Source organism: Benincasa hispida, chromosome 10 (assembly GCF_027475165.1).
Source record: "Benincasa hispida cultivar pf3 chromosome 10, pf3_genome.v1.1, whole genome shotgun sequence".
NCBI classification, from domain to species: Eukaryota; Viridiplantae; Streptophyta; class Magnoliopsida; order Cucurbitales; family Cucurbitaceae; genus Benincasa; species Benincasa hispida.
Genome location: NC_143487.1, coordinates 7981075 through 8053163, shown reverse-complemented (window position 1 = coordinate 8053163; position 72089 = coordinate 7981075). Strand labels below are relative to the sequence as shown.

At 32.4% G+C, this 72089-nt stretch overlaps 3 protein-coding genes and 1 non-coding gene across 4 annotated transcripts; 1 reads left to right on the top strand and 3 right to left on the bottom strand.

Annotated features, from left to right (window-relative positions):
• Nucleotides 1-7873: 7873 nt before the first annotated feature.
• LOC120087579 (peroxidase 2-like) lies at nt 7874-9623 on the bottom strand. Its single transcript, XM_039044395.2, has 4 exons — nt 9352-9623; nt 9072-9260; nt 8805-8973; nt 7874-8485 (listed from the first exon to the last, which is right to left on the bottom strand). Exons 1-4 carry the CDS (start codon nt 9559-9561, stop codon nt 8091-8093), a joined length of 963 nt encoding a protein of 320 aa, XP_038900323.1. The 5' UTR covers nt 9562-9623; the 3' UTR covers nt 7874-8090.
• A 24053-nt stretch (nt 9624-33676) lies between these two features.
• Nucleotides 33677-37426, bottom strand: LOC120088559 (peroxidase 2-like). The gene is made up of 4 exons (XM_039045952.2): nt 37000-37426; nt 36737-36925; nt 36501-36666; nt 33677-34354 (listed from the first exon to the last, which is right to left on the bottom strand). The coding sequence occupies exons 1-4, from the start codon at nt 37204-37206 to the stop codon at nt 33960-33962; spliced, it is 957 nt and encodes a 318-aa protein (XP_038901880.1). The 5' UTR covers nt 37207-37426; the 3' UTR covers nt 33677-33959.
• Nucleotides 37427-52869: 15443 nt separating this feature from the next.
• LOC120089610 (small nucleolar RNA R71) lies at nt 52870-52976 on the top strand. Its single transcript, XR_005485283.1, has one exon. It is a non-coding gene; the product is annotated as a small nucleolar RNA R71 (small nucleolar RNA).
• An 11306-nt stretch (nt 52977-64282) lies between these two features.
• LOC120088546 (peroxidase 2-like) lies at nt 64283-65991 on the bottom strand. Its single transcript, XM_039045933.2, has 4 exons — nt 65524-65991; nt 65243-65431; nt 64989-65154; nt 64283-64910 (listed from the first exon to the last, which is right to left on the bottom strand). Exons 1-4 carry the CDS (start codon nt 65818-65820, stop codon nt 64465-64467), a joined length of 1098 nt encoding a protein of 365 aa, XP_038901861.2. The 5' UTR covers nt 65821-65991; the 3' UTR covers nt 64283-64464.
• Between the last annotated feature and the right edge of the window lie 6098 nt (nt 65992-72089).

Below are 72089 nucleotides of genomic sequence, written 5' to 3'. Positions count from 1 at the left end.
TACACCTTTGCTTCTCACTACCTTTTTCTTTTCTGGATTGTAAAGCCTATAATCATACTCTTCATCCTCATACCAAAAAAAAAAACATATGGATTTGTCTTCGAATCAAGTTTTGACCTCTGTTCTTTAGGCACGTGCAGGTATGCCTTACTGCTAAAGACTCTGAGATGCAAATAAGTAGGATAATGTCCCTTCCATGCTTTCTCTGGACTATCTAGACTAAGAGGAATTGATAGAAATTGATTAATCAAATACACGGCACATTGTACTGCTTCACCCCAAAATGTCTTAGGGAGATCAAACATTCTAAACAAACACCTCTCTTTCTCCATAATGGTTATGTTTATCCTCTAAGAAATTCCATTGTATTGTGGTGTGTCAAACTCTGTCTTCTCATGTCTAATATCATGTTGTGAATAATAATACTCAAACTTGTCCAAAATATACTCACCACCATTTTCAGATCGAAGACACTTCAATTTTCTTTCGATTCCCCTTTCTACCATGACATGAAACTTCATAAAAGTTTTGAATACTTGGTTTTTTGTCTTCAACATATACACCCAAGTTCTTCGAGTAGCATCATAAAAAAAGGTGACAAAATATTTATTGCCACCAGGTGACTCCACCTCAATAGGCTCACCAATATCATAATGTATTAACTCCAATATTTTTTGTCTTCTGGTAGACTTCTCAGGAAAGGAAATTCTATATTGCTTACCTGCCAAACAATGATCACAAGTATCAAGAGAAACTGTTTTATCAACAGGGATAAGAGATTTACTTGCCAATAATTTAATCCCCTTATTACTCATATGCCCTAGCCTTCGATACCACAAATTTGGAGAATTTTTTTCTTCAACTGCATTCAACTCAGAAGAACATATGCTCAAGTTTGTTTTATACCAAGAGCAACACAACTCACCTCGAGCAACTATTATTGAACCCCTATACAATTTCCATTTTTCATCATAAAAGGTATGTTGAAATCCTTCTTGATCAAGGATATTGGCAGTCAACAATAAGGGTGGTCATTCAAACCGCAAAAATCGAACCAAACCGAACCAAAAACTCAGTGAAACCAAAAAATGCGGTTCGATCCGGTTTTAAGACATTTTGAAATCGAATTAATTCGATTTGGTTCGGTTTCACTTTCGAAAACCAAATTTGAAACCGAACCGAACCGTTTTTTAATTAAAAAAGAATATAACATGAATTTTTTAAAAATACCAAAACCGAATTTGAACCACATATATGCGATTCAGTTCAGTTCGGTTTAAAAAATTCGATTCGGTTCAGTTTAACCACCAAACTGAACCGTTTCCACCCCTAGTCAACAAGTTAAGGCGTAAATCAGGAATATGGTGCACATTCTTTAATGTAAGCATGCACACAACACTTGTCTTCACAAGAATATCACCTAACCCAATTATGCTAACTAAGCTCTCATTTCTCGTCTTACACTAACAAAGTCACAAGATTGATAGTTCATGAAATACTCTCTTTTGGGAACACAATGGTATAAAGTACCTGAATCTACCACTCACTCTATATTTGAACTCTCTACATGATGACACTCACTAGTTGCACAAATCAAGGTGACAACATTATCACTCTGAGAAATAATTGCTGCATTATTTTCATCATTTTCCTCTTTCTATGAGTCTTCCTTCTTACTTTGTTCTTTTTTCCAACGACAGCAAAACTTTTTTATATGGTCAGGCTTATTACAGTAATGACATGTCCTAGTCTCTTTATCTCTAGATTTAGACCTCCTTTTTTAGTTACCACGATCTTTAGGCCCTTTACTCTTGTTTCTTCCACGATTCTCAACAACAAAAGCATGTGAATTATTAACTCCCATCTCCTTTCTTCTTATCTCTTTATTGAACATGTTTTGTTTCATAACATCTAAAGACAAAACATCTTCTGGAGCAGAGAAACTAATAATCACAACCAAGGTTTTTCAACTGTCCGGTAAAATACTCAACAAGAAAAAAGCCTGCAATTCATCATCAAAATAAATCTTCATAGTAGTCAGCTTATTAATTATATCCTGAAAGTCACTAAATGCTCAGAAACAGACTTCCTGCCCTTCAATTTCAAATTAACAAGTTGCTTGATCAAAGAAGTTTTGTTATGTGCGGTCTTCCTTTCATAAAGACCTTCCAATTTCTTCCACAACTCATATGGGTTGGACTTCTTAGACACATGGTTGAAAATGCTAATGTCAACCCACTACCTAATAGTCGCCAAAGTTTTTCTCTTTAACTTTTCCCAATCTTTTTCTTCCATTTTCTCTGGTTTTGTAAGTTTATAAATTGTGTCATCTGCTTTTGTGGTTGTTTCAATTGAATCAAACAAATCTTTGCAATATAACAAACCCCTCATCATCTGTCTCCAGATGGAATAATTAGTTGATGTCAATATTATCATTGAACTACCTCCACCATTACTAGTAGACTCCATAACAACAATTAAATTAAAATCCGCTCTGATACCAACGAATAGGACCCAAACAATATAATAACAACCCACTAGGATCTCCTCCAAAACAATCAACCAAATAATTGTTCTCCAAAATACCACAAATAAATCACCAAATAATCATCAAACAATCAACTAACAATGGATAACAATAAACCACAAAATTCTGAAAGACTAAAAACAAAGAACACACATGAATTATACGTGGAAAACCCCTTTGATGTGAAAAGTAAAACCACAAGACTTGTGAGGAGTCCACCCTTGTCAACTTCTCTTATTATGATAAAATTGAGGGAAAAAGAACTCAAATTAGTCATACAAAAGTTCACTACCCACCAATCCTTTCATACATAAAAGATGAACACTTAGAGATAAAAAGAATGAAAAATCACCCGATTTTACAGACTCTATTCGGCAGCGATTACGGACAAACCAGAGCTTCAAACAAAGATCCAACCGTTAAAAACAAGAACCTATGTATCCCAAATAGGTTACCAAATTTAAGCACGATCTAACAGTTCAAACTTTGAAAATCGACAACTTTGTGAAAGTTATCGCTAAAAAAAACAAACTCCAATCTTTCTCTCCGATTTTCTGCTTTTTTTTTCACTCTCTTTCCCTTAGGTCATCCTCATATCACAAAAAAGAAAATCTAAGTTTTACTTGTACAACAAGTGGGCTGGACACCCATAACATTAGTTACATACATCTCAGGGGTAGGGAGAAAACTGTTTTATTATCTTGAGGAGCAATATAGTAAAAAAAAAAAAAAACATAAATATGTATACAAGAAAGAGTTAAAAGAGTTCATATATAGCAATCATCTTCAACCCTAAATAGAATAAATCGAAAATAAAGTTAAAAAATAAATAATCGAATAATTTTTTTATTATGACTTAAATTAGATATCTAGATTTTCATGGTTCATCATTTGAAACATTAGATAAGACAATGAGATGAGGATGGGGAAAGGGGGAAATGTGTACGGCTATAAGATGGTGTGGTTTATCTCATCTCTGCTCAAAATGACAAAGACATAGTCATTCTCAAACTTTGGTACCCTCATATATAATTCCATATTATTCATCATATTTGCTTAGGATATCTTATTACAGTTGGGTGTATGTAATTAAAACCTTGACTTATTCATCATTTAATTCTGGAGCTACCTATCTATATTCAGAATATGACTTCCTCATCTTGGCTTTATTCAATTTTCTAATTAATTAAGTAGGACATGATGTGGGAATGCTACTTAGTTTTCAATTATCCCATTGACATATATATATATATATATATATTCATATAATATGGTCAGTTCCTCAAATTTATTATGATTTCTTCATATTTGCTTCTTCTTTACAATCATATATATGCTCTGTCTCGTCACTTATTTTAACATGATTTTATTCTTCTTCTTCTTCTTCTAAATAACACCACTTTATCCTCATTCTTTTTTATTACCTTTTTTTTCTCATTCAACGTGTATGTCTAATTTAAAATTTTGTATGACTGTAACACAACGATTACTACAAAGAAAAAATAAACAGTTGAGTTTTATAATCATGTGAATACGAAAACTTCCATGTTTTTGGTCTAGTCTCATGTTTTGCATTAATTTTTTTGTTCCTAATAACTACACTATGTCTATTTAATTAGTACACAAAATTTTGTCTTTTTCTAATAATATAAAAATGGGTAAGCTAATAGAATTAATTAATAGCTCAAATATCCAAATCTTTAAAATGTCTAAAAGATTATTAACAGGTTCACATATTAAATTCAACATTATTTTGTTATTCGATAAAATACTTTTAGTAACATTTTATATAACGTTAGTAAATCATTGTTTTTTTATTTAAAAGAGTTATAATTTTACAATGACACAAAATATAATTTGCTAACATTTGTCAATGTCACAAAAGATGCTTGTAATGAGATGATCGAAAATTTACATTTAGTAATAGTCTTATATGTCGCTAAAACTTAATTTTTAGAAACAAACTTGTCATGTCACTATACAAAACAAATAGCAACAAATCATTTGTTGCTAAAAGTACGATTTTAGTAACGCATTAGCGTCAGTAAAAATTGTGTTTAAGCGGCACATACTAAAATGCGTCACTAAAATTTTTAACTACACAATTACCACAACATTCACAGCGATGTGCCTCTATACGTTGTTAATACTTTTTGTGGCATTTTTTCATTTTTACCAACACATGTTACTCGTCATTAAAAACTATTTTTCTTGTAGTGTTTATTAACACGTTTTATAGTAAAGAGGCTAAATAAACACACAGAACTATATTTGTATATTTATTAACTAGTGTTTACCTTTTAAGTTCTATTACATTGAACTTTTATGGTTTTGTTAAATAGATCTACCAACTTTAAAAAAATGGTCTAAGAGGTCCCTAATTTTTTTTTCTTTTTGAGACTATTCTAATTAGGTACATGTCTAGTAAATATTTAAACTTTTTGTCCATTCAATTTAATATATATAATTAGTTATAAGACGTTTATTTTTATTATTATTTTAGAAGAATATGTCATCACACAATTACACAACCTCTAAGGTCAACTTTGCCTCAACTACAAAAAGACACACTCATTCATAAAAATCATCATACCAAGAATGAGTTTGAGGCAACCATTATCCAACGAGTTATGTCTTTTAATTAAAGGTTGGTTGTATAAATAACAATCAGACCCGAGATAATAAAAGATGTAGTACAAGGATAAACATATTAGGGGTATGCTAAAAAATTAGCATCAAATATCACTGATAACAGCTATCAATAATAGCCATATTGGTAAATGACTAAAAAGTCTGCACACAACCCACCATTTCACGCTTCTTCTTCTAGTTTTCTATATTGAAGGTTACCACTGATAACAACTATCGATGATAGCCATCGATAGCAACTATTAGTGATAGCATTCAATTTGAGAAATGTTAATACAACCTTGAAATATTAACACTTGAAATATTAGCTTTCAATTTGCTATCAGTTATCATTGATTATCACTAATACACTTTCACCAATTGGAATCAAACTTGAAATATTAACACTTAAGGCTATTAATGACTATCAATGATAAACTTTTATAAATAGTTATCGACTTTAAAAGGAAATTATCAACTTTCAAAGTGATAAACATTTAAAGCTATAAGTAACTGAGGTTTATAAGTGACTCACATTGATGTCTACCTAAGTCATATCACTAATATCGTTAATATCATTTATTTAATTTATATATACCTAAGTCATATTACTGATACATAGATATCACCGATAGCTTCTATTAGTGGCTATCACTAATAGTTTCTATCAGTGACTATCACCGATAACTTTTAGCAGTGTTTATTAATGATAGACTTTCATCAAATGGAATCGATTTTTTATATCGTTGATATCACCGATATATAGATATCACCTAAGTTCTATCATCGATATCGTTGATATCACTTATATTGTGATTACCGGTGATAGTTTATATCATGACAACATGCCATCAGAGATCACTTCTGTCATTCCCTTTTACCATTAAATAACATACTGTCATTGATGACTTATATCACTGATAATATACTATAGTGATAATTTCTAGGCATCCCACTTACACTTTAGTTCAAGATTCAACTTTATTTATTAATTAAATTCACTAAATTAACTATCAATGATAGACTTCTATATATAAGTGATTATTCACTGTGAAAGAAAATCATCACAGATTAAGCTATCAATGATAGAAAATATTAGTAGCTATCACTAATGAACTTTCATTAGTGACTATCAATTTTGAAAGATTCAGTTAAAGCTATGAATGGCTATTATTGTGAAACTTTTATCATGATTATCAATAATAGACTTTTATAACTTTTATCTCTGATATCTACCTAAGTTCGATATCACTACTACATGAATATGACTGATATCTATCTAGATTCAATCACTAATATCACTAATAATTTAATACACAAACATCAAGATACACAAATACACAAATATTTCAATTTTTATCCTTAATTTTGGGTCATCTATGCCATTTTTTCAAGTTTATTACTGATAGACTTCATACACTTAAAGTCCTATAAAAAGAAAAAAAAATTACCAGTCTGTTTGATAACGTTCCCATTTCTCATTTTTTTTCAAAAATGAACTTGTTTAATAACTACTCTTATTTCTTATTTCAAACTTTTAAGAAAGGTTCTAAAAATGGTACAAATTTGAGGATTAAAAAAAGGAGTTTCCTTCAAATTTGTTTTCATTTGCTATTTATATATATTTAATGTTTTGTTATAATAATCAAACTTGATAATTGACTTACTGGTGTTAAGCCACTAATGAATTAGACACTTCAGTCTTGGGTTTAAAACTCAATTTCATAATTCTTTTTTTAATGTTTCTAGTGGAAAATTGGAAGACGAGAGTAAGAGGAAAATGTTCGAAGAGATGAGGTGGTTGGGGATCAGAGAAAAGAAAGAAAAATATAAAAAAGAAAAGAAAAAAAAAAGGAAGACAACGGAGAGCTAGGGCTATTAGAGGTGTTCGTGGGTTGGGTTGAAGGTCATTTTAGACCTAACCAAATTGTTCAGTTATAAATTTCTTCAACCTAAATAACTCTCGTTAAAAAGTGAACCCAACCCAACCATGAAATACTTAGGTTGGGATGGTTCAGTTACTCGGGTTATTTATTTAAAATATTGTTCTAAAAAGAAGTAAAATGTAAATACGTAAAAATCTGATTTTGATTTTTTTTTTCATGCATTGAATTAAGATTAACAACTCAATTTCAATTTATATAAGGTAAATGTTCTTTTCAAAGTGTTGAAACTATTTTTAAGAGTTGTTGGAAAATAAATTATTTAAAGAGTAATGAAATTAAATGAAATTAAAATTAATATATGTATAAATAATTTATTATAAGTAACAAAAAAAATATTTTTTTAAGTTAATAATAAGTTCGGGTTCATACGTGTTGGTTCAGTTATATTGGATGAACTCACAAACCAACTAAACCCATAAAAATGTTCATTTATTTGAACTCAAAGAATTGATAACCCAATCCAAACCGCACGGGTTGGGTTGAATTGATCGATTTTTTCATGTCATTGAGATTTTTTTTAATACGTCTAAGGGCTAATTTTTTAGAATCTTTCCTTTGTTTTATTATCTATTACAAATATTAAGATGTGAGTTGTTGTTTTGTTTTTTTTTTTTTTTTTAAAGATAGTTGAGACGTGAGTTATATAAGATAAGAAGTTGTGGTTTTGAATGGAGTGAAAAAGGGGAATTGAGTGAAGGGAAGAAGAAGTTAAAAATACAAAAGTAATTTGGTGAGATTTGGGATAATAATTAGACCTTATGAAAAACAGAGATAGAAACACAATAAAATCACATTTATCTTCTCCAAAAACTAAACAACAGACTCCTCATGGAAGCTTGTGCAAAAGCTAGGCTCCCGCACGCGCTTTTTATTTACTATTCTTACTTCTTTGACCATATAATATAGCCAACACACACACACATATAATACAATTTGCTGTATGAGATCCTCAATACATTATATAATTATGGTGACGTGACTCGATATGTTTAATTGAGCCTTCTACAATTGATTCTAATTTCTCCATTGGTCCCGGTTAAAGGGTCAATATTTCCCATATTAATCATTGACTGAGCGAAGGCGGAGGCGAATGCACTCTCACTGCTGGCGAAATTGTTAACAGTACTGATAGTTGAAGCTCCGCTGGTGGAGAACAAAACTTGGTCACTTCCCAAAAGCCCTTGGTTGTTCTGAAGATTGGTAAAGTAGTTCCTGTCGAATGTGTTTGGTGTCGTTGGGTCCAAATTCACGAATGTGTCTCGCCCTGCCTGACAATTTTGTCGTAGTTGATCTGCGTATGTTGAGTCAAGGGTCGGGTCCGGATTTGAAGTGTTTAGCCGTCCGTCAAAGAATCTGCATCTCGAACGTCCGAATGTGTGTGCACCTGCAAAGTGTACGACAACATATAATCAATCGTACGTAAAATTGGAAAAATACATAAGTACATCTTACACCTATTTTTGTACCTTTCACTAAATTATTTATTCATGATTTGACACGTGGCAAACTTAAATACATGCATCTTAAGATGCATCAAACACGTGTCTTTTAATTAAATGAACTCAACGAGGGTTAATAGTTGAAATAGAAAGGTGATACATGTATGAAAAATATTTAGTTATATCTTGATTGTCGTCCAATTCATAATTTACTGCATCACAAATATTTTATTTTCATTCCATACATAGTACGAATATGATTACCTGATAGAGCAACGAGATCGGTATTGTTGTCAAGACCAACATCTCTAAACTTTTTTTGAAGTTGGGAGAGATTCTCAAAAGGACTTGGGAGCCTATCTCTGGCTCCTTGCAAATTTGCTGTTCTACTGTCTCTTCTTCCCAATTGAACCGTCCAACCTTGCCCTCCTGCCTGCAAAATTATTCAACATGCTTAATTAGTTTTGTTCTCATTTAATCAATTGATAACTCAACTTAAAATTTTGATATAAATTGGAGTAGCTAGGGTACCAAGGTAACAGCGTCTCGAGAAGAAAGGGCTAGAATGTCAGCACAGGAGACAACGCCTGGACAAACATTCTCAACTGCAGTTTTAATGTCGTTAACAATATTGAAACCTGTGATGCCTCCATTTCCAGGTGCACCCAGCTCACTCGTTACGCCACTCTGGTCCTCTAACAACACCGATCCATCACAACCCTACAAATACAATAATAATTTTAGATAATGAAATGTATTATCATAACCCATCACCTTAAGCTTTCAAGAAATTGAGAGTGAAACAACTTACGTCGACAAAACAATCGTGAAAATGGAGACGGATGAGTTTGGCACCGGCTCTATCGTCACTTTGAAGAGCTTGTTCGACAACACCATGCACAATGCTCGATACATTAGAACATGTAGTATCGTAAAACGTGGAACTAAGTTGAGCAGTCACAGAGACAACAATGAAAGAAACACACAATATCAAAGGAGTAATAGCTTTAAAAGAAGCCATTACAGTATCTTCAATCAATAATTAGCTTAATCAATTGATTTAGTTCTCCAATGGAGTTGTGTGAGGGAAAGTATAAACAGAGCCACATCCTTTTATAGACACAAAGAAGATGGTGAGTCTGAGCTTATTAGTAGCACAAGACAAATTAAACGTTGAAAATAAGCCACCCCTTCTACTTTTCTAAACACAACTCAATAGAAAATTTCAGATTTGCATGGATTTTCGTCTTTGAATTTTCTTCCCTATCAGCTTTCATTTTATTTAATTATTGGGAATTACGAGAGCATGAACTGCACAGAACATGGGGAGCTAGGAATGATTCAATTTTGGAGGATCGTCAAAGCTATCATATTTTTTTTTCCCCCATTATTAAATATACTTTGGGTTTCTTTGACTTCTCTTATTCAGCATAATCAAAAACTGATTAGCGGCTCTTCATAATTCGTCAAATAAAGCTTTGATTAATTATTGGCGAAGTTAACTATATAATCTAATAATAATAATATGCACATCTTTATCAAAAGTTGAATCAATATTATTGTAAATGTTATTATGGTAATACAATTGATTTACGCCGTGGAATTCCAAGCACAAGACACCAAATGAAATGTCATCACTTTTCAACACCTTTTAGCAATTATACATATTTCATTCAATTAAAAGAAAAGGTTAAAATTAAAGACGTAGATGATTAATTATATATATGCCGGCTAATTACCCAACATATTACAATTTACAATTTTATTCGCTGTCATTGATGGTTGAAATTTTGAAAACTTGTCCGTCTGAATTATCAGATTTTTAGGAGATTTTTCTGTTATATATATTGAATCATTAATTAATTAATTAATTAATAATAATAATAATAGGGCTTCAAGGAAGCCACCAAAAAGTCAAAAAATTAATGATTGATTATTAAGATGGAGATTTACAAGGGACGCAACGTTGTTACGCACGTATAGAGAATAATATGGGTAATGTATTCCACTCAATTTTTACTTAGTCTGATAAATTAAATTAATTATTAAAAATAAATACACATAAAAGTCTTTGGGGCTGCAACGTCAAATCAGCAAGATGCCAGCTTAAAGTAATTTGGAATTTTGTTGAATGAAATTAAAATATTAGATAATATCAATGTGTATCAAATTTGTGAAAAGTATTTTTATTGAAAATTTTTCAAGTATAGCAAAATGCTACCACTAATAAAGAGTAATATTTTACTATATTTGTAAATAATTTGATTCATTTTCCTTTATTTGAAAACAACCATATTTTGTAGAGCAATATTTGTCTTGTCCTAAACTGTGTGCAAAGAGTCCCTAATAATGTGTTATACCCCACCATCTTTTGTTTTAGGGAAATAGACATTTGATTTTTCTTTACAATAGTGATTGACATATACTGTTGGAATTGAAAATTTAGAATAACAATTTAAATATATATATATATATAATTCTCCAATCCGCAAATTTGGACTAAGAAATTGAAGTATCTTTGAGTTTACATCAAAAGGTTTTCTAGAATTCTAATCCACGTGATTGGTGGGCTAAACGGATAGATAAATGGGCCCTCCATCTCTCATCTATCCATTTCCTTCTATTATTGCTTTCTTCATTTTTATTTTCTCCCTCTTTAGATACTCGGCGAATATCCTAAATATATAATACTCTTAATATTTTTGCAGTTTAGATTTACATGTAGTTAGGGATGTTCAAAAAAATCCAATAATTCGAACTATACCGATTATCAATCCTAACTATAAGGATTGGATTGGATTAGTTTTATTCTTTGATTAGGTTGGATTAAATTTTTTGACCTAATCCAACCCGAATTACATATATATTAATTGTGTGTGCATGCGCGTGTGCGTACATTTGCGGGTGCGTGGATCATTTTTACATATTTTAACCATGTATTGTAGATAATTTTACATATTTTAAATTAACATGAAAAAATAAGTTATAACTCGACAACCCAATTCAACCTAACCTAAACCTCAATCCAACTTAAACTTTAAGGGATGGATTGGGTTATGTTGGAGATTTTGTTCGGGATTTTTGGGTTATCAATCCAATCAACTCGAATTTTTTAATTGGTCTAAAAGAATACTCTTAATCTAACTCAATCCATGTAAACTCCTAAATACAGTTACTATAGTAGAATGTTTATAATTAAGATTTTTTAAAACAAATTGAACTCTTTGATTTTTAAATTGTAATTGCATTTCTTACTTCAATTCAATTAAAATATCGCGGTCGTTTATGATTATAATTATATATACAAATAGGAATTTTAAGAACATGTAAAAAGCTTAGAAATATCATTGATTAAGAGGTAGTATACTCAATATAGCAACACTCATCTCTATGCATCACGTATATAAAAAAAATAAATTAAAATATTTCTAGAAAAACGTAAGAAGAATTTGCTCATGTGACAAATTATTATTAGACAAATTGATGAGATGCATAAAAATAGGTGATACCTGAAATGCAACTAAGTATTTTCCTACTGAATAATATCGTATGGGAATTTTTTTTATTCATTTTCTTATGTTTGATATTGAATCAAGTGTTTTATGATTCAAGCTAAAAATAATAGAATATGTAGTACAAGGATAAAATAATTGCATATATAAAATAAAAAATGGTAAAAGATAAAAAAAAACTCATGCACAGCCACCATTTTGTGCACTACTTTCTGATTTTCTCAAATTGAAAATTATCACTGATAACTGCTATCAGTAATAGGTTTCGATTTGAGAAGTGTGTTATCAGTTGCTATCACTAATAGCTACTATCAATGCTAGCTTTCAATTTGAGAAGTGTGCTATTAGTTGCTATTGTTGATAGCTTCAATAAGTGATATTGCTATCAGCGATAAATTTCAATTTAAGAAATGTGTTATCAGTTGCTATGACCAATAGCTACTATCAGTTGCTATCAGTAATGTTGCTATTGGTGATAGCTTTCAATTCGAGATATGTGTTATCAATTGCTATAGGCTTGTTTGATAATGTCCTCATTTTTCATTTTTTTAGAAATAAACTTGTTTAATAACTATTATCGTTTCTTATTTCAAACTTTTAACATATGTTTCTAAAAATGGTGCAAACTTGAGGACTTAAAAAATTAGTTTCTTTCAAATCTATTTCTATTTGATATTTATATTTAACGTTTCGTTATAATAGTCAAAATTGATGATTGACTCGTTGGTGTCAAGTCACTTATGAGTTAGGTACTTTCAAATATTAGGTTTGAAACTAAGTTTTGTAATTCTTTTTTAATGATTCTAGTAGGAAGTGGGAAGATGTGGGAGAGAGGGGAAAATGAGAGAAAATAAAAAATAATAATAAATTAGAGAAAAGAAAGAAAATTTAAAAAATCGCAAAAAAAAAAAAAAGGAAGACAGTAAAGAAAAACCAGAGAAAATGAAAGGAAAAAAAATAAAGAGGGTAAAATTGAAAATTAAAAAAATAAAAAATTGACAAGTGAACCATTTCATATTTACAAATATTTAAAAGAGCTACTATATTTTAGATTTTTTTTTATCTATTACAAATATCCAAGTGTTAATTACATGGATAGAACAGTGACATTTTTTTAATAATTCAACGCCGAGAATATTTCAATTTCAAAAAAGAAAAATGTTTTGATTTTTGTTAGCATATGGCACGCCCACTCTTCGCTCATCGCAATTTTCTTTTCAAATATTTAAAAATACCTTTTTTTTAAAGTTGTTAGTGAACTTTTATTCACTTGCGCGTAAACTTAATTTGGAAGTAATGGAATAATTTATTTAATTAATGTTAGCATATGGCACGCCCATTTTACGAAGCAAGATTTCCAATACCCGACAAAAGCTAGTGTTTTAGTGGTTAGTTTTTACTTATCCATAAATACTTGTCATGCTTTCACTTTGATGAATACAACACACAACCAAAGCATTTAATCCTCTATCTAATTTATTTTCTCTCGTTTCAACTCTCGGTTTCGTATCGGTTACATTTAATTGACTAATGGAAGCTACTTAAATTAACTTTTGTCCACGATATTTGGCTATTTAGTCCAAAGTGTGTTCAATTTTAAAATTTAAGTCATTCTTTTATAATTATTTGACTTTTGATTTTTAATTTTTGAAAATTAAGCTTATAGACATTCATTCTATCTCTAAATTTTTTGCTTTTCAATCTATTTTTTCCCTATATTTTCAAAACTAGATTCAAATCTAAAAACCAAAAAGAATAGTTTTTAAAGATATATTTTTGTTTAAAATTTCAGCTCTTATACTCAATAAGGATGTAAGCTATTGTAAAAAGAGAGAAAAATATGCTTAATTTTAAAAAATAAAAATAAAAAGAAAAAAAAATGAAATTCTTATGAAGGGGACCTAAAATTCTTGTTTTTTTTTTTTTTTTCCGGTGAAGATCAAAAGCCAAAAATCTGTTCCCTATTTTGAATTAATATATATTTCTTTTTTAGGAAAACCAACTTGCACCTTGAGTAATTCAAATTTTCTTCCTTTTTTACAGGAGAATTCTCCTTTGACAATTTCATCCAATATTAAAGAAAAATAATAATTTTCATCAAACAAGAGTAAGAGTTATATAATAACTAGAAGCAATATTTTATTTGAAACTAAAGAAAGAAAAAAAGAGGGAAAAACTGGTTTATAAAAAAATGTAATACAATAATGGATGAAGGGAAAAAAATATTTTCTGAACCAATCAAGAGGAACTGGAACTCCCAACCTTTTATAAGTTAAATAAATGACCAAAATAAGAAAAAGACCACATTTAATTGTTGAATATTTGAAACATAAAAATAGATTTAATGTGTAAATTAAATTCATTATTGGAAATTTTCAAATTCGATTGAAACATTTCAAATTAAGATGATGTTTCATAAACAAATTTAACATGTATGAAAGTTTGACATTTGTAGCATCTCATTCAAGTAACAATTTTTATATGTATATGATCAAGTAACAATTCAATTGAGTTAAATTTGACAAATGTTTCAATTTTTATATGTATATGATTTTATTTTGTATTTTGGAGAGTTACTAAATTATTGGTCTATAAATAGCAATTTGGTTCTTCATTTGTAGCATCTCATTCAAAATTGAAGAATTCTCTCCTTTCTTTCTTTCTTTCTTTTGATTTTGAGTTGAATTGAGAACAAGTATCCAAGAGTTCTATTGGATTCAAGTAGATTGAGGTTGTAATTTTATCGGAATTAGTCGTTGCATCCTGTTGAAACGATTGCTATAGTCTACGTGTAGTCCGTGCAAAGCGAATAATTATTTTCAGAATAATGCTTATTAGAAACATGTCTCGACTATGTTTTAAATCTCCAAAAGTTTTGAATTTTTTTTTTTTTTTTTTATGTATTTGGTTATTTACTTATCTAGGTCTTGTTATATCATTCAATTTACATTTGAGTTTGAATATTATACATTGAGTGTACTATTTCTAGTTGAAGTGTGATTAATTTGCTAGTGTATTAAGTTCTTATATATTATAATCCCTTGATAATAGTTAGCAAAATTTATTCTTGTGTAGTAAAATACTTACTAAATCATGAAAAAGATTGTTGATTAACTATATATTTTTCTAAATGATCGTATTGGCCAATGTTGTATCACTATCACTTTTAATCAAAATAGGTCAACATATGTTTCCATGTTGCATAAAGAGAACAAACACAAATTTTCTTCTCACTTATTCATCTATTTCTTTTTTGGTCTTATTAAAGTTTCATTTGGTAACTATTTAATTTTTTATTTTTTTTAAAAAAAATCAAGTCTATAGACTCTACTTTAATATCTAAATTTCTTTCTTTATTATTTACATTTTACCAATGATTTAAAAAACAAGCCAACCGTTTGGTAACCATTTTGTTTTTTATTTTTGCTTTTGAAAATTAAGCTTATATATATACTAATTACACCTCTAAATTTCTTCTTTTATTATTTACTATTTACCAATAGTTTAAAAAACCAAACCAAATCTTGAGAACTAAAAAAAAGTAACTTTTAAAAGTTATTTTTGTTTTTGAAATTTTGACTGAGAATTCTAGGGGTGTACATGGGTTGGGTTGGGGGTATTTTTTTGGACCAACCCGAAAATTCGGGTTGGTCGGGTTGGCAACCCAAAGAACCCAAACAAATTTTCTAACCCAACCCTTAAAATTCGGGTTGGGTTGTCGGGTTAGAATTTGTTTTTTTTTCTTTTTAATTAAAAATATGTAAATTTATATACAACACATGACTAATAACTAAAATCTCATAAAATTCAAATACTAAATACCAATTATATCTAAGATATTTATTGCAAACTTCAAATGAAGACAAATATCATAACAATTTTAAAATAAAAATATTTAAAATTCGCAAATTAATCGATACAAAGTAATTAAATTTTAAACAAAGAGAAATATATATAATATATTTTATTTATATATAAAATTCGGGTTGGGTTGGGTTAAACCAATTTTTTTTAGCCAACACATGACTTAACCCAACCTAACAAAAATAGAAAAGGTTTAACCCAACCCAACTCAAAAACAAAACTAACCCAAGCCAACCTTTATATTTTGGGTTAGATAGTCCGAGTTGTTCAGGTTGTCGGGTTATTTGAACACCCTAGAGAATTCAACCATAGTACTCAAGAAAGATGCAAATTATGGAAAGAAATGTGGATGATATAGGCTTAATTTTCAAAAACAAAATAAATAAATAAATGGTTACCAAACGGGGTCGTAGCTTTTAAATTTTTGTTTTTATTTTTAGAATTTGGCTTAGAATTCAATCATTGTACTTAAGAAATATGCAAATCATTCTAAGAAATGAGGAGAAATATGCTTAATTTTAAAAAACCAACAACAAAAAATGAAATGATTATTAAACGGGGCCTAAGATGTTTATTTTAGTATATCGAAAGTTAAATTAATTCGAGCATAACTCAATTGACATTCGAATGTGTGCCGAAAACCACGAAGCTTATATATACATCAAATTGCAAATAATTATAACGAATACTTTTTTCTCGTGGAAAGATGAGAATAAGACTGGGAGTGGAGTTATTCTCAAAAAAATAATAATAAATAAATAAATAAAATCTGGGAGAGGAGTGAAAATTACAGTAACAAAAACATGAAGTTTTGATAAATTTGGATATACTTTCAAATTTTTTAAAAACAATAACCTAAACCATACAACTTGAGCCCTTATCCATAAGAAAGACTTAAGTATTTATGTAAATAATATAAAATGAAGGTGTATTTTCAAATATCGCTATTTAAAAAAAAAATGTTGCAACACTTTTTTTGAATGCGTATATTAATTATATGCTATGAAGTGAAATTTAATTATCTAAATGATATATATAACTTTGTTTTAAAATAAGTATATAATTAATAAATATAGTGAATTAATAATAATAATAATAAGGAAAATTATTTTAATGACAAAGATGCATTAAAAATATTTACCCATAATAGCAAAATATTACAGTCCATATGTGATAGACTACAATAGACAGGTAGATACAAATAGTAGTCTATCGCTGTCTATCGATGTCTATCGCGATCTATCACATTTGTAAATATTTTGATTCATTTTTCTATATTTAAAAACAGTCCTAATGATGATGATAATAAACAATTATTATTATTATTATTATTATTATTATTATTATTATTAGAAAAGTAAAGCATTCAACAGTTGCAAAGCCAACGAGGTCATATCAACCTCAACGAGACAATAAAGGCAAACGGGAAAATTATTCGTCTGCCAATAATGAGATTGTGTTGAAATCGAATGTCATGATGTGCACCATGTACATACTACCTTGAGAATTGTTAGAAATAACACGTTTAAGTTTTCACTTTACAAAACTAGCATGCGTTTTGAAAAATGGTTAGAATAATTTTTCTCAGTCCATCTTGCCTGTGATTAACCAACAAGATTTTTTTAAAAAATAATTTAACTTATCGATTATTTTGGACATTCTCAATACATCTTGTCAGAATTACACACCCAGATTTACTAATTTTTCCAAATGTTATGTAATCTTCTTAAATATTTCCAAAATTTAAAATTCACACTATCAAAGATTATACTATTTGGAGAAATTTGAAAAGATAATTGGTAAACTATTTACATAATAGGTAAATCAATTCAGAAACTAGTGCAATTATGTGGATTTCGATTTTAATCCTGCGCAAGAAAAACACCAACATTCTATATATTTGAGTTTTCTCGGTGGAATCTTGAGCAGGATTAACACCAAGATTCACTATGTATCCAAATCTTACCCAAATTTTTTTAGTCAAATTTGATCGTTTTCAAAATTTAAAAATGATCGTGCAATCATCTCGAAACAATTTGAAAAATCTATTTTGATAATTGGAAAACTCATTTGAAATTTTGAAAATTCATTACATTGTGAAAATATAAATTATGCTAAAGATTTAAAAAATTATGAAATAATTGGATATAATATTTAGTAAAGATAACCAAATTTGGAGAAAATTAGATTTTGTATAAGATTTGGGAAGATTACATACAAAATTAGCAAATCTCGATGTATAATCTTACGAGATGTAAGAGAAACTCAAAACAATCGATAAGTTAAAGAAGTTATTTTTTTTAACTAAATCTCAATGACCGACCTCGAGTGAGATTAATCAATAAAAACTATTTTTGTTTGGATAGGAAATAGCAGACACTATAACAAAAAATAAAAGAAATGATAGAGTAAAAAATAGTAAATATTATAGCAAATGAAGTTTTAAATAGTATTTACTATACTTAATTGTAGGTTATAAATAATTGTACATATTACCATTATATTTAGTATCCCAAACATAGATTGAATTATAATAATTCAGTCCATAAGTGTCCAAGTAGTCCTTTAAAGTTTTTCGTAAATAATAAGAAGTGGGTCAAGATGGATCAAGTAAGTAGGTCCAATAAATGGACCATTGATCAATGGAATTGTCAAATTAATTAATTAAATTATGCATGAATTTGACATGTTAACTAATGACCCTATCACTCTACCTCTCCTTCTTTTTTGGGGAATCATCATCATTTAATTTTATTTTATGCATAAAATTTGTGGAACCAAACAATTAACATGATTCAGCAGACATGGGGAACGGTTAGTAGATTTCTATAATTACTCCTACATTAAATTTTCTACACCAAAATCATTAATTTTTTTTTCAAATCAATGATTAATCAATGTCCATTCATTATCCAATAAGGCTTTTGGCAGACATGCCACACACATATATTTATATATTTTTTCTAAACTTAAAAATTGGACGGCTTGAATTGTATACACATTCAGCGAATTAGGAGATTTGACTATCAACCATGTTTGAAATGACTAGTCTATAAAACATGTGATGGATGCCAAATTTATAGTTTTGTTTTAGCATATAGAAAAAAGTTTAAAGTATTATAATCTCTACCGTCGAACTTGATGTTTTTTATGGGTGGATCCACGGATGAAAAGATAACAACTTTGATTTGAATGATATAAAGTGACACATTATTAGATAAACACGTGTTTCATCTCTTAACCAATTGAAATTTAGAGGATTAACTCATCTATCTCAAGGTTTGGAGGTTTCATTATCTTTCCATTATAGAATTCTCATATATGTGCTACTCAAGATGACACCATTTTTAGGTTGGATTTTTTTTTTCTTTTAGACTGAATACTTGTTTGAGCTTCATGAAACTCGAGATTTGTAGTATAGTATCAAAGTCTATGACAAAAACCAAATTTAGAATGATTTATTTTTTAACAAAATATTGAGAGTGGGATCAGGGAGTGCATTATACGACATCTCAACTAGGTGACGTCCTAAATAAGAAGGATAGATAAAAAGTGATGAACCTAAAGAACACCGGCTCAATAAGTGGAAATTAATATTAATTGAGGATGATTTAATATTACAGAGGTTTGAATACATGACCTCCTTGAGCTAACCTATGCTCTATTACCATATTTTATATCACCGTTTGGATTGATCAAAAAGCTTATAGACTCATGCATGAAGGCAAATTTAATATTATATCATCTAACACCAAAGGAGCACATAATCAGATATATAACAGTAACTACACTATCATTTGGGAAAATAGTAAAAGGTGGAGTACTTTTGAATTATAGCAAAACACATGGATATCATGTGAGTTTCAACTTTTTAAAATCCTAAAATAGGTCTCTTTTAATTGCAGTGTAATTCGATATATATATTAATAAGACTGTAATTAATTGCTCAATTATATATCCTAGTAGACTTTCAATGTTATTATTTCAAACAGATAATTTTTCATAAATCTCACGATTTAAGGGTTGTTTTGAATTTCGGTATCAAATTTAGTAGTTAGTTTGAATATTTTAATCTTCTATAACAACTCATTTTTAAATCTTGGCTTGAAATTTACAATATCGTATTATCTAATTTTAAAAAAAAAAATATGATATCTTATTTTGGATTCTTAAATCTTATATTATATTAGTTTTCGTAACTAACTTTTTATATTTATGGTAGATTTTCTCTTAATCATAATTATATCATACGTTTTAAATTCACTTTTATGATTATATTTATTATAAATTTATTTAAAACGTGGAATATATAAAAAAAAAATCTCATTTGTATTAATTAGTTTTTTTTTAATCATATTTTTTTTGTTTTAAAAATTTTATTGGAAAGAATAGCAAAACAGAAATTTAATGTCTTCATCTAGATTTTCAATTACACTGCCTGAATTTTTAGCATAAATCTTGATTTTCTCCTACATTATCTCCCTACACTTTTCGAATTTTAAAAATCAAATGTAATTTTTTTTTAATTATCATATTTGATCTTATCTTTAATTTCAAAATTTATTTTATCTAATTTTTCAATTTTTATCTTTTTCTTATTGATTCATTTGTTCTCAATGGACGACAAGTCTACTTTGGAGGCTTACTTAACCGATCAAATCCACTAGTGTAGGAAAGACTCGACTTAATCGACCACGACTAATAGTTTAAGTCATAGAGTCTCTTCTTTCCAAAGTGATTCCTATCGAGCCTGAAAAGGTAGGCCAAGCATATAGACAGTGTTGGTATTAACCTATTTGCCTTTGTAGTCTTATACCCACCTTCACCGATTCGATCAAGGAAGGATGTACCATCGTTGAGCATTGTTTGTTTCTTCTCTATTCATGAGATCTCTATAATTGACATAAACTCCACATCATGATTGGTTAGTAATTTAAATTGATAATTTTTAATTGGGATTTTCATATTCCAATCTAAATTGGTTTCTTTCTTCATAAATGTAATTATTTAGATAAAGTTTTTAGCCCTCACTTTCTAAACTAATATTTTGGTCTAGAACCAAGAAAAGATATTATTACAGAATTTTGGGTAAGTTCAAATGGTTTGGTTAAGTTATTTTCAATTGTAGTATATTTGTTTTGAAGTTTATTGTATTTGCTAGGCGTAGTTTGGAAACTAATTACATTGTAGCATAAATATCTCATCAGAAGTATCGCAAAAAAAATTCAAAAGATCTTTTTATGACTACAAAACCCTCGTCACAATTACAGTGTAATTAATTTTGCTTTAACCCTAAAATGCCTGCAACTAATTCTGCCATTTGCAAATTTTTTAGCATAAATCCTGAATTTCTTCTAAATTATCTCCCTACACTTTTGAATTTTAAAAATCGAATGTAATCTTTTTTAAAAAGCGAATATAACCTTTTTTTTTCCAAATATCATGTTTGATCTTATCTTCAATTTCAAATTTTATTTTATCTAATTTTTAAAATTTCATCTATTTCTTACCAATTTTATTTTTTATCCTTAATAGACGACAAGTCTACTTTGGAGGGGTGACTTAACCAATCAAATTCATTGGTGCATAAATGAAAAACTCGACTTAGTTGACCATCGACCAAGAGTTCAAGTCGCAAAGTCTCTCCTTTCCAAAGTGATTCATATCGAGCCATTGTGAAAAGGCATGCCAAGTATATGGAAGGTGTTGGCATTAACCAGTTTGCTTCGAGGGATTCTATTCATGACCACACCATTGTTGGCGGAGGAGCCCATTTTGGAGAGGAAAATGGCGGCAACTTGGTTGGAAAAAAGGTCGGTGTAGAGTCTAGCCAATCAACTGTCACTAGATGTTTGTTTTAATTACAATGTAATTACGAATATTTTGCAATCCGATGTATATGGCTGAGGGTAATTTAGACTTTTATAAATTCGTTTAATTTTATTTTTAATTTGTTTTGCCATTTTTATGAATGAAATTATGATTTTCTATTTTTACAAATGAAAAGATAAAATCTTCCATTCTTCTTGTTAGCTCGATAACATAGGGGCTATTTGGGACATCAACTAAAAGTTGGTGGAATGGGTTGGGCATCAAATATAATAATGGTTTATTATGTATATTTATCTTTGCTACAATATTTATTATCTGTTACTATTTTTCATTAATTCTTTTTTTTTCTACAATATTTACTATTTCTAAAGACTAACTATTATATAACCTATTGACTATTATTATCCACCGATTGCAATAATCACAAATTATAGTAATTAATTCAGTACCCTAAAAGCTCCTCTACTTCAAGGCTAAAGATACAAAATGATTAATTACTGCTATTTTTTTTCAGAGTTTTAAAAAAATTACTAATAGGACTTCTCATTCTAGTCGTTTATTTTTTAATTCTTAGTTTTATCTAAAGTATGAAAATTTCTTGATTATACAACAAATAAATAAAAATCTTAAGATTTTACTAACAAAATATTGATGCTATCATTAAGTTATTAATTTATAAACATTTCTAAATACCATAATACCATGAACATACTACAAGAATGTTGCATCACACATTAAATTCACATAAATTCTTAAACTAATCTATTTAATCTAAGCAATATGTTCGAAGTGTTAAGGAGAACTACGACCCATCCTCTCGGCCCAATGACTCACAGCCTGCAGCCCAACGTCTATCTCACTAAAACCGTTGCCAATCACAGCTGTAAAATTATCTGTCTTTTGGACTTTGTATTCTTTGTTATTTGTACAACCCAATTTGGCCATTCATCTTCCTTGTATAAAATGTATACCTAGGTATTTGTAATTATTCATTGAAAATATACAAGAAGTTAATTCTCCAGGCTGCTCCTTCTCTGCAATACTAAATATAGGCTGCCTATTTTGACTTGGTATCAGAACCTATGGCAAACGCCCCTTCAAATACCTTCAACGATAGCAGTCAGTTCATCAGCCCCACCTACAGTAGCCCGCCGCTGAACCAGCTTCTTAACCAAATCACTACAATCAAGCTGGACCGTGGAAATTTCCTCCTCTAGAAGAATCTAGCCTTACCAATCTTGAGAAGCTACTGGTTGGAAGGAGATCTGACCGGAGAAGATGTGTGTCCTCCGATGATGACTGAGCAAGGAGAATCAGTCACAAACCCAGCCTATGGAGCTGGTATGCAGATCGATCAACAACCAGAAGGTGTTTTCGGAGTCTCTAGCTCGTCGTCCGCTTCAGCTGTTACGGTAAGTCCCATGTATCTGTCTTGGGTTGCCACTAATCAACTGCTTTTGGGGTGATTGTATAACTCTATGACTGTGGAGGTTGCAACACAAGTGATGGGACATGAGAGTGCTCAGAACCTGTGGAGTGCAATTCAGGAACTTTTTGGAATCCAGTCCCGTGCCGAAGGTGACTATCTTTGCCAGGTATTCCAAACTACTCGAAAAGAATCAATGAAGATGGGTGATTATCTCAGAACAATGAAAAACCATGCTAATAACTTGGAGCTTTCTGGCAACCGATTCCACTTCAGTCACTAGTATCGCAAGTCCTGATAGGATTAGATGAAGAATACAATCCTATTGTAGCCACGATTCAAGGAAGAATTGGAACGAAATGGGCTGATTTGTATTCGGAGCTACTAAGTTTTGAAAAACGACTTGAACTACAGAATACCAGCAAAGCAACATCTCTAGGGAGTGCCTCCTCCACTGTTAATCTCACAACAAGCCACACCAACAATCAGCCTCATAATGGGAACAAGCAGCAGAACAATACCAACACTCGACCTCCTTTTCAAAACAATGGGCAAAGAGGAAATGGGCGTGGCCGAGGCAGGGTCGATGGAATGGTGCCAGCAACAACAGACCCACATGCCAAATCTGCTTTAAACAAGGTCACACGACCCTCACTTGTTACAGATTGCTCAATAGGAATTTCACCCCTAGTCAGAATACACAACAAAACAACAGAAATCAAGCTCTAAGGCAGATATTTGATAACCAACACTCACCACTTAATCAAGCCCTGATGGCAGCCCAAACCAATCCTTTCTTGGCCACCCCTGAGTCTATTGCAGATCCCGGATGGTATATGGACAGTGGGGCTTTGGGGCTTCCAACTATGTCACCAGTGATCCAAACAACATGACGTACTCATCTGAATATGGAGGTACTGAAAAAGTGACAGTAGGTAATGGAAGTAATCTTCCTATTTCTCATATTGGTTCTTGCTCTCATGCATTCTCACCCTTTGATCTAATACATTCTGATTTATGGGGCCCTGCACCAGTAATGTCAGCTGATGGTTATCACTACTATGTTCACTTTCTTGATGATTTTAGTAGATTTTCTTGGATATATCCGTTAAAGTTAAAAAGTGACACCTATGCTGCCTTCTCTCATTTTCTTAATATAGTGAAAACTCAGTTTGGAACCACCATAAAAGCTTTTCAAACAGATAATGGAGGAGAATTTAAAAGAATACATCAATTATGCAATACTCTAGAGGTTAAATCAAGATTGTCCTGTCCATATACTTCTACACAAAATGGTCGGGCCGAAAGGAAACATAAACACATTGTCGAAATGGGTTTAACCCTACTAGCTCAAGCCTCAATGCCCTTAAGTTTCTAGTGGGATGCATTCATGACCTTTACCTTCATTATTAATGGACTGCCCTCACAAGTTTTAAAAGGAAGGTCACTAATGGAAACACTTGTTCGTAAACAGTTGAATTGCTCTGAACTAAGAACCATTGGATGTGCTTGCTACCCCTATCTAAGACCATATAACAATCAAAAGTTTCAATATAAGTCAGAAAGATGTGTGTACCTAGGGCCTAGTCCGGTTCACAAAGGCCACAAGTGTCTCACTCAATCGAGAAAAATTATGTATCAAGGCATGTTGAATTTGATGAAACATTCTTTCCTTTTGTTTCAGGTTTTGCAGCAAAATCACTACAGCCCCAACCTACTGTCAAGACATCCCTCATCTATCCACCACCACCTTGGCATGACTAACATTCCTGTTACTTACCTTAACAAGTCAGTACCGAAAACCCCCCATCACCAACAAACCCTTCAATCTCATCCAACAGCCCGTGTCAAACGCCTTCACGACTTATATCAAGCTCATCTCAAGCTGACCCCTCCATCCCATCACCATCCAAGTCAGTATCCCAATCTTCAGTTCAACCATACACCTCACCACTGTCTCAAATATCAAATCTGCTGCCCATGTCTAGCCCTTCAACGTCTTCTTCTCTCAACTGCTCAAATCCACCCTCTCCTGATGGCCAAAACTCATATACACCGCCTGTACCCCCTGGCCACCCGATGATCACCCGTGCCAAGGCTGGGATATTTAAGCCGAAAATATGGATGACAAAAACCACAGCTCGTGATTGCACTCTCACTGAACCTACAAGGATCAATGATGCACTGGCCACTCTGACTTGGAAAAATTCCATGGATTTAGAGAAGCAAGCTCTAGCCAAGAACCATACGTGGAATCTAGTGCCAGCCCCTTCTCATAAAACAATTGTTGGTTATCGGTGGGTGTTCATAATCAAGAGGAACTCAGATGGCTCCATTCAAAGGTACAAAGCTCGACTTGTCGCGAAGGGGTTCCATCAAAGTCCTGACGTAGATTTCTTTGAAACCTTCAGCCCTGTAGTCAAAGCCACCACCATCAGAGTAATTCTAACACTTGTTGTCTCCTATGAATGGCACATTCGGCAACTAGACTTCAATAATACATTCCTCAATGGCCATCTGGAAGAAGACGTATATATGTCCCAACCTCCAAGATATGTCGATCAATATATGCCTAATCATGTATGCAGGCTGCGCAAGGATATCTATGGGCTGAAGCAAGCTCCTCGAGCTTACAATACCACACTCAAAGACACTCTACATTCGTGGGGTTTCATTAGTAGTCGTGTTGATACTTCTTTGCTTATTTACAAGAAAGGCTCAACTATTGTTCTCATATTGATTTATGTGGACGATGTGATAATTACAGGTAACAGTCCCCAATTCATCAACAATATTATTGCTCGGCTGGACACAAAATTTGCACTCAAAGACCTTGAAACTATCAGTTATTTTCTTGGAATTCAAGCCTCTCCTATTAGTTCAAGTCTTCTCTTAACTCAAGCCAAATACATTGATGATCTGCTCTCTCGGTTGGACCTGACACACCTCAAACCAGCCCCTACTCCATCTGCTTCTTTCTATCGATGGCACCCCACTGCCTAATCCCTTTGTTTACTGTAGCACCATTGGAGCACTCCAATATCTCACCTCCACCCGGTCAGACATTGCTTACATTGTCAATCATCTCAGTCAATTCTTGAAGCAACCAACTGATGTCCATTGGCAAGGGGTAAAGAGAGTCCTTCAGTAACTAAGTGGTACCAAACACCATGGCTTACTGATTTCACTAGCAGTAAACCTCACCATAACAGCCTTTTTTTACACGGATTGGGCATCCAATGTCGATGATCGAAGATCTATAGCTGCCTACTGTGTATACTTGGGCAACACCGCTGTCTTTTGGTCCTCTAAGAAGCAAACAGCCGTGGTAAGGTCCAGCACCGAATCCAGATATTGAGCACTCGCTCACGCTTCTTCTGAAATTATATGGTTGAAACAGCTTCTGCTTGAACTTGGCTTCTCCACAGCTTCAAAACCAATATTATGGTGTGACAACATTAGTACCGGTGCACTAGCCACCAATCCGGTTTTCCATGCCAAAACTAAACACATAAGTCGACGTTCACTTTTTCCGAGATAAAGTGCTTGAAGGATGACATGCAGAAATGCATGTCATCTTAGGCCTTTTATTTAGAATTATGAGGGCTGTTAAGTAGAATATGTAGCAATTATGTTAGGAATTCATGATAAAATGAGCTTGCATCGTTCAACATGATGAATCTCGGCTAACCCATTATTATGCGTTATCATGCGTTCAATGTTCTATTTTTGTAGTTAACGCAGAAAGTGTACGCAAACGCGGAAGCCGAACTACCGCATAGACGACTGTATGCGGAGAAACTCTCCATCGCAAAGGCGAACGCATTCGATCAATGCATGGGTGTTGCGGTAATTAGCCGCATGCTTCCATCGCATGGGAGTTGCACTTGTCAAGCGATTGCGGTCATCGTATAGAGTTGTGGTATTAAGCGAATGCGGTCACTGCATGATTGCGGCTACACAATAACACATACTAATGGGATCAACACAAGGTTGGTAGAATGAACGCATCATCGTACATCTCGAGAATAATAATAAAAAAAAAAGATAATATTGACATCTCACCTACCATGCCATTAGCAGCAGAGATTCAGAATGGACTAAACGCGCCACGAATTTCAGAATCAAAGCAGTCCATTAATGCTGTTAGCGATCCAGGCTCTATATAAAGAAGCCGATGAGCAAAATTTCAACTTGTCCGGGGATTATCCCTGCAATCTAGGGTTTATCCCTGCGATCCAAACAAATGCGTGAGAAGAAGCTTAAGAGTTCTTCACCTCCTTCCTCCATTCCAAGTGACGACCAGAGCCTTCGATCGGAGCTAGATCTCGAGAGAGTTAGCTCCTCCGCCCATCCATGGCACCACCGGCATCCTTGACGCACATCCGTTGGAAGCAAGTCATTGCTTCCAGCCGGTCATTTCATTTTCTCTTCTTTTCTTATATTGTATTGCATACATTTTGTGATTAAGGAATTAATACATTATGTGTTCAATGCATTTCTGTGTTTCCTTCGACTCCATCTCCATCTTCTTACTTAGCATCTTTAACTTTCATTGCATCACTTAGTGAGATTGCTAGAGTATCGCATACTTAGTTATGTGGATTAGAGATATGAAGCATGTCGCAAACCACCGAGAGGTGTACGTTGCGTGAGTGTATGAGAAAACCTTATTTGCTTAGTGTGAAGCTATAGCAACGCCTGTCTATAGGCATACGCAACGCTTGTCTATGAGTAAAGTCAGCAACAACTAACTGCTCGAGAGGGTAAGTGATTAGTCGTATTAAGCAATGTAAGCTATTGTTCACTAGAGATAGGAATAATCTTATGTCAGCAAAGTTTATGCGGTCACCTTGTCTTATGAGCGCTTCATTCATCAGTTAGGCATACTTGAGAGAGTAGTCTAAAATCCAAATCTAAGACTCGAGAGAGCTGAATGGAACGCATAGGCAAGAATGGGGAACTTAGAGATAAGCTCCATTTGCTATCACACAGCGTATGCACCCTACGGATAGGATATTGCATGCGTCCAAGAAGTAGGATATGGTGGCTGTATGCGGTCATCTCGACACTTATGCATACACACCGCATACATCCTAGATTTAGGCTTTTAGTGTGTGTAGCATGATCGCATAGCTTGTGTTGACTAAGGTTGCCCTTGTGGTCACTCTTAAGGGTTGCAATGAAGAGATCTCCACATTTAATCTATTTTTTCCATCCATTTACTTCCTGTCAATAGTTGTCGTGTCTTTACTTCTCTATCATATTTTCATTGCGTTGACTGTTAGCAAGGAGTTGGAGTAATGTTAGCTTAGCAGCCTCCCATCCATTCTTTTATTCAACCGCCGCATGCACGTTACCGCATTCATCCAGCTACAAGTCCCTGAGTTCAACCTCGGATCACCCGAGAAACTTGCATTCGCATTATACTTGGCGTGAGCGCAAGAAAACTTGTGACAGGACGCATGGCCATCGCATACATTTGTTAACGCATAGTCATTCCAACGCATGACCATCGACACATGACAATCAATGCATACTTCAAGAACATGCACCGCATATTGCATCCACGGAATTTTAGTTGTCGAGTAAATTGACATCTAATTTCCCCTCATTAAGTTTTTGTCGCCATTGTCGAAGATTGGCAAATTTTTATTGTTGAATATTTTTGTGGTATTTTGCAGGACAGATCTCTGTTGTTCTGTTTGTTTATGCGGAGAGCAGGCTGACGGTATGAGTACTGGGATTGAACCAGAATTTGACGCCGACCTAGAGATCGAGCGAACCTTTCACGCGAGAACACGTCAAAACCGTACAAGAAAAAGAAGAAACATGGCAAACAACAATGATAGGCCCGAGGGGAACCAGAGAATAAATCGGCCGGCGCAAGAACCAGTTTTTCTGGTCGCCAACCGTAATATTCCCATGAGGAACTATGCGGCACCGAATTTATATGACTTCTCGCCTGGAATTGCAAGACCTACGGTGGAAGAGAATGCAAGATTCGAAATCAAGTCGGTCATGCTCCAAGTAATTAAAAATATGGGGCAGTTTGGAGGTCTACAAGGAAAAGACCTGCATGCTCATTTGACCAGCTTTGTAGAAATGTGTAATACATTATCCATCCCTGACGTGACTCTTGAAGGAATAAGATTATATCTCTTCCCATATACACTTTGGGATGAGGCAAAGAGGTGGGCTCATTCATTGGAGCCAAATGAAATCAACTCTTAGGATCAGTTGGTTGAGCGATTTATGAACCCCCCCCCCCCCCCCCCCCCCCCAGTCAACGCAAGCAGACGAAGGGATGTGTTAAATTTCGAGCAAATGGAAAATGAAACTCTAAGCACCGCATGGTGCGATTCAGAAGACTGGTGAAGAACTGTCCGCATATCGGGATTCCTGACTGCATTCTTATGGAAACCTTCTATAATGGCCTGGATAGATCGACGCAAGCTGATGCTGATGCTGATGCCTCCGTGGCAGGAGGATTTATGGACAAAACGTACATTGAAGCCAAGGTCATCATAGATCGTATTTCGCGAAATACAGATGACTGGGTAGATGATAGGAATGGAAGAAGAAACCCAAAGTAAAGAAAAACATAAAGCACCATTGTACCTGCTAATACAATGACCACATTGGCCGCCCAAATGGCTGCAGTCACCTCGCTCCTCCAAACGATGGTGACTAATCAAGAAACCCTCTCTCAGGTTGCAGCGCAAGCCAATACGCTAACACAAATGGCAGCGATAAGCTGTGTACAATGCGGAGGGGGTCATTCCATGGAAATGTGCCCATCAAACCCACAGACAGTGTACTCCATCTAGAACAACCCATACAGCAACACGTACAACCCAGGTTGGCGGAATCATCCCAACTTCAGTTGGGGAGGGAACAATGACCAGGGAGGCCAAAGGAATCTGCAGAACAATCATTCCGGGAATCGAGACAATCCTCCGACTTTTCATCCAGGTCAGAATCAGAGTCAGTACCAAAATAGGCAATTGCACAACCAACCTTCCTCATCCAACACCTCAACGAATTCATCGTCCTTGGAAGCTCTGCTCAAGCAGTATATAGAAAAAAATGATGCGATCATGCAATCACAAGCATCTTTCATAAGGAACTTGGAGGTCCAGGTCGGGCAGCTGGCAGCCGAGCTTAGAAACAGAACACCTGGAATGCTGCCCAACAATTCAAAAGCCCCTGGATCGAATGGGAAGAAACAATGTCAAAATTGACATTGGGCAAGCAAGTCTGACCGTCTGCAGGGATGCGGTTGTGGTAACCCTAAAGAACCTTCTTTAAACAGCATCCCTATCACATCTTTACTGCTTTCTTTACTACTTTCTTTACTGCTTTATCATTGTGTTATTTAAATCAGTTTAGTGCTTTCATCCTGCTTACTTGAATTTATTTCTACTTCAATTCCAGCTTGCGTTAATTTCATGTCTAGTTGAATTTATTTCCATTCCAGTCTATGTTTGCGTTGATCTTAAATTCTGTGAATGAATGTTATAAGTAAATACCGCAACGTCTTATCAATTTGGTTTTAGGATAAGCGTTGCGATGTTGGTGAAACATTGCGCCCATCCTATAAAATAAAAGAAAAAAAATGATAAAATATTCGCGGAGAGAGTAGTCAAATTGCTTCAACTCCAGAGAGAATTATTACTTAGCAGACGAAAGGACGTCCTTTCTGCTAAGTCATAGTGGGAGGGGCGCGACAGACTTTTTGGAATACCAAAGCCTGCCACACAGCAATCGTGTTGGGCCCATTAAATCCATTGGTGCATAGATGAAAAGCTCGACTTAATCGACCATCGACCAAGAGTTCAAGTCCCAATGTCTCTTTTTTTTCCAAAGTGATTCATATCGAGCCATTGTGAAAAGGTATGTCAAGCATATGGAAGGTGTTGGCCTTAACCAGTTTATTTCGAGGGATTCTATTCATGACTGCACCATTGTTGGCGGAGGAGCCGATTTTGGAGAGGAAAATGACGGCAATTTGGTTGGAAAAGAGGTCGGTGCAGAGTCTGGCCAATCGACCGTCAGTAGATGTTTGTTTTAATTACAATGTAATTACGAATATTTTGCAATCTGATTCGTATGGCTGAGGTTAATTTAAACTTTTATAAATTTGTTTATATTTTATTTTTAATTTGTTTTGTCATTTTTATGAATGAAATTATGATTTTCTATTTTTACAAATACAAAGATAAAATCTTCTACTCTTCTTGTTAGCTCAATAACATAGGGATTGTTTGGGACATCAACTAAAAGTTGGTGGAGTGTGCTGGACATCAAATATAATAGTGGTTTATTATGTATATTTATCTTTGTTGCAATATTTATTATTTGTTACTATTTTTCACTAATTCTTTTTTCTTTTTTGCTACAATATTTACTATTTCCAAAGACTAACTATTATAACCTATAGATTGCAATAATCACAGATTATAGTAATTAATTCAGTGCCCTAAAAGCTCCCCTACTTCGAGGTTAAAGATACAAAATGATTAATTACTGCTATTTTTTGCAGAGTGTTAAAAAAATTACTAATAAGACTTCTCATTCTAGACGTTTTTTTTTAGTTCTCAATTTTATCTAAAGTATGAAAATTTCTTGATTATAAAAAAAAATAAAAAATAAAAAAATCTTAAGATTTTACTAACAAAAAATTGATGCTATCATTAAGTTATTAATTTATAAACATTTCTAAATACCATAATACCATGAACATACTACAAGAATGTTGCATCACACATTAAATTCATATCAATTTTTAAACTAATCTATTTAATCTTAGCAATATGTTTGAAGCACATTAAAAAAATAAAACAATAATTGCCTCATGCGATTAAGAGTTTGATGGTTGATGTAATATGTGAGACTTTTCTATTGATAATTAATGATGTTTTCTCTTTCGTAAAAAGTAAACAACAATTTTGACTATCAAATATTCCCTTGAAACAAGTGACTTGAAATTTTTAGCAAAAGAAAAAAAAAAACAAAACAAAAGCAAAAATATTAGAGATAGATATGAAAATGACTCGATAATTAGACCCAATTTTAAGATCTATCATTGAGATATTGGAACTCATAACGAGATGTACTAATAACGGTAACCAATAATTATTCTCAATGGAACCAAATAATTGAAATAAAAGCTAGCAAGTAAAAGTAGAGAGAAATTAATCTAGACTGACAATTTTGCACCTTTGGACGTAAAAGAGAAAAACTAAAAAAAAAAAAAAAAAAAAAAAAAAAAAAAAAAAAAAAAAAAGGTTTGAATTTATATTTAATAGCCATTGCAGACAAAAAAAAATCAAGTTGACCAACTGATCAAAGTCATTCAGCTGGTTTGGGTCTCTCTCTCTACATAATTAATTTAAATCCTATTTTGATTTCTCAACTTAATTTTATTTTATTTGATTCTTAAATTTTGAAAGCATATATTTTAGTCATTTAATTTTTAAAAGACATTTATTTTAGTCTCTACGATTAAAATTTTGAAAATGTGAGGCAGCATTTTTTTGGAGCTAAATGTGTTTAGCAAGATAATAATAATTATCGATGCGTCAAAATAGTGAACGACCAAAATTTTAAATGAAAAATGACTTTTAAATTATCTCATATGAAATCACTTTACCATCTTATTTACATTGAAACCATAGATTTTTTAACATGATTAATTTATTTGGTAGCTTAGTTATTTAAAAATACAAGTCATGTGATCCTTTTGTTAAGAAGTTAATTAACAAAATTTTAATAGTAAATATTTTTTAAAAGTTCAAAAACTAAAATATAATTTTTAAAAAATTTAAAAACCAAAATAAAATAATGTTCAAAGTTGAGAGACCAAAATAAAGTTTAAACCTATATAATTTTAGGGTATCTTCTTTTTATTCTTTTGTTTCATGCAGCCGTGGCATGTTGTCCAAGTCAAACGTTAACCCATTTCCATTGAGTGACTGTAACAGTTTTATTGGCCCAAGCACTTATTTGTTGAGAAGGTTTCCGTTTCATTCAACCCTTGAAGAGCTCGATATTCTTCTTGCTGATCAACGTTCCTTTTTGTGTGAATTCCCCAGCGGCGAACTACGCGTTCTATGAAACGAGAAGCAAGAACAATGCAGCTTGTGTTGCGGGAGATGCCCACCCGCAACATATTTGCAACTCCGCTCCTCTCCCTCCTGTCGATCATCTCTCGTTTTCTCTCTTCCATCTCTATCTCGTCCTCTCACTCGGGCATTTCTCTCTAGCAATCATCTATCTCCTCTCCCTCTGGCGACCAAATTGAACGATCAGTCTATCGGTCAGTTTAAGACAATTAGTGAAAAAGCGTCGATACTTGTTGATTTAGTAATGAATGGCCAATAAGAGATGATGAGGTATTGTGAATGTATTAACTTAATTGAGATATTTACTATCCACACAATATGTCTTAAAAAAAAAAGGACAGTTAGTGTGGTTTGATCCAATATGCATTTTGGTAATTAGGTAGAAAGACACCACTTTTATTGAACATATATAGAACAAAAACACTATACGTTTTTTAGTGTACATATACATAAACAATAATATAATACGTGTGCCATCCCCATGCAGGGTTTTTGAAGCCACAACAGAAATTAAAACGCGCGCTCTTTTTTACCCTGAACAATAATAAAAGCACCACAAAACAAGATATATATGAATATTATGATACACTTGGGTTGAGAGGAATAATGGAACCACACATATTTGGTTTTAAATACTTAACACTATAGTTAATAAATTTTAGTTGAGCCTTCTGCAATTGGACCTAATTTCTCCCTGGTTACCGGTTAAAGGACGGATATTTCCCATGTTGATCATGGACTGGCCGAAACTGTCGAAGAACTGCTGCTGGTTGCCGGCGAAAATGTCGACAATTTGGACGGTGTCCTCGCCGGGAGTAGAGGAGAGTACCTGGTCGCTGCCGAGAAGGCCAAAGTTGGACTGAAGGTTTGTGTAGTAGTTGTTGTCGAAGTCGTCGGGAGTGGTGGGGTCCAGGTTCACAAACGTGTCTCTGCTGCCACTACATGCTCGACGGAGCTGTTGTGCATACGTGGCGTCCAGCGTGTTGTCTGGATTGGACACGTTTAAGCGGTTGTCGAAAAATCGGCATCTTGATCGCCCGAATGTGTGGGCCCCTACCATACCACGTCACGTTTTTTACATTTCCATTATTATTAATTTCCATGCATTACAAAAATATTAAAAATATATATTCTTTATTTGTCATGTGCCAGATTGCAATGGAATATTTAGAAGAGATGCACAAATATGAGTATAGTCGAGTATGCACTCAACTATTTTTTTTTAGAGAAAAATACTGTTTTGGTTTTTATGTTTTGAGTCTAATTTCTATTTAGGTATAAGTTTTAAAATATTATACATTTAATCTTTAAATTTTAAGTTTGGTTTCAATTTAATCTTTAAGTTTTTAAAATGATACAATTTTATCCTTAACATTTGAGTTTTGTTTTAATTTGGTCTATACGTTTCAAAATTTACATTTTTAATCTCTGTTATTCACTAAATATTTTTTTTGTCTTTAGTATTAATTTATGTTAATAAATTAAAAATCATTAAAAGATCATAATTAATTAAGTTTCTCTATTTAAAATTTTAATTCATATTTAATTTTAATTAATTAATAGAAATTGACTTCAATGATTGAAAGTAAATATTTAATGAAAATTTGAGGTTTAAAATGTAAAATCTTCAAACCTATGAACCAAATTGAAACAAAACTCAAATCTCAAAGATAAAATTATAATATTTTGAAACGTAAAGATTAAATTGAAACAAAATTCAAAACTTAAATATCAAATGTGTAACATTTGAAAACCTAGGAACTAAATAGAAATTAGATAAAAAAAACCTAAGAATCAAAAAAAGTATTTTTTCTATTTTTTTTAACCATATTTAAATATATCTCAAGATGGAATTATCTTCGTACAACTCACTCTAATGAAAAAAAAAAAACCCAAAGGAATTTGAATATTTAAGAAAAGATGTAAGAGAAATTTATTACACGTTATAAATTTTATGAGTTTTATCAACCCATCTCAATTTGTAGCTACTGCGTACTGTACTCATGACACTGTGGCCGACATAGGAAATAACAACATTATCACTCTCATGACATCTTATCTCATTTTATTGGGTACAGCCAAAATTAAGGTTCTAATCCCTAGACGGGTGGCGGCTCATGCAGTTCAATTATTTGTGTTTGGTGTGACAATAATATGATTCAAGAAATTTTGATTGTATCTCAATCATCTCACGTATTTAAATAGTTGAGATGGTGAAAAAAAGAAATCAATCAAGAAAAATCATCATAATTGCAATAAAAATCATGATTATGACATATCTCAAAGAAAAATACTTGACTCCATCACGAGTTATGTTCTTCTTTAAATATTCTATCTAAATGTTCAATCACAAATTATCATGCGATAAATATTTTCTTATTTTAAAAAAAAAAAATGTTTTCTTAATGTTTTGTTATTTTTTTAATTGAAAGATACACAGGGAGATGAGTGTAATTTTAAATTGTACTTGCATCTATTTTAAATAAAATAAAGTGAATTAAAAGACAACCAAATGCAAACAAAAATCAAGAGATTGACAACTAATACGCAAGATCGTAGAATGGAATAATCAATATAATTTCAATCTCTTTGCTTGACTCATGAGTAGAATACAAAAACATGCGTCACTTTCAATTTGTGAAAAAAATAATCTAAAAACAAATTAGTAAAAATAAAATATTAGAAAATGAAAATGTCCTGAGTTTTCTTTTTTTTTTTTTTTTTCTTTGGAAAAAAAGTACTACAATACATTCTACGCTATGAAATAGTGGGCATGAAGATGATGAGAGAGAGAAATAATGAAAAGCAGCCATGCATGTGGGCTACAACACACTAGTCTGGCCGACATATTTTGTCTTGAAATATTTAAAATGGTTTTTTTTTTTTATTTAGGATAATTATAATGGATAGCAATTTTAAGGATAATAATCAAGTGTATAGTAACATTTAAAAAAAAATGTAAATATAACAAAATTTATCAGTGATAGACTTCTATGATAGACTTGTATTGATAGATCACCAACGATATAGTATATCATTGGACCATAAGTCTATCAACAATAGAAGTCTATCGCTAATAGATTTTGTTATATTTGCAATTTTTTAAAATGTTGCTATATATGCTAATATTTTGAATATGATTGTTATATTTGCAATTATCTCTTTTATTTATTTGGTTTAAATTTATTTATATACTTACCAGATAAGGCAACAAGATCAGTAGAATCAAGTCCCACTCTACCGAACTTGTGTTTAAGTTGTGTAACATTCTCAAAGGGACTCGGAAGCCCATCGATTGCGCCTTGTAAGTTTGCCGTTCTGCTGTCTCTTCTTCCTAGTTGAACTTCCCAACACGGTCCACCTGCCTGTTGTGAAAATTGTCAACTACATTGTAACAGCTTCATCGAATTATAGGACATGATTAAGTTAAGTTACCAAGGAAACTGCTTCCACAGAAGCTATGGCTAAGATGTCGGCACAAGAAACAACACCAGGACAAGCCTCCTCGAGTGCGGCTTTAATGTCATTAACAATGTTAAAACCTGTAATATTGGCGTTTCCAGGAGCACCAAGCTCACTCACTACGCCGGTTTGGTTCACTAATAAAACTGATCCATCACAACCCTGAAAATTTTAAACAACCATCTAAATAACTTGACGTATAGTAATACAAAATTAATCTTTGTGAAAAAAATTACATCAACGAAGCAGTCGTGGAAATGAAGGCGAATAAGTCTGGCACCAGCACGATCGTCGGTCTCCAAAGCCTGCTGTACCACACCGCGCACAATGTTGGATACGTCAGGGCATGAGTCGTCGTAAAACGTGGGACAGAGCTGAGCTTTAGAAGCTCTAACCATCAACCCCACGAACAAAAAGAAAGCAACTTTGAAGAAGGAAGCCATATTGTTCTTTTGTTTTGGTGATGGATTGTGCGCATAAAGCAGGTCCTTTTATAGGTTAAAAAAATAAAAATATCAAGAATAATGGGGTTATGGATATGGACAAGGTGGTGGTGGCTAAATCACCGGCGAGAATTTTACGTGCCAAGGCCGATGAACGTTGTGAGGAGAGAGAACATTGGAGGGTTTTACTTTTCAAATTGGGAAGGGAAATTAAAGTTTTGATACTGATGGCTTTTGATTATTATATGTTCTTTTTTTTTTTTTTTATCCTTTAATTTAATGTATTTTTATGTGACACAGCGAAACTCTTTCTCATGCAAATAAAATAAATAGTACACAATAATACAATAATGGTGTAGTAGTTAACAAATAGGACTTGAAGAAGGGGTGGGGATGGGTTTGGGTAGTCAAGTAGTATATTATGTATGTCTTATTCTCAATTCACTGCTCAAACATACTCTTTCTCCGACAAATTTGAATAGTTGTTTTGATTACGTCGTTGATAATATATATGTATGTATGCTTTCAATAGCTAACCATTATAAATGTGTGATTTGATTTATCAAATCTTATGAACTTATCATATTGCCTTTAAAATTGGAAAAAAAATATATTCATAGATCATATGTTTTTATAGATGGTAGAAGAGAAACTATTTTAGACGATGGACAATTTTACACGGTTAAATGTATGAGAAAGAAATTCTAAGAGTATTTTGAATTTCTATTATCTTTTGGTTATTAAGATCTCGTTGGGTAACCATTTAGTTTTTTGTTTTTCTTTTTTTTAAATTAAGTCTATTTCATCAACATTTCTTACAATGATTTGCATCTTTCAGTGCAACTACTAAATTCTTAGCTAAATTCCAAAAATAAAAACTACTTTTTGAAAAACTTTTTTAGTTTTCAAAATTTAGCTTGGTTTTTTAAATCATTGATGAAAAGTAGTTAACAATGAATGAAATTTAGAGGTGGAAATAATGCCCATAGGCTTAATTTTCAAAAACAAAAACAAAAAAAAAAATAGTTACTAAAGGACATGTAAATTATTAAATCTACTTTCGAAGAATACTCGAAAACCATATTGTGCTACCTTCATTCAATAATTTCCTTTTTTGCAATAGGGTGAGGGTCCATAAGCCTAAACCGGAAAATTTGTATAAATATAATTTATTGCAATTCCTCTTTATACTAGTAAGCTTTATCATAGCAAAAAGCCTTTTTCACATGTGTATTTCTAATGTCTATCTACAAACTCGGTTGATGACAAAATTTGATCAAGGAAATTCACTTGACTTTACATGTCGACGGTAGATTAATAATTTGATAAAAAAGATCACCTACAAAAAAAATAAAAATAAAACACTAATAATGTGGTGTCAGCCACAGAGACTTTAATACATAAATTAGTTTCTAATAAAGAGTCGGGCCATAATAAACTTTTTTAGGAAGAAGATGAACTTATGTAACGCATAAATGTTAGGCCTTTGTATCCAATGGAATTAACCTAGGGTTTCTCTAAGAAAGCAAGACTGGTTTGGGTTCCAGTTGGTGGACTAAGTCAACCATGACCTTTGGAGAAGAGTCCTCTCCTTAGCTTTCGAGGTTGAATCCATTATCTGGGCTCTCTGAATTCGAGGAAAGTTAGAGTCCGATCGGGTTGATTTAAGAAAAAAATATTTTTTCGAAAGATTCATTTTTATTTAAATACTTCTAATAAAAACGGATTAAAATATATTTGACAAACTATTTTGAGCGATTACAAAATACTCCAATTCATTTTTTAAATCAAATATTTGAAAATGTATTTCAAATACATTCTTAATATATTTGGAGTTTACTCTCAATGTTGTACCTCTTTCAGATTTGTAATTCTTTTGGTCCAAAATACTGATGACAGATGGTATAAAATTTTATTATCCCTTTGTTATTATTTTGAGGGAGAGGGGTCCCTTGTACCAAAAAGTCAAGAAATTTATTATTGATTACTTTTCATGTTTACGGTTTTAATATTATGAATGGATATATTTAAAACAAATTAATTTAGAATTTGTTCAAATTAACTAGCAATTTGGTTCTAATTTATTTTTCATTAGGGGTCCAAATCAACATGACCAGCTCAAACTTTGGAAACATAACTATATTTATTTTGAGAAGCAAAAGTTTACTATATCTAATCATAGATTTTAGTTTGGCTTTAAATCGTTAAATTGTACATTTTATTTGGCCAGGGCCAGCTAATGTTTCATATCATATAAATCACATAGATTGCATTTTAAATTAGATTTAAGTATATATATATACACACACACACACACTTTTCATTATCTAAATTTAAAAATCTACCAATTAAGTTTCGTTTCGATAATTATTATACTGGTCTCTATTTGATAATTTTATTTTATTTCTAATTTCTGGTTTTAATTAAAAATTAAGTTTATAAAATATTTCTTTCACCTATCAATTTTTGTTTATTTATTTTATCTAATTTGAAAACTATTTTTTAACATTTTAAACTTCTTAAAATTCTTACATTTGTTTAAACAAAATATTTTTAGAAAAATGGCAATAAAATTAACACAATTTTCTAAACCATAAAATTAAAAACAAAGTCTATATCAAGAGGGCTTCCTTTTAGTTTTGAAGAGCACCCTCTCAAAGTTTTTGTAGTACTCACACACTCTTTGATCCCACTCAATTATATTTCTCTCTAACTTACATTTCTTTTCTCTAACCTTTATCTTGTATGTCAACATGAGCATATCTTAAATAGTTAACCAAAGAAGAGTTATGCTCACGACCAAAAAATATGTTAGATGGTATAATCTTAAATTTGCCTTCGTCTATCAAGTTAATTTTTTGAATCAATCAATGATTTAATATTATTAGAGATGTGTCAAAAGATCATGAATTTAAACGGTTATAACGTTTAATTTTTTTTTAGGTGAAACCAAGTTAAGAAAAACTTAGGTCCAAAGTGGACAAATCATACTAGGAGTGAGATAGTTAATATTTATAGTATATGATAAATATGTGGGGGTGGCTGCTGGGAGAGGTTCCTTGAAGGCTGGTTTTGGATTTGAATCAGAGTAGGAGGCTACCTCTCATTTACCTGCTTCTTCAATTTATAAAATTATTAAATTGATTCTTTTGTCTCTTTCTAATTTCTAATAAACAAAACAAATTAAAGATAAGGATATTCAAAGTTTCTTGGCTCATAATTAATTGGAATTAAAAAAAGATTGAAATATATAGTTTTTTTATATCTAAATTAGATATAACCATGTGATTGGTGGGATCCAATTGCAACTTTCAAAAAATGGATCCTCTCATCCTCTCTCTGAGTTAACACTAACAACAAACTATAATTTATTTTTCAATACCAGGGAAAGATTTGTTCTGACAAATTAAGTTAAATTATGCTTAGTTAATATTAATTAACTATTTGAGATTAATTTAGTTGCAATCAGTCACCATCGGAAAGAAGAAATTAATTTAATTTAATATGGGATAGTTTATTTGGCATAAATAATTGAGAAATTGTAGTGTATTAGGTAGTAATTAACATAAAAAGCCCACACCAGCTAGTGGGCCATGAATGGATACATAAAGTGAAAATCTTGTCTCTCCCATCATAAGTCGCTATTCTACACAGCTATCTCAATCTTCAATAATCCACATTTTTGAATGTGTACCTGTAGACAACCAAACGAATTAAACAATTAGACAACCAAAAGAATTAAACAATTATCTCATATAATATGATATATTATACTTTGAAAATGTATATCGCGTAATCTTCGTTATTCATTTGATTTTGATTGCACGTCCATATCTCTAACAGTAATTTCATACAAATTGCGGGTAGTATAAAAATAACTACTATATATAATACTTAGATATATATTCAAGGCTATACCATTCCACTAAATTGTTTAATCATAGTTTGCTATGTGACAAATTCATACTCTTTTTAAAACAAAATGAATTCTTTCTGTGTGATTAGGGTGGGATGCAAAAAATAGATGCACTCATATTGCTCTTAGAGATATATCAAGATTGTATTAAAAAGTAAGGATCTTTATACGGATATATATTTTTCTACCAATATAAGTCAACAATATTTGTATGTATGTTAGATTACATGAGTTAAAAGAATGGGATTTGTGGCTTTTTATTTATTTATTATTATTTTTTTTTTTTTTGCGTTCCTTGGTTCATGCTATCTTACATGTGTTAAAGTCCAAATCACTTTTAATAAAACTCGTTGTAAGATAGTGTGAACTAGAGGTTTGATGAAGCACTCTGGAATTGGGCGAGTTATGTGAGTTTTACAATGGCAGAGACTAGGTGCAGAGACTTGATGAAGCACTCTGGGTATGTCGGACCGCGTTCAAAACGGCAATAGGAATGTCTCATATGCCTTAGTGCTCGGGAAAGCATGCCAAAAATCACTCCTGAGTCAATGCCACAAATTCAAACTTGCTGACCTTCCTTTTCTTCGATAAGATATCCTTCAAAAACTTCTCGTCATTTGACATTTTTTCTAAAACTTCAATGAGAGGAATATTGATGTACAACTGCTTAAGGACATCGAGGAAGCGTTTAAACCGATTTTCGTCATTCTTCTTCTATAGGCGTCGGGGGAAGAGTGCATTCAAACCCACATCAGGTACCCCTACGTTGGACGTACTTACTTGAGAATGACTATTACAACCAGGTGCTCTTTCTGGTTGAACTCTTTAAGGTGTCGTAGTTATTTGAGGTGTGTCTACAAGCGTTGAAGGATGGTGATTATCTTTTCTTGAGTCTTTTCCCTTCTCAACACTAATGGTCTACCACTACACAATGTCACTACTTGACATTGCTCCTTTCCATTATTCTGTCCGTGTGCTTCAGTGTTGCTGGGCAATGATCCAGGTGGCCAATCCTTCATCTCACTAACAATTTTTCAAATCTGCATCTCGAGATTTCTAATCGATGATGCTTGACTTTTTAACAACGCATCATTCTGTGATATGTATTCTTTCAACAGGTTCTCAAGTGGAGAAGACGAACTCGATGCATTGCCTGGAATATAGGCGGAGGTCTTTGCCTATGTTGCTAATGTGTTCTAGATTGGTATTGATTCTGTTGGTGACTGACCCAAGAAAAGCTTGGATGGTTTTTCCATCCAGGGTTGTATGTATTGAAGAATGAGTTGTTCTTCACGAAACAGACTGGTTGCGGATTTTAGGGGCAATCATTATAGGTATGTGGCTCTCCGCAATCCATACAGCTTAACATGGGTTGTCTGAATGTGTCAACTGTTGTACGTTCTGCATTTGGGTTGCATTGTTCATTATTAAGTTATTCAGCAAGTTTGTCGTTGCAGCCACTTGTACTTCAAGATTAGCTACTGCATTAGTATCGATCACACCTTGTTGTAGCCTCTTATTGTCTATTTTGGAATCATAAGCATCATCAACCCACTCTATATTGTGTTTGTCAATTATATCCAAAAGCTCTTTGCTTTCATTGTAAGGGTTGGGATTGATGCCCTAAATCTCGTAGGGTTATATAGTTTGTAATTGTATTGTACAAACATTTTATTTATTAGTAAAATATGAGATATTTTATTTGACATTTAGTAACATTAAACTCACAAACCTATAAACTAACATCCAAGGTTACCATCTGTAGCTTAAACATGTATGTAGAGACTGTTGGGATTGATGCCCTAATCTCGTTGGGTCCTGTAGTTTGTAAACATCTGTATGAAAAAACTTTTTGTGATGTAATAATATGAGATATTTGATTCACTACTGTCTATAAAATATGAGATATTTTAGTTGCATTAACCACCAAGCAATAAACTAAGATCCCTGGTTATCGTTGTAACTTAAGCATAAATGTGATGTCATACAAGTGGATCGTGCTTTAAGTGATAACCTAAATGGTCTGTAGTATATGGATAAAGGAGGAAAACCTTATCTTATTGACGCTACGAGTGTGGCCCGCTTTGTAGTTGTTACAATTGTTGTAAAATGTTACAAATGGTCTGATCCTGACCATTCATGTATTAGACATGCGAGTGGGGATGCTCCATACAAAAGAGTTTGTATAAGATCGGACCTCGATGAAGGAAATCAAACATGAGGATTTCCATAAGCAGCGGAATGATCTTTCCAAATTTCATTTCTTTATAAACATTAACAATTATAATATAGAAACAAAAACATACTGGTCATGCGAACAACGAAATTACAGCATGTTTTACTATACGATCAAAGGCAAAATTACACTTTGAAGACTCATCTTCAATCTCCCTTCATCACGAACTCTCGAACAGACTCCAATACTGCAGCACACGAACGCTCGAACACTTTGACTGCAACACAACACGATCACAGTAGCCACGGACACAACGATCTCAATGAACAGCCTCCACGAAACTCAACTATGTCGAGTTGAGTACGACACCACCACAATGGCTACCTTGGTATTCTCGGTGTGAGAATCCAGAAGTGTGGGCTCTGTGTGGACTTGGTTAGAGGATGAGACTGGAGGAAGAACAATCGTGTAAATGATTAAGCAAGTGGGAGATGACAAATGTCTATCGTATAGACGATGCCCAATTGTTTAGAAGAAGCTCCACGATCATCTAGCAAAAACTATGCGATCGTTTAGCTAATCAACCAGTTGAGTGTCTCTTCTTCAGCTATCGTTTAGTAAATCTAATTTACTTGACAACCATCGTGAGAACTTTTCGAGAATAGAAACTCTCACAAAAACATCAACTTCCAAAATTTAGGAAAACATTTTTTCTTTTATCTCATGGTTACCATGAAACTACCAATAACCTCTCACTCAATTGGTTACTAGAGAAAAAGAGATCATCATCCAATAACTAATATCATTATAAATATACATGATAACCAACTTACCATACTATATTTATAACCTATAATTTTAATATTTTATCTCATGAAACATATAAACCATAGCTCTTTTTCTATTTCATGGTACTTAATGTAAATCTCATTTACATTAATCTTTCGCTTGATGTATCTCATACATCACACTGATCATATCATATATAAGCGAATTACCTCTTGTCAATTTGAACATAAATCAATGCCAAAAACTGATCTTCAACTTGAATCCATTGAGCTACCAAGGGGACCTTATGGACATGTAGCTCAAAGCTCCACCGGTACGTGAATAGCTGATTAAACTCTTTAGTCACGAGATCCATCATCTGTTAACTGCCAGGACTCTACTAAAGACTGACAGTTGAACTTTCTTTACTACAGATATATTATGTGTCCATATCAGCCAGTCAACAATGCGATAACACTTCACAGATCGCCTGTAAGTACAGTTGGGCCAATAACCGTTATGCCCATGTAGTTACATTTAACTCCTTAAGTACAACTGATCCCTCTAATGAACATAAGTCATAGTCATACTATGACTGAGTCCTTTCTTCCAAACAAAAGCTGTGGCCACTATGTTCAAGCCCCGGAATCAACCCTTAAGGGAGTAATCTATCTACTTACCCTTGCTTCGAGGAATGAGTGAATTCCATCTTGTGTAACTGAGTTTCCAGCTCTCAAATCAAACAAGTCCCCAAAAAGATAGGTATGTTAAGTTGGCAATCTGGCCACTTTTACCCATACTAATCAAAGGACTATCCTCAAAGGCAGAAGTTTCAAAAAGACTCAGAATTGAAGTCATGTCACTTATGGTCGTTTAGGTGAGATGGAAGTCTCCAGTATCAACGACGTTATATACAGAGACGAATCATCTCGTGGTCCGGTCTTATACAAACTCTTTGTATAAGATAACTCCGCTCGCATGTCTCCACATGAATGGTCAGAATCTACCATCTGTAGTAGTTCACAACACTTGCAAACCTCTACAAAGTAGGTCGTATCCGTATTGTCACCAGGATCAGGAATCCCTCCTTAATTCTTATACTACAGACCTATTTAGGTCATCACTTAAGACATGATTCACTTGTATATCTCATATACATGCTTAAGTTTATATACAATAACCATGGAGTTTTGTTTATTGGATATGAGTAAATGCTAGATAAAATAACTCTTATTTTATTCATAACAATGTGTATATATTATAATTACGAGACTCCAGGAAAATTAGGACACTAATCACAATAATCTCCCACTTGTCCTAATACCTCAGGAGACAAATGTACAATACAAGATAAAGACATTTATAATATATAATAAACTAGGGCATACCCCAATATCATTTCCCACTTGCCCAAGACAAGATGTCGCATGTCCCGCAGACTCATAGTCTCCAGGTGACCCTCAAACACTTTAGCCATGAGAGCCTTTGTAAGGGATCAGCAATGTTGTGCTCCGTCACGATCTTCGTGACAATCACATCACCCCAATGCATAATCCCTCTGATTAAGTGGTATTTCCGCTCTATATGCTTGCCTCGACGATGACTCCGAAGTTCCTTTGAATTTGCCACAACCCCGTTGTTATCACAATAGAGAGTGATCGGAAAATCCATATTTGGAACAACTTTCAAATATGTAGGAATTTCATCAGCCGAACAGCTTCCTTAGCTGCTTCACAAGCGGCTACATATTCGGCTTCCATAGTGAACACTATAGCCTACTATCGATTTCCGAGAAATCCTTGTTTGATCCTTCACCACACTATAGCCCCTCCATTCAGAGTGAACACTGACCCCAATGTCGATTTTCGAGAATCTCTATCGGTCTGAAAGTCAGAGTCTATGTATCTTGTAAGGATCAGAAACTTATCTCTATACACGAGCATATAGTCCCTCGTTCTCTGAAGATACATGAGGATCGTCTTGATCGTCGTTCAGTGATCAAATCCTAGATTCGACTGATACCGACTGACAATCCCTACTACGTAGCAAATGTCGGGTCTGGTACACAACATTGCATACATTAAGCTTCCTACAGCTGAAGCATAGGGAATCCGTCTCATCTTCTCAACTTCTTGAGGTGTCTCAGGACATTGATCCTTAGACAAAACAATTCAATGCCTGAAGGGTAACAAACCTCTCTTGGAATCCTACATCCTATACCTAATCAATATTTGATCGATGTACGAAGCCTGAGACAAGGCCAACCTCTTGTTCTTACGATCCCGAATAGTCTGGATCCCTATAACATACTGTGCCTCATCCAAATCTTTCATTTAAAACTAGGCAGCTAGCCACTTCTTAATGTCAGTCAGATACCCTACATCATTCTCAATGAGTAGGATATCATCCACATACAATATCAGGAAAGCTACTGAGCTGTTGATGATCTTCTTGTAAACACAAGGCTCATCAACGTTCTGATCAAAGTCAAACGACTTGACCGTAGTGTCAAATTAATGTTCCATGATCGAGACACTTGTTTCAACCCATGAATGGACCTAATAAGCTTATAAAATTTTTGCTCTTGATCTGAAACTACGAACCCTTCTTGTTAAGCCATATAGATGGTTTCCTCAAGATTACCATTAAGAAAGGCATTCTTGACGTCCATTTTCCATATCTCATAATCATAAAATATGGTTATGGACAAAAGTATCTTGATAGACTTGAGCATGGCAACAGGTGAGAAATTTTCCCCATAGTCCACTTTCTCAACCTAGGTATAACCCTTTGCCACGAGTCGAGCCTTAAAGGTTTGCGCCTTTCCATCTACACCTCTCTTTCGCTTATATATCCACTTACACCTTATAGGTCCTACCCCATCGGGCGAATCCACAAGCTTCTAGATGTTATTGAAGTACATAGACTCCATCTCCTAGTTCATAGCTTTAATCCACTCATCTTTGTCAACATCCTCCATTGCTTTCTTAAAAAATAATGGATCCTCGATCCCATCATTAGAAATGACATTCTAGGCTTTAGTCAAACCCATGTAGCGATTTGGTGGGTACATAACCCTTCCACTACGTCGAGGCAGTCTCAACTCTTGAGTTGGTTGACTAGATGCATCGACCTTAACAACCCTTGTTGATCTGTGATAACTTGTAGAAATACGACTTATTTATACTACCTTATCTAGATATTGCGACCAAAAGAGAAGAAAATATGCGCCAATTATATGAAAATTAGCTCAGAATTACAATAATTATAAATTATCACAATTACACCTACTAACATCTTTAAGATGGAAGAAAAAGAGATTTTACTCTGTTTTGCAGGGAACCGAGTCACCGCTTGCGCTCAAGGCTCAAGAAGAACTGATCAACGTATCTCTGTCACAATGCGCCCGTCAATCAACAATGAAGAGACGATTAACACAATGACGGCACAATGCGACAATTGATCCAGAGCTCACTTTCAACCGCATGCAATAATAAAAACAACATCGCATACGAACTCACGACCGAAAGATGCAGCTGAGCAACGCAAAAGCAGAGGATTGAGACCCGTGTACAACTAACGGTTGTGCAGATTTGACGGTCTGATTGCATAACGGAAGGAATAATATCCCTCCATCTTCGAAATTTTCATAACAACAAGTGGGGACCATAAGGCCAGAGTCAAAGATCTTCACCTATAAATACCCCATAGATTTCAGGAAAAAAATATGCTACTGGATACGGGGCTAATTGCTGCTAAAGTGTTGAGAGGAAAGGCTTAGTTGAGTGCTTAACTAAAAAATCCGGGAAGAAAACAAGCCAAGGTCGAGAGGTGAGTCTCAGTTCTATTCTGCCAAATACATGCAGAGAAGCTCTGTGTTGAGAACCCTGCTACCGGTTGAACAAGCCTGAGAGGGAAGCTCTTCCATCCATCTGATCCATCCAATCCGGCAAGCAGATCTCCACCCAAATCGGTGCCAAGACGTTGGCGCTTGTTTGTATCAGTTCTATCTCTTTTCATCATTGTAGTTCACCTCATTTATCTCTTCATTTACACCATGTATCAAACGCTTAATAGATATATTAAATGTTTCGATTACTTTCATATCCCATTTTCTGTCTACTTCCGTTCTTCCGTTAATCACTTTCTCCATGATGTCTTCCTAATCTCCTGGTAGTTAATATGAATGAAAAAAGTACTTAACTTGTGTTAAAGAGGTAAATTCGTTTAGCTAAGGCATGCTAGGCGGCATCTTCACCTATGAGAGCAGAAGTGAAGATGTCATTCTGATCTATCGAGAGAAGGTTAAAAGAATGTGTTAACGCGAGTAGTACTTCCAGACATGGAAGCAACCTTGCGTTCATTATGTTCGTCTCTGTTTCGCCACAGACATGTGGGAGCGTGGCCGATCACTGAAAGTTGTACGCCAAGAGAAAAACAGAACCGTACTTATGGCTTCAACGCAATTAAGAAACTTGCGTTGTTTATATTAGTTATTTTTCTCTTTCTATGTTGTACATAAGATGCCACCGCATCCTATGTTCTTTGCATAACCTTCACAGCAAGCCTGGACCCCAGCATCTTATATCATGAAGCCTGTATCTTGTATCATCTAGCTTAGGTTTACTGTACTTATTTTATTATCGCATTTCTTTTTACTGTTTTTCTTTACTTTATCGCAATTTTTATATACTTGCACAAACTATACTTTTATTAAATTGAACAACCTAATCGTATATATCACAAACATACCACAATAACCTCAAACAGTCCCTGTGTTCAACCTGGGATCACATCGAGAAACTTGCGGTGGAATTACACTTAGTTCCAACGTAAAGAAACTTGTGACAACGCATAGCATACTACAAGAACATTCATAAATAACATATATCTAGAAGTAGTATCGCATCATTTCGAGCATAGCATAGCATATCTTTTCAGCATCAATCCTAATGCATCGACAATCTGTCAGTCTGTTCAACAACTCTTGTCGAACCCTCAGTAGTCTTAGTTTCACTAGAAATCTCACGTAAAACAAGCTTACTTCCTTGATTATGATCCCTTATGTGGTCTTCTTCTAAGAAGATAGCATTTGTTGACAAATATTTTATTCTCACTTGGATCATAGAAGTATCCACCCCTCGTTTCCCTGGAGTAGCCTACAGGGAGGCAAACTTTCGAACGCGATTCCAACTTCTTCAGGTTGGCCACAAGCACATGTGCCTGACACCCCCAAATCCTGAAGTGGCGTAAACTACTTTTACGGCCTCTCCATAGCTCAAAAGGTGTTTCAGAAACACTTTTCAAGGGAATGTTATTCAGAATGTAGCAAGCAGCCTCAACTGCAAAACCCCAAAACGATTCTGGAAGATGAGCATAACTCATCAAGACCGAACCATGTCCAACAAAGTTCTGTTTCTCCTTTCTGATACACCATTCTGCTAAGCTGTACCTGAGGCCAAGAGTTGGAACGCAGTCCCATGTTATATCATATAGTTCTGGAATTAGAGTTCCATATACTCTCCACCACTATCAGATCGTAGTGTTTTTATCTTCTTAACTAACAAGTTTTCAACTTCAGCCTTATACTCCTTGGACTTGTTAAGGGCTTTAGACTTAAGTTGGTAGAGATACCCGTACTTTGAATAATCATCTATGAAATATTCATGCCCACCTCGAGCCCTTACACTCATCAGACCACAGAGGTCAGAATGTACAAGCTCCAAGGCTTCCTTGGCTCTATAACCTTTTCCAGTAAAAGGTCGTTTGGTCATCTTTCCTTCGAGGCATGATTCACACACCGACAAGGAGTTTTCTTCTAAACTCTTTAGAAGTCCACTTTTCACCAACTGCTCAATCCTATTGAGGTTGATGTGACCTAACCAAAGATGCCAAAGATGGACGTTTTCCTTAGGAGAAGCCTTTTATTTTTTAATTGTTGTTGTCGTATTGAACATTTTAGTGTTAAACAAGGCTTTAATGACTAACAACCTTAGTACATATAAGTTACTTTCCATCGAACCAAAACCAATCTCCATTCCATTCTTGAAAATAAAGACTTTATTCTCAGAAAAGCAGACTGCATACCCTTATTCAATGAGACAAGAAACCGAGATTAAGTTCCTCTTGATAAGGAACTACGAAAATAATATCCAGTAACAGTTAACGTTTCTTGTCCAAAAATAACTTTAGCCTGCCTACAACAACAACTGAAACAACCTCACTAGTACCGACTTGAAGAGTCATCTCTCCCTGTGGCAATGTTTGTTAGGAACTAAATCCTTGTTAAGAGGAACTGACATGGTTGGTAGCACCCAAATCTAGGATCCAAGCAGAATTATCATTCTCTACCAAACACGTCTCCAAGACCAGTAAATCAGATTTACAGGTCCATAAGGTCCCCTTGGTAGCTCAATGAATTCATGTTGAGAATCAGTTTTTGGGTTAGTTTGAAGTATTCAAATTAACAAGAGAAAATTTGATAATACATGATATAGTTAAATTGTATCAATTATATGAGATATAATTGACTTAATGTATTAGATACATTAATTGGAGGAATTATTATTAAATGCTATAAAGGAGAAAAAGAACTATAGTTTATATATTGCATGAGATGTGATATTAAAACTATAGGTTATAAATATATTATATATTTGTAATTAAATCAATTATGGGATAATTGGTTTCGGTTTTTCTCCCAATAACCAATTTAGTGGGAAGTTGTGATCCATTATGATAACTGATGGATAAAATGAAAATCGTTTTCATTTTTTCACAATTCAATCATTAAACGATTGAGAATCGGACGATCACAAGATAGAGCTATACAATAGCTTGAGAGCATAAATGATCGTGCAACAAGTTTTTCTATATGATAGTCACTTGTTTTCTAAATGATCGAGTATTAGTCTATACGATAGACTTTAATTATCTCCCACTTACTCGATCGTCTATATGATCTGTCCATTCCTCCTACCCTCTACCAAATCCATACAGAACCCATAACTCCTAGATTCTCACACTGAGAAGACCAAGGTAGTCTTCTGGTGGTGTCTGCTTCCTGTTCAAGGGTTGAGTGAGATTTGTTCTTGTTCGAGGAGATTGCTGAGGCTTGACATTCGTGTTGGTGAACGATCGTGCAGTAAGATCGAGGGAACAAGAAAAAACGTTCTTCAAGGGTAAGTTCTCTTGATCCTTAGTTGTTTTCCTATTAAAGTATGTTGTAATTTAAAGTTTATGCATAACTATTACTGTTTGATTGTAAATGTATATGTTCTGTCACAATGAGATTTGGAACGATCTCGCTTCCGCTCACTGGTCTCTTTGATAAGAGTTCCTTCAGAGACATACAGGTGGATCATGTTTAAGTGGTAACCTAAATGGTCTGTAGTAGATGGATAAGGTTGGATACCTTATCCTGATGACACTACGAATACATCCCGCTTTGTAGATGTTACAATTGTTGTAAAGTGCTACAAATGATTTAATCTTGATCATTCATGTGGAGACATATGAGTGGGGTATTTTGTACAAAGGAATTTGTATAAGACCGGACAACGAAATGACTAGTCTTATTATATAACATCGTTCATAGTTGATACTTACATTTCACCAAGATGACCATAGGTGGCATGACCTGAATCCTAAGTGAGTTAAATGTAACTACAGAGGCTAAGTGAGTTAGATGTAACTTAGGAAATTTTGGTCTGGTTGTACTTACGAGCATTTTGTAAAGGGTCATCGTACTACTGACTGGTTATATCCAATGGACATAGAAATATATAGATAGTGTAAGGAGTGTAGCTATTGGTCTTTAGTGAAGTGCCCAATAGTTAATAGATGTAGAATAATTTAATTAAAGGAGTTTAATTAATTATTCAAGTATCATTGGAGCTTCAAGCTACAGGTCCATGAGGTCCCCTCTGTAGCTCAACGGGGATTAAATGAGAATCAATTTTGGATTAATTTGAATTGTTCAAATTATTTTAGGGAATTAATTTCATGTAAATTAATTATATATGACATAATTACTATAATGTATATGATACATAATGATATAAAGTTTATTTGAGAGGAAATAAATATTTGAATATGATTCAAATATTAATTATATGAATTTGATTCATATAATTAAATTTAATATAAATGGGATTTATATTAAATACCATTGATAAGAGACCTAAAACTCTAGTAATATTGTATGTGATACAATAGTAAATCATAGGTTATATGTTTTATGTCATGTAATATATAGTTATATATATATAAGGTAGTTATTATGAGTGGTTTTTCCTTTATAGAGTGATTACATAGAGAAAAAGACAGAAGGATTCTCTGGAGAAAATTCCAAAAATTGATCTCCTTCCCCTCTCAATTTCCTCTCCCCCTCTTCCAAATTCTAAGAGCCTACACACTCCTTAGTGATTCTCATCTAAATAGAGAATGTAGGAAGTTCTTTTCGTGGTGTGGCCATTAGGGTTTCGAGTTCATGACAGTACGTGACATTTTAGAGAAGAGGATACACGAGAAGAAAAGGTTCTTTAAAGGTAAGTCGCCCTCTCTTATCCTTTTCTCAATTTTTGGCATGCTGTAAATTTAATTTCACTGCATAATTATTTCTATAATTTGTGTTCTGTGTAAAATTGAAATTGGGACCAATCTCCATGTTTTCACTTAAAGCCTTCACAAGTTCCTTCAGTAAGATTTGTCCATAAGGCCATTTGTGGTGACTACGTTTTCTATCATATGGGATGGTCTATTCAATCCTCCATAAAAGGTCTCCATCTGGACAGTTAGAGGCAATCCATGGTTAGGAAAATTTTTTAGAAACCTTTTGAATCTTTCCCATGCGTCACGGAGTGTTTCAGATTCTCCTTGATCAAAATTTGTACACATAATATTGAGTTTTTGAGTTTTTAGAGAGAAGTACAATAAACTAGAACATCACATACCCATAGTTTGTCTTTACTGGGTATCATATACCTATAGGTTTTTCTCCCACTTGCCCTAGATTATATAAACCGTAGTCCTAGACTCACTAGGTGACCTTCAAATACTTTAGCTGAGAGGATCACTGTAAACATATCAGTATACAATATACTTCTAATCAACAAATAGGGAACCAACACATGTGTTGGGTTGAAGAAGTATACTGGATTTTGGTAGCCTATGGCTAGGCATACTGTTTTGAACGATGTTCCAATTCCTTAGGATTCTGCACCAACACATGTTCTGGTCTTTCCTAAATTCTGAAATATGTAAACACCCTTTACCTGTAATAAACAGCTTTTGAGACCTCTCCATATCTCATATGGAGTTTCAGAAAACCTTTTAAAGAAATGACGTTCAAAAAGTATATAACAGTCACTACTATATATTCCCAAAACAATTTAGGCAACTAAGCATAGCTCATCTTTCGACTGAACCATGTCTAATAGGGATCTATTTTTCTTCCCGATACACCGTTCTATCGAGAGGCCAGGAGTAGAGAGTTATGACTGGACTCCATTTTTCATCCAATAGTCCTGGAAATTTCAAATTTTTTACGATCTACCTCGATCTAATCGAAGTGCCTTAATTGTTTTACCTAACAAGTTTTTATACACTTTGAACATTTCAAGTGTTTTAGACTTATGATCAAGTCTGATACCACAAGTTAGGTAAATATAACCGTACTTTAAATAATCATCAATTAAACCGATGAAATATTCATACCCTCCTTGTGTCTTGACATTCATCGGACCATATAGGTTTGAATGTGTAAGCTCTAAGAGTTCTTTGGCTCTAAGATATTTTCTTATAAAATATCATTTTATCTTCAAGAAAAGACACACATAATGTTAAAAGATTGTCTTCTAACTGATTTAGATGACCACTTTTAACCATTCTTAATCCTATTAAGATTTATATGATCAACTCTTTAATTGCCAAAGATAAATGATTGAAGAAACCTTTGCCTTTTGTTTATCAGATAACCTCCCTTGTTCACAACTTTGAGAGTAATCTTTTCATCTACAAGCATTCTTCATAAATTAATTTCCTTGTTTTGCTTTTTCCACTTTTTTATCTGCAAGGTACTTCGGGCAATTTCTTTTCTAGTGCTTGTCTTTATTGCAATAGAAACACTTTCCTTTGTCTACAACTTTAGCCTTTCCTTTGCGGTCAGTAGAAGCCTTCCCCTTCCTTTTACTCTTTTTCATCTGAACACTTTTTTTCTTAGAAGAAGAAGAATGAGACTTTATCTTAGAGGACGATCCTCTTTTATCTATAGTGGCAACATTTACCTCTGTTCTTATCCCTTAGTTTTCAAGAGGGACTGATACATCTTTAGCTCATTGAGAAGAGTGGTCAAGTTATATTCTATCTTATTCATCATCGCATTTGTGTGGAATTGTAAGAAGCTCTTCGGAAGAAATTCTAGAATAAAACTGACCTGACTTTTCTCGTCAATGACAGCTCCATTTACTTCTACTATATTGAAATGGACCGTCATTTCTAGGATATGTTCTCTAACAGAGGTCCATTCTTTCATACGACAGTTATAAACATACTGGATGACATTATGTCTAAAGAAGAAGGAAGGTTGTCCAAACATCCCCGCAGAGATTCCATAATCTCTTTTGCAGTATGCATGCGATCGTGTTTCTTCGCCAAAAAATTATATATGCTGGCAATAGTATAGGCTCGGGTCTTTTCATTTTCCCTTGTCTAGTTGTCATATGCTTCCCAAAATGTTTGGTTTGCATTTGAGTCGGTGTTAGGAGGACATTGCTCAATTAAAACAAACCTCAGATCATCTACTACTAGTATTGTATTTAGGTTTAATTTCCATGTAGCGTAATTGTCCCCATTAAGTTTCTCAGAAGCCAGTAATTGTACTAATGAGCTAGTCATCTCTGAAAGTATAAACAAATTCTATTAGTGAATTGCTTTTAAACCTAATCATGTTTTAGCAAAGTAATAATGTACCCAAAATTCATTATTTTATTTACAACGATACTTTAGTGAGTCAAAATAGATGCTACCGAGGGGCAGTCAAATACTCATTCACTAAAGCAAGACATTCTTGACTAAATACTAATTCCAAAATAACTCATATTCCTATAGTCATTTAGTTACCATTTTCGGTCAAGAACTTACTAACACTTAGTAATTCTCGTAAGTGTAAACCCTCCATTTTCATATCTCAGAGGTTGACCCCAATGATGCTATCGAATTGGAGAGTCAAGGTTAGGAATCAACGTAAGAAATCCTATCCATTTTTGAAGTTTGAGTTGTTCTGAATCCCATATTACAACCCTCCGAGGGGATAACTGCCATAAAACAATTAGTATAGGTCGCACAAAGTTGACAAGCAGGTGCAACATAGGGATTTCATGTTCCAAACTAATGGAAGAGACCGTAGGATATGTTGACACAAATCCTTCACCCACTTACTATGAACTGCGTCCCCTATTCACCTTGCTATTTACCCATGCAAATACTTTCCGAATGGTCACTCCCAAGGTGACACGAAGCCGAGCATGAATCTCATGGTGTGAACTCTTAAGTATGTGAGAGCTAAGAACAACATATCGTATATGTTATTAATCTCCATTGAAGTGTTCTATTTGTTTTTAGTAAACATTTACTTAGGTATATTTCGACTAATAAAAAAACTTAAGTCTAGGTGATTATCCAAGTATAACATTTATATTTGAATTTTAACCTACGATGTCGAGGTGATAAACCAGTATTAAAACCTCACATCGCTCATGCATGTTTATAAAATCGGGTTAACAACACTCAATTATTCGATTGTAATCCCCAAGTAAGAGGTGTTCCATAAACCATCAACTTAAATACCTCCAACCTTAGACAGGATTATAGACCGGTTGAGTTTGTAACCAAATTTTACAAGATAATGACCTATTTTAACTATTAAAACAAGTTGTTATTCGTTAACTCTAGGTGAACATGCATCTTACCTTTGTTATGGATTTTAAATGTCTAATCTGGTTTTTATAACAATTACAAAACAATGGCCATGTTGATCATCCATAACATTCATCAAGCATTTTGGGATTTAATATAACACTTTATATGAAATACTTGAAACCCTAAACATGCATACTATATATTATAACTCTTTATAACATACTTTTAATGCATGCTACATGCTTCCTATGGTGGGATTTTAAATATACATGGCATACACTATATGCACATACAAGATTTATTTAATTATAACATACATTCAGAATGCATAAATAATTAAACATATACTGATATGGACCAGTTTTGGAGTTAGCAAGCAATAAGCGGAAGCAAACAGAATCATTAAGAATTCCACTTCATCAATTTTAGAAGAAAGCATATTTATAAGAATACAAAATAGGGTTTCTAATATACCTTTGTAGAACTCCTTTAATCCGCAAAATCAGTTTGATTCTTCACTCCAAAAGGATGTAGACCACTACTAGATCTTTCCTATTATTATTCTCTAGGACCTTAGATTGGGTGGTGGAATCCAAAATGAGCTGAGATTATAGGGAATTTTATGAAAGAAGACACTAGTTTTTCAGCTGAAGTTGAAGAACACTTTCTTCAACAAAACCTCAACCAAAACCACTTTGCATGCCCCCATCTTCAGCAATTGAACTAAGCTTTTATTCAGCATAATTAATGCCGTGAAGTTGCATAGAAGATTGACAGCAAATCCCACTCAAATTGAATGGAAAAATGAGTGTTCAAAGTTGGAAAAGTCCACTTAAGGTATTTTCCCATTTTTAATTGAATTTTGAATTAAAATTCAATTTTTTTTAATTTTTGAAATCGAATTTTAAAAATGGAAATAATAATATTAATTCAAAAAAACAATATTTAATAATTAGTTTTAAACAAAATTAATTCTAATAATTAATTTTAAATAATTAAACTAATTTAATATCAAATATTAAATTAATTAAACATCATTTTTCCAGCATGAATCCCTATTCATGTAACTAATATTTAAATCACATTTAAATATTATCCAATTCTTCAATCTCGTTTAATTCAATAATTAAACGTGTAATTATATCGTATATAATTACTAATACCCTTAATTTGGATTGTGAGCTAGTAGGTGACCTAATAGACCTACATATCATGGGCTCCAACGATTCGAGATTAATCGACTAAACTCTTTAACCCGAACATTCGTTAATTACCGGGTCACTCCACTAAAGCCCAGTAGTTTCACTCCCCTCACTGTAGATATAATTGTATCCACTCAATATAACCACAATTAGCAATTCAACCCTTCACAGGTTGTTTGTAATAACGGGTAGGTCAAAAGTTGTTTTACCCCTGAGATTATATCTTGTTTCTTAAGTCGCACTAATCCTAATGAACAATTGGTTTGTGATTCAATCACTAAACCGAGTCCCTTTCGGGCCAATGAGAGGGTGAGGCCCCTTGTTCAAGACCCGGAGTCAGCACTTAAGGGAACAACTTCTCTACTATCCCAAATATCTACCCGGTCTTGCACCTAAAATGGGAGGCTTATTGAGTTGGCACTATTGAGTCAACTCTCACCTATGCAAATCTAAGGATAATCCTGAATAAACAGAAGTTCATAGTTAGTTCAAGATTAAGGTCAAGTTACCTAGGTCATCGCTTTGAAATAGTCAGTCTTAAACAGTAAACAGTGTTATAAAGTAAGAGTGACTAATTTCGTGGTCCGATCTTATACAAACTCTTTGCACAGAATGCCCCTACTCTCATGTCTCCACATGAACGAATCAGGATTACATTGTTTGTAGAACTTTACAACAATTGTAACATCTACAAAGTGGACTGTATCCGATAGTGTCCCTAGAATAAGGTACCCAGCCTTATCCGTATACTATAGATCATTTGGCTATTACTCAACTTGATCCACTGTTATGTCTCCACATAAAGTTCAAGTGCTCATGTAATATCCATGATCTTAGTTTATTGGATTTTAGGATATTTCTAAAACGAAAATGAGCAATTCAAACATTCAATAACAACTTTATTTAATCTAATTTCAATAACATCTATATTGATTAACAGAATAAGTTTATTGTTTAAAAATCACGAGTTCTAGGACATGAAACCCAACACCCCTTTAGAATGCTTGTCTAGGATACTTAGCTATTTGTATACTGCCTATACTAGCCTTCTCCACCTAAGGTGAAGTTGGTCGCATACTTCTCTAACCAGCCTCAGCTAAACATCAAACTCGATAGCCAACTTAACTTCCTTCATGACCTTCCACATACTTCATGGGCTATACTTTGGCATAGTTTTCCTTCCTTAAATACTTGGTCGCATATCGTTTTGGCAGGGTTGGCCGCATACATTAACATGACTTTGTCGTATGGACCTTACATTTTCCTTCTAAGTGTAAATCCCTCTTCAATTCACCTGAGAGCTCACAATTCATACTTAGAATATTTTCTACATTCAAAACGCCTGAGAGTCATTCTCTAATACTTAGAAAATTCTTCTCCTTTAATATTACATACATGCTCTTACACTTCATATTATTACAAACATTACAATGATCATAAACATAGACTTACAATGACATTAAACACACAATTAAGAGGATTTAAGCATAATTAACCAGTAAATCAAGTTTCGGGGTTTACAGGGTTTGTGTGGTCAAATTCGCTGAAGGTATTTAACCACCGGGATTTACAAAAGTGTCTCTCTTGATTCAATTTTCTTAAGCAAGAAGTTGTGAATATACTCTTTGTAAAAGGATATTCATCTTTTTCAGTGATTACCAAGACAGTACAACCGAATTCGGGGCTTAATCCAGCCAATATGTGCATCACATGATCTTTATGAGGTATTTTTCATCCAGCTGCATTCAAACAATTCACTAGGGTTTTGATTTCCTGAAAGTATTCTTCTAGTTTCATACTTCCCTTTTTCATTGCTTCTAGTTTTCTCTTCAGATCAAGAACTCTTGCCATGTTTCGAGAAGAAAATCATGCGTTGAGTACACTTCAGACTTCTTTTGTCGATTAACAATCAAGCATTTTAGAAAGAAGATCCTTCGTCATAGCTCCAAGAAGCCAAGAAACAGTCAGACTGTCTTGTCTAATCCAATAATCATACTCGTGGTTCATTCTTCTCGTAGAAGAAGACTTTGATTCAGAGATAGGAAATTTCGAGGGAATAGTGGCTTCTGGATCGATAAATTTCTCAAGACTATAGCCTCTGAAAGTGGGAGTAAATCTGTAATTTCCAAAAAATAAAATTACCTTCATCAACCTTGACGGTGGTAGTTTTGCTTCTAGGGTTGATCACTTTTAATGGAATTAGGGAGGAGATTGTTGCACACCCATTTGCAGCCGGAAAAAGAATTCACCAAAATTTCTGTCGTTGGACTTTGAGCTTTGATACCATAAAGTGATACACAGTGCCAAATAGAAGATGATCACCAAAATGAAGTATTTCTCATTAATTGAAAAGTGATCTGCACAATGTACTTTATATAGAAAATACATTGTGTAAAAACAGAATAAACAATACACTCAACTGAATAACAAATAAGGCAAAAAGCAGAATATTCAGCTGAAACAATATTGATAAATATAATAACTTCCAGCTTAAAACAACTAATTAAATGAGCTCTTTTGATACAAATCAATCCAAGTTTAGTAGTAATAAAAAGACAAACTCTAATAATTAACATCTAATGCTTTGATTAAAAGTTCAAATCACAGTATATCCTATTCATTGAAAGCTTTTACTTGGCCATGCAATTTCCACAGCAAAAATATAAGTTGTATTATGATGGTGATTATTTGTTGATTTCAAACTTCAAATCCAATCAATTGAATTTTTTAGAAAACTATTTTTTTAAGCCACCAAAAGGCAAGAAAAAAAAAATTAATTTGATAAAAGCTCAAGGTAATAACCTATCTTTCCAGATCAAAGAATAAAGTTGAGAAGGTGTCAAAGTCGCAAATTTTGGACAACTTTATTCTCCTCCCTATGAACATAATAAAAACATAGGGTATTATCAGATATGCTCACAAAAAAAAAAATGTCTTCAACAAAGATTTGAATATCAAAAGAGAGAATCTACCCTATTAATAAGATTGATGATCTCAAACAAACCAGAATCAATCTCTAAAAGCGAATTGAAGTTGCTCCACTCTTGGTTGATTGCTTTCCCTTAGCAAATCCCCTCTCTCTGAGAAAGCATCAGACCATTATGATCACAGAAAATCTAACCAATCCTCCTCTGTTTTTCTTATGTGACCACTTTACTCACATTTGATCGAACCATTCAATTCAGACAAAGGCTTCTCGGTCAAGAATTTGAGGAAGCCAATATAACAAAATTAAATTGTTTCTTAATCTTGCACGGTAAATTATTTGGCAATTATAAAATATTGATTATGAAATTTATTTATTTATTTATTTATTTTTTAAATAACGAAAATTTTCTAATTTAATAATATTGTTTACTAAAAGAAATATTATTCTAACATTTATATTTTTTTAACCTGTTTTATTCCATAAAATTATTTTATTAATTGTATATTTTAATACTTACAAGAAAATTACAAAGTTTCATGTGTATTACTAGTGTTCATACTAGCATTTAATAAAAGTATCGATTTGGAAAAGATTTTTAACTTAAGGCTTTTCAAAATAGGTAAAGATTTTTCGAAGAAAAAAAATTGATAGAAATGTCTTAACCACTAAACTAAACTATGTTCATCTTAATTTCTTTTTTTTTTTTTTTTTCCCATAAAACTTGTAAATTTGTAGATTACAAATTTTTAGTAAAAGGGTTTATGCATTCCAAATTTTATTTTATTATATAGATTATAATTTTTAGACTAAATTGAAATTTTGAGACAAAAAGTGATTTCCAACCTATAAATATTTTAAATACTATTTTTTAATAACTAATTCTTGAAAACGAAAAGAATTTATAAAGAGAAGGCATAAAACGCTTTTATGGGCCCAAATCGGCCCAGCTAATGGAACTGCGTAGAACGATCCACTTCAATGGTTCCATGTCATGATGAATGCTAATACTATGACTGAAAAGAGTTTATACCATTTTCTTAATGCCAATTTGAGTTGCTTTTTAAGAAAAATTGAGTTGACAATATTGACTTTAAGATGAGATTTTGAAGCAATTAAAATTTATTTTATATTTCAATTTCATTAGAAAGAATAAGATGTATAAGTCATACTCGAATGATTGACTACTCAAAAGACCAGACCATGAGAATATAAGTAAACAACAATTTATTCAAATTTATAGATGAGAGGTTATTAGCTCTTCATATATACTCTTTTCTTTAAAATTGGATATTCAAAATTCAAACTTCTAATAGAAACATAATCAGCCCGTCACATCAATAGTAGAAAAGTTCAATAGGACGATTTCTTTATTTTAATGAATGACGAGAGATCTTTTAAACTATTTTGAAAAATAAATTTTCAAGATTTCATTTATAACTATTTGATTTCTATTTTCTATTTTTAAAATTTTAACCTATAAACACCACTTCCATTTTTTGTTTTTTATGTTTTGTTGGCTATATTTTATGAGTGTTTGCAAAATCAAAGCCAGATTTTGAAAACCAAAAAATTAGGCTTTATTGTTAACCATTGGGTTTTTTTTTTTTTTTTTAAAAAAAAAAAAATTAAGTCTACAGACACTACTTCCATCTCCAAATTTATTTATTTGTTATATACTCTTTACTAATAATTTAAAAAATTAAGTCAAATTTTGAAAAAAAAAAAGTAGCTAAGAGGATATAGGCTTAATTTTCAAAAACTAAATACAAAAAACGAAATGATTACTAAACGGGATCTTAGTCTTCAAAAATTAGTTTTTGTTTTTGAAAAGTTAGTGAGAATTCTAATGTCTGTTTTCAAAAACTAAATGATTACCAAATGGAACCTAAATTGATCCGTTTTAAATCTCATGCACCAAATACATATATATCTAAAACTTGTACTAATTTTATTAATTATTTATGATTGAACTTGTATTAAGAGAGTTCGATTATCAACTTGAGCATAATTCAATTGGCATAAATTTTATAAGATTTAATTTTCTCACTATCTTAAAGAAAAAGTCAAAATGTTTGGTTTAGAAGCACAACTTTGTAACATCATGATAAAGTCATGGACCTGCAATTTCTTAATTTGGGAGATGCAATCAGTTATTTATTTATTTATCTCTTAGAATAAGATTCAGTTTGGTAAATTAATCGATTAGTTCGCAATTTGTAACTTTCTTTTATAAGTTCATTATTTAAATACCATTAATAAATCAATTTGTTTATATTTATCCAATGTTGACTTAAATATTAATGGACTTTAGTTATCTATATCATCTGGACAATTTTTTTTAATACAACTAATAAGGATATACATGGATTGGGTTGAGGGTATTTTTTGGACCAACTCGAAAATTCATGTTGGTTTGATTGACAACCAAATGACCCAAATAAAGTTTCAACCCAACCCTTAAAATTCGATTGGGTTGGATTGAATTGTCGAGTTATAACTTATTTTTTTATTTTTAATAAAAAAAAATATGTAAATTTATATAAACACATGACTAATAACTAAAATCTCATAAAATTAAGACGCTAAATACCAAATATCTATGATATCTATTGTAAACTTTAAACAAAGACAAATATCATAACAATTTTAAAGAAAAATACTAAAAATTAAAAAAATTAATCAATACAAAAAAATCAAACTTTAAACAAACAGGAATATATATATAAAATTCGGGATGAGTTAGGTCAACCCAAAAAAATTTTTTAGCCAACCCACAACCCAACCCATCCCAATAAAAATAGAAAAATTCAATCCAACCCAACTCAACCCTTACATTTTGTCGGGTTCTCAGGATTTTTGAACACCCCTAACTGCTAGTGTTGTTGGTATAGAAATTTGAACTTCAAATTTTAAAAAATGAACGTATGTTAATTGTTGATGATCTATTGATTAGTAAATTACCGATATTAGACTAAATTAGGATTTGCAACGGGGGCATTTCCTATCCTCATCTCCGCGAAGGGTATTTACCCTCATCCTACTCCCATTCGTGTCAATTGAAGGTGGAGATGCGGACAGCGATTCAAACCGATAACCAAATAAGAGAAATTCATCCCTTAAATGAGAGAATTATCTCTAAAAACTATAGTTCTATTCAAAATTATATTACAAAAATTTCATATTATCACTTTAAAGTGACTATTTATTGTCTTATAAGGAAATAAGACAACTAATTAATTCAAAAATACTAATGGACTATTAATTAATTTAAATTAACAACTAAACAAATATTACAAATATTAAACTCAAATATACTAATTAGGGAAATTATTTCAAATGATTAAACTGTTGAAAGTAAATACAAGATATAGTAAAATTTTAGAACTATCAATGATAGACACTGACACTGCTAGACTCTATCAGTGTCTATCAATGTCGATGCAACATCTATCACTGATAACTCTAAAATTTTGTTATATTTAATAAATATTTTGGTTCATTTTTCTATATTTAAAAACAGTCATTCTAATGATCTAATAATTCTTTTAACCACATATGCCTTTTTTCTTTAGGACATCTTAATTTCTTCAAAATCTATTTAATAGATCTTTACATTCTCATGGCTTTTAACTAAATATGTCTTACTTTATAAGTTTTCAATAAATCATTAAATTTTCAACTTGATGCACTTGAGATTTATTTAAAATTGATAGCATATTTAATTTTAAACAAATCTAATTACTAAGCTTAATTTTGAAATAAATGAATTTAAAAAAAAAATTAGTCAACACGTGGCATATAAAGATTTAAATCTTCGAAAAAAGAATAGACGTCAATAAATATTCAACCATGTTTATTTTATCATTTTATGTTAAGATAATTAAATAGTTGATTATAGAGAAATATAAAATTTAAAGTTACTTATTTTAACAAATTAAAAAATTTATGTGCTCCACTTGTAATTTGAAATAAAACTTTATTTTTTATGATTTGGAAACCAGCTTTATTTCAGCGGTTGTTTTTTCCCAGAGGAATCGCCGTCTTCTACATACCTTTTTTCCATTGTCATCTCTGTTCATCTTCCTTGCACATAGATATGAAGTTTGTGTATTGAATTCATCCGACAGCATAAGCTTAATTTGATAGAAAACGACGACAGACGAATCTATGAAAAATCAAAAACAGATGAGTGGCAACCCACAAAGGGCTCACCCTACCCCTTCATTTTTATTCACCTTTTTCGTAAAAAGGACAAACACCCAACTAATTACACACATTCTAAATTAAGCTTAATTATACTTATGGATATAATGAACGCAGATGCAGCAACAGGCACGGCAAATCGAGATTACATAACATCGTGGCCTTCTCCACCGAAGCCGGAGTTGGAATTAACCCTCCTGCAGTTTCTTCTGATTTCCCCACGGTTGCCAGTCAAAGGCTTGATGTTTCCCATGTTGATCATCGACTGTCGGAATTCCTTGAAGAAGGTGCCTTCTCTGGTGGCGAAGCTGTTGACAATGGCGATGGTGTCAGCGCCGGCAGTGGAGTACAGCTCTTGATCGCTCTGTAAAAGCCCCTTCCTGACTTGAAGGTTTGTGTAGTAGTTTTTGTCGAATACGTCCGGTGTTACTGGGTCGAAATTAGCCCTTGTGTCTGGTCCAGCTGAGCAAACCCCTTCCAGGAATCGCCTGTAGTTGGGGTCCAGTGATGGGTCTGGGCTAGTAGTTCCGTTGAAATTCGCAAATCGGTGGCTGAAGAATCTGCATCTCGATCGACCAAACGTATGCGCCCCTGAAGTTGTTCATCAATTAACTACAATCAATTTTCTTCACTTCACTTCATCAATCGCTTAATTCATTAATTAATTACCTGATAAGGCGACAAGGTCGGTTGTACCAAGGCCAACAGCAGCAAATTTGGCTTTGAGTTCGTCCAGAGTTTCGAAGGGACTGGCCAACCCACTATCCGCCCCTGTTTTGTTTGCGATTCTGCTGTCTCGCCTTCCATATAACACTCTCCAACTAGGCCCTCCTTGCTGAAATACACTATTTTTCTTAGCTGTACCAATAAAAATAAGATGATAAGAAAGAAAGACGATGAATGTATTGGAATAAAGATATTACCACATCGACAGAGTCCTTGGAAGCCTGAGCTAGGATGTCGGCACAGGAGACGATGCCGGGGCATTCGCGCTCAACGTCGGCTTTAATGGCATCGACAATCTCAAGTCCTTGGATTCCTTGATTTCCAGGTGAGTTGAGTTCACTGACTATGCCAGGAGCATCCTCTAGCAAAACAGAGCCATCGCATCCCTACAAAATGACCCAATAGAATCAAATAATAATTTGAAAGTAAAAAAGAGAGAGATGATGACAATGATGGTGAAGAAGAAGAGGAAGTGTACATTAACGAAGCAATCGTGGAAATGGAGGCGGATGAGTTTAGCTCCAGCACGGACGTCGGTTTCGATAGCTTTCTTGACGGAGGCGCGGACAATGTTGGAGAGGCGAGGGCAGGATTGATCGTAAAAGGTTTCGGAGAGTTGGGCTAAAGAGCCTCCGAAGAGAAGACACAGAAAGAAAAAGGAGGCTACGGCATTGGCGGAGGCCATTTTTGAATTTGCAGTGAGAATAAGGTTTGAGCAATGGAAGCTGTTTTTTATAGAGACTAAAGCAGTGTAGGACACGCCGGCGGCTGCCATTCAACACTTCACCCTTCCCAATCACACCATCCCATCCGATCCTCCACGTACATTATCCATAATCTTCGACATTTTTGTTTTTTTTTTTCGTTTTTACATCTCACTTAATTGTTTAATTATAACGTGCTACATGATAAATTATTTTGAAACATACCTACGAACATCCCAAGTACTATCTATATTGTACATCCCACTAAATTTATATGTATGATGCATAGAGTAGGTGTATCTTGAAAGACGCCTTCCATCCATCTATTTTATTTTACATTTTTTTAAAAAAAAATCAAACTATTTATAGAAATAGCAAAAAGAAATTAATAGACTTCTATCCATCCCTATCACTAATAGACACAGATAGACTTTTAACTTTTATGATTAAAATTTTACTATTTTGTATAAATAATTTTCTTTATTTTTCTATTTTTGAAAATCCACTTTTTCTTAACTATTAAACTTACTTTCTTCACATTCATCATCAAATTCTTGTTTACATATGCATATGTTGAGTGGTACTTTAGTTTTTTTTTTTTTTCTTTTTTAATGTAAAAAATGTAATCTACTCCAATGAAATATTTGAATTGAAAACTTTTAAAATGAAAAGAAAACTAATAAAAAAAACCGGAGAGAATCCAACTCCCATTCCATCTATTTCCCAAATTTGATAAACTAAATAGGATGTTCATGTGGGAAGGCAAGGATATGGTGAAGACATCTTCATCTCTGTTCTTATTCTCCCATTTTATTTCTTATTTTTGTCGTTCTTATTTTTTTCGTGTTTTTTATTAAATTTGATATGTATTCAACTTTTATTTTTCAAAGTCGAAAGTTCAAAGCTACATATTATTCCTTTGTTGTACTCAAAACGGAAGGGAAAAAACTATTCATGAGAATTGTGATTATCCCTCCAACAAGAGCTATTATATATATTTTTCTTCCTTTTATTAATTTTATCAAGTAAGAGTTAAATAAATACTAATACTAATTACTATATAATATGATAAGAGAAAAGATTTTTTTTTTTTTTTTTTTTTTTTGAGAAAGAAAGATTTATTGCCCTTCTAAACCATAGAGTTCATGTCAAAAATAATGACAATAATAATAAATAGAGGGGAAGGGTGTGGAAATTTTAAGAAAATTATAGAAAAGATTGAGTGAAGGCATAAAATAGCAAAACTCACGGGGAAAAGATAAAAAAAAATAAACTATTAAAAAAATTTTGAAAACGCAATTAGAAAATTCAGAGTATTTTATTTATTAAGTTTAGCTTGAGAAAAAATACAAAAGATATGAACTTATTAGTTCGTAGTTATTCTCAAACTTTTTAAATAAAATTTAGGTTGAATTAGGTTGGGTTTGACTTTCATCCCTCCTTGATTTCTTTTTCAAATTACAATTTCTAACAAGATGTTTTAATCAAATTAAAAAAATTATATAATTTTTTAAAATATGACTTGGATTTTAAAAATGTTTCTAGAAAATAGATTTAAAAGAAAACAAAAAAATAGAAGTGTAGTGTTTAAAAGCATAAATTCAAAAACTAAACTAAAAAAACATGGTAGACATTCTTTTGTTTATAATCACAATGCTAATCTCTGCCACTCGTTTCTAATGAATGTCGAATTTGTTGCCCCACTGACTAAGAAGAGAGCGGACACAGTAGCTACATGGACTCCTTCCTTTTTATTGTTGCCAGCGTTTTAGTAAAATAGTTGTTACTCTTTTCGACTATGAAGAATAGAAGTAAAATTGTTTCTTCTCTTTAAAAAAATAGAGGAAAATAAAAAAGAAGTAAATCCTTTTAATGATAAGAATTTAACTGAAACCAATGACTAAGTTAAGGACCATATATAGTGTTAGCAAAAATCTCCAAGGAGTTGGGTCCCTGCGAGTACCCACCCCGATCGGGGTGGAAAATCCCCGATTTGATTAAGGACGGGTCAAATGGGGAACCCGTTCGAGGACGGGGAGCATATCCCCGCCCATCCCCGACCCCGACCCGAATATATATATATAAAGCTACTGTTTTTATTTTTTAAAATTTTTTAAAAAAATTTATATTATAATTAATTTTAATTCTTATTAAATTTTAAAATAAAAAAATGTTAAAATATTTTTTATTATTAAATTAAATAAATAGAACAATAATAATTGTTGCCTAAAAACTGTATTATTTCAATAGAAATATAAAAAAATTATTGATTTTAAATAAAAAAAAATTAAAAAGAAAAACTAATGGGCGGAGAATTTTTTCCCGCGGGAACCCGATCCTTGAACGAGGATTACCCGACTCCTCAAAACGGCAAATGGGACGGGGACGGGGATTAAAAATCACTGTGGAGATAAGGAAGGGGAGTACATCCCCGGTCCCATCCCGGCCCATTACCAATCTTAGCATATAAAGTAAAATAGCTTAAGAATGAGTCAATGAATATCAATTTTATTTAACTTTCAATTTCATTAAGTTGCATTATAAATTTAAACAATTATTTCAATTCCCATTTTAAATTTTAGAAAATGTCGCCATCTATATTTTAGGATAAGTTTTCAATTGAAAATTGTTAAGAAAGTATAGTATATATTGAATAAATTATAAAATATATTTTAGTATGGATTTCAACAAATATGAGATTAGAGTTTGTTTTAGTTTATTGAAAATTTCTAAGTTTTGGTGGGGTTATTGATGGTCCATCATGTACTAATCAAGTTTAATTCTGGACAATCTTTGAATTTCTTTTTTCAATTAGTAAGTTTTTAGAATATCTTTTATATTATAATTTGTTAAAATTAATTGATGAATTCGCATAATTTGAATAAAGGGTAAAACTTGCCTCAGTCATGTAGGTTAGAGTTGAAATTGATGAAATTTATAGTTAATAGTAAAAATGAATATAAATTAATAAATTGAAAGGTAAATTTGGATGTTTAATAATAATTTAGTGACGTAATTTACAATGTAGTTGAAAAGGCATAAGAAATTGAATGTTGGTTTGAAGTTTTGCCGGCCGGAAGGACAGACTACAGGAAAAAGTAATAAATACGAATAACTAAATAAGAGTGGCGGGCGGGTCTGGTTTCTCAAAACTTGGACCAAATTTGATGTATATGAATATCATCCACCTTCCTTCTTTATTCTTTCACTATTTATTTTAATGTCCATTTTGGCTCCTTTCTAAATTTTTTAAAATAAGATCATTCATCTTCAACTTTAATATAATTAAGGTATAGTTGTTGTATCGTAAAAGATTCACTATTTTAAAAGTAAAAATCGAACAATATTGGTACTAAATCACATTGGTTGGTTATTCCTTAAGATTTACACACCTTCCACCCTCAAATATATACTCCTTAAAAAAATGAGTAATTAAAAAAAATGCTCATAATAGTATACCAAAGAAAAGACGAAGAAAAGCTAGGAAAAAAAAAACTCTTTGTATATGAAGAAGAGGAAGAAAACAGGGAAGAATCTAATAAGATAAGGAGGGCTAGGTTAAGTATTAAATTAGATCCACAAATTATGGATCTGAATTTAATAAAACGGTGAAATTTTAAAAGGAAGTGTGGTAAAAATTTTTTTTTTTTACGAAAGCGTAATTACTAAAATCCACTCGGACAGTGGCACACACAAGTAGAAAAAGTTTCTACTTTCATCACAACCACAATTTGAAAATTACCTATATATATACTTGTTTGGCCATATTAAATCTTTTAATGTAGGACAAAATTACTTCCTATTAGTCAAATGTGACTTTTCTTTTTGCTATGGTTTTGGCCTAAAGTGATTTCTAACATTTTAATTATTTTTTTTTAATTTTATTTATGAATCGAATGAATTTGAGATCCAATGTATTATGTCTATAATAAATTTATTTAAAAAAAAAAAAAAAAAGTAAATCTCATCATGATGGGTGGTGGATGACCTAACTCAATCTCAGTCTTAATAATAGACTAAGAAATTCAATTTTGAAGATGCTGTTTTTTCTTTATTCTTTTCTTCTAATTGTTTCTTTCTTATTTTTATTTTTAGTTTATTTAAGCAATTTATCACTCCATTTTAGGCGGAGTTGGACCATATCTCTGCAAGCCAAGTTTGATTTTGGGTAAGAATAAATAATATTAAAATGTGAATAAGAATTTCTCAACCCATTTGGCTTGTTTTCTGGAAGAACAAAAAATAATCAAATTTAATTTAGATTATTTAATAATTTTTAAATTCAAGAAAAATACTATATAATATTTTAGATGAAGCGGAAATGATGGAAACTTGGCTTACTTTAATTAATTATTTATTCCACTTATGCATGTGGTGGCCATAAGACTATATATATTTAATTATTTTATTATGTTTATGAGGGCGTGTGAAGAACACATATATTAGTTAGTAGGTAATTACGGGCCCACGTGGGCAGATTGGTCAATATGTTATTATCCATCACATTCAATTTTATACAAATTACCACCAACAAAGATGAACAAAACGAATCTTTTTCATTTATTAATTAATTCTAAATACCACCAACAAAGATGAACAAAACGAATCTTTTTCATTTATTAATTAATTCTTTAAAAAACTTGAAAGTTGCGAAATTTAAAACTGTTGTTTTGTTTACGACTTAAACTTCTCTTTAGTGAGAATCTCAAGTTAAAAAATTCTCGACAACTTAATATAGATGAATTATTTCTCACATTATCAATTAATTTTGAGATGAATTTCATGTTACCTTATATGATGTTTGAAAAAAATCAAACAACCTCAATCTTTATATGTATTCGATAGGTAATTGATATTAATTTTTTTTAAATATATTTTAATTTTTGTGATCTAAATCATTTAAATTCTAAAAACAACATTTTTGTATTTCTAATATATCCAAATTTTGAACTTAAAATTTTAAGCATAACAAAATTATATTAAAACAAAGATAAAAACTTAATAAATATAATATTTCATGTTGTAGATTCATTTATTTTTTAATTAAAAAATATTTTATGTAATGTATTATAATTATATTAATTTTTAATATAAAATATGTTTATAAATTAATTAAAAATAATTTATAGTGAAATACATTTTAGTAAGTTGCTATCCAAACACTTACATATGAAATTTTATTTCATTGAGTCTCTTATTTTCAAATTTTTATTTTTTGATTATCTACCAAATAAGTCATAATTTTTCTAAAATAAATATGAAATTGAAAATTTCCTCCAGCCTTGTTTCAGTACACCTAAGTAGGATTTTCTACGAGCACTGTCCTCCAAAAGTTAAATTAGATATATCCTAAAGGACGTTTATATTAATAATTTAATTTTGCTAGTATTTTCTATTACTCTTATTATTGAGGCAGGAAAATAATTCGAATAATGGTTTCTAAATCTTTTTAAGCACAATTGAGATAGATAATCTGAATCAATAGTTACTAACACATTCGTATATCAATTGAATTATATTCAATTTGATATACAATGCTATAAATTTTTATTTTTTGGGAAAAGACTTTCGATATTATTATATTGAATGTCTCATGTATGTTTTAATATTGAGAAAGTATCGTTTTAGTATCTAAGTTTTGGGTATAGTTTTTATTTGGTTTATAAATTTCAAAATATTTCACCTGTAGTCTTTAAATTTGGAGTTTAATTCCAATTTAGTATCTTGATTTCAAATTATAACAATTTCATTCTTGTGTTTGAGTTTTGTTTCAATTTGGCTCTTAAGTTTCAACCTCGATTTTTTATTAAATACTCACTTCTGTAATTTATTTTAATGTTCAATCATTAATTAAAAATAATTATGAAGTGAAATTTAAAATTTAATTTTAGTAGTGATGAACATAGTGAAACTTAATTAACTATAATTCTCTTAAATCGATTACTAGAAATTAACATAAATGAAAAGTGAGTATTTAGTGAAAATTAAGTTTAAAAGTATAAATCTTGAAATATATTAACCAAATTGAAACCAAATTCAAATCTTAGACTAAAATGTAAAATTTTGAAAGTAAGACTAAATGAAAACAAATCCTATGATTTTTTTTTAAAGTACTTTTTTCTTATTTTATTTTATAAAATATTCTACGTATTTTAAAAAGTACTTTTTTCTTATTTTATTTTATAAAATATTCTAAGTAAGGGGAGCTTTAAAAAAGCCGTTAATTTATAGGAAAAAAATACCTTTTTAAAATCTAGGTTTTTGGTCTAGCTTCTATTTAGTCATTAGGTTTCAAAATGTTACATATTTAGTTCTTAAGTTTTGATTTTGGTTTTAATTT

Coding starts and splice junctions, on each gene's coding strand:
- LOC120087579 (XM_039044395.2), bottom strand. CDS start 9,561: ATGGCTTCTTTTAAAGCTATTACTCCTTTGATATTGTGTGTTTCTTTC. Junction 9,261..9,351: donor TTCACGATTGTTTTGTCGAC/GTAAGTTGTTTC, acceptor TTGTATTTGTAG/GGTTGTGATGGATCGGTGTT. Junction 8,974..9,071: donor CTCGAGACGCTGTTACCTTG/GTACCCTAGCTA, acceptor ATAATTTTGCAG/GCAGGAGGGCAAGGTTGGAC.
- LOC120088559 (XM_039045952.2), bottom strand. CDS start 37,206: ATGGCTTCCTTCTTCAAAGTTGCTTTCTTTTTGTTCGTGGGGTTGATG. Junction 36,926..36,999: donor TCCACGACTGCTTCGTTGAT/GTAATTTTTTTC, acceptor TAAAATTTTCAG/GGTTGTGATGGATCAGTTTT. Junction 34,355..36,500: donor TGATCTTGTTGCCTTATCTG/GTAAGTATATAA, acceptor GTGGTATGGTAG/GGGCCCACACATTCGGGCGA.
- LOC120088546 (XM_039045933.2), bottom strand. CDS start 65,820: ATGGCAGCCGCCGGCGTGTCCTACACTGCTTTAGTCTCTATAAAAAAC. Junction 65,432..65,523: donor TCCACGATTGCTTCGTTAAT/GTACACTTCCTC, acceptor GTCATTTTGTAG/GGATGCGATGGCTCTGTTTT. Junction 65,155..65,242: donor CCAAGGACTCTGTCGATGTG/GTAATATCTTTA, acceptor AGTGTATTTCAG/CAAGGAGGGCCTAGTTGGAG.